This window comes from Vombatus ursinus, unplaced genomic scaffold (genome assembly GCF_900497805.2).
Source record: "Vombatus ursinus unplaced genomic scaffold, bare-nosed wombat genome assembly UNPS02015255.1, whole genome shotgun sequence".
NCBI classification, from domain to species: Eukaryota; Metazoa; Chordata; class Mammalia; order Diprotodontia; family Vombatidae; genus Vombatus; species Vombatus ursinus.
This window is the reverse complement of record NW_020955033.1, coordinates 8053020-8125108: the sequence shown is the minus strand read 5'-3', so window position 1 is coordinate 8125108 and position 72089 is coordinate 8053020. Positions and strand designations below refer to the sequence as shown.

The 72089-nt window shown below is 39.5% G+C and overlaps 1 long non-coding RNA gene across 1 annotated transcript; it reads left to right on the top strand.

Annotated features, from left to right (window-relative positions):
- The first annotated feature begins 30672 nt into the window (after positions 1 to 30672).
- Positions 30673 to 55117, top strand: LOC114031686. The gene is made up of 3 exons (XR_003567768.1): positions 30673 to 30838; positions 51289 to 51405; positions 54179 to 55117. It is a non-coding gene; the product is annotated as an uncharacterized LOC114031686 (long non-coding RNA).
- Positions 55118 to 72089: the final 16972 nt, after the last annotated feature.

The window sequence follows — 72089 nt, the reverse complement described above, 5'->3', positions numbered from 1 at the left end:
TGTTTTTGTAACCCCAGTAGATTTTTAGGAATTCCTGAAAAACGAACAATAACAGAAAGCAACTGAAAGATGAGAATCATCTAGTCTTTTTTCCTCCCCTTCCAGAGCTCCAGTACTATTACTTGAGAATGGAGGTGAATTACAGTTATCCCTTCCCCATTGTGGAGGTTAGAGGTGCAGCACTTTCCCATGATCTGGAAAATCTGTGTAAAATTTTTTGGCCTTCTCTTTATACCAGAGAAGTCTGAATTTTTTCTTTTTCTTTATGGGGTGTTTATGGTATCTTATTGTAAAATTTGGGTTAAGTATCTCTGTGTTATCTGCTGGCCTTCATGTGTCACCTGTGGTTTCTGCAAAACTCCCCCAAAATTCCCATTTAATTATTTATGTTGACCTGTGATATATGGGATAACTATATTGCTTGGCTAAATTAAAAAAATATATGTTTCTATTTATATATGACATACATGATATATATAGTATATATGTGGCATATATAACTAGATAATATATTTATATATATGTAATTGACTTCAGAGGAGAATGGTATATAGCAGAAGGAATTGGAGGAAGAAGGGTGGGAGGAAACAAACATTTATTAAGCACTTACTGTGTGCCAGGGACTTTACAAATATTATCTTATTTGATCCTCGTAATAACCTGGGAGGTGGGTGCCATTACTATCCTCATATTGTGGTTTAACAAACTGAGGCAGGCAGAAGTTAAGTGACTTGCCCAGGGTAACACAGCTAGTAAGTGTCTGAGACTAGACTTGAACTCAGGACTTCTTGACTTCATGTCCTGTACTCTATCCAATATATCACCTAGCTGCCTGAATTGAATTTGAAGGTGATTTAGAGTTTCTTTGGATTTTTGAAGAAAGACAATTATTGAATTTTGGAAGGAGAAATTTGGGAGAGCTTGAAGAAAAATTAAGGGAAAATGATTGCAGTTGAAGAAAGAAGGGATAGAAAGGGAGACTTGGAAAATAAATAGCTGATTAATAGAATGATGTTTGAGAACAGGATTTGGATTTCTGGACCATTGTGAGAGAGGAAGGACAAGCTGTTGGCCAGTGTACCTACCAAAGGCTGCTTGAATTATATTTCCCTGATATCATGCAAGTCTAATCAACAGAAAAGAATGGGGAGGAGGAAAACTAGCCATTTTGGAAGAATCAAGACCCTGGGACCATTTTATTTCATCTATTAGAACAAAATGCCAAGTCTATACGAAATAAAAGGTCATTGGAGGCCCTCTGAGGCCAAACTGCTGACTAAGTACTTACACAGCATGTACTTTTCTATTGTATTATTCCTCTCTTTTATGTGACAACTAATGTTCAGATAAGTTATAAAAATATATCTAAAAACTGCATACTCTGTCCTGATCTTTCCTTTTATGGAATATTGATTACACCCACCTCTTGTAACTCAGCTGCCATTGATTTATTTCTATATTTTATGGTGTATATGCTGGATGCAAAATGCTGCGTTCAGGGCTCCTTGGCTAAGATGGGGACATTCTGTCTCTCAGTCTAGTTAACAGGCTCTCCCTTCAATTGCTTGTTCTGCAATTGCTTATATAATCAATAAAGTGTTTTTGATTGGTTTTTAATCTAAGTGCAGAAGCTCATTTTTTTCTATACCATGTATATTCACCATGCTAGATACAATAGAGCAGTAGTCTCCAAAGTGGGGGCTGGGGTATAATTCTCAGGGGGTTGTAGCCCGACCCAAGGGAATATGTGATTAACCAGGGAGAGGATAGAAAGATGAGTTGTATCTCATTTCCCCCATCATAGCCAATTATGGCGCTTATTTCCAACACAATCACATCTATCCTCATCCCCCAACTCTCTTCCACTGTGCTCCTTCCTTCCACTGTGCGATCTCAATCTCCCCACTTCTACAATTACAACCCAAGCGTCACCCAGGCACCAAGAGTGGCAGCTGCTTCTCAAAGCCTTTGAGATCAGCTCATGGCTGTAGATTTCTACCTGGTTTGAATGTAAGCTCCTTGATAGAAGGGGTTATTTTTTATCTTTCTGTGTATGTTCAGCACCTAGCACAGTGACTGGCACATTGTAGATACTTAATGCCTGTTGATTGACTGAGGTTTGGAGGGATCCTGGAATCACAAGATAATAAGGGAAGGGGTCTCTAAGGCTATTTTGTCCACCCTCTTTATTTTATAGTTGAGGATACTGTGTTCTAGGGAGGTTAAGAAACAGGTAGCAGCTGTAAAAGTCTATTCATATTGGATCGGACTTATTACCTCATAGGCAGAAGAAATCTTTTTGGAACCCAACTAGCGACTTTGGAATTCATAGTCTTTCCAGTCTGGGAAGATACAGAACTATCACATGGTTTGAACTGAAGGGTAGAGTTATTACAGCCTGGGAAGTTTTTAAAGTAGTTTACAAAGGGATGACTAGAATGTAGCTGCAACAATTGGGATTCGGGAAGACAACAAACATTTATTAAGTACTTACTATGTGAGGCAGCTAGATGGCTGGGTGGATAAAATGCAGGGCCTGTAATCAGGAAGACCTGAATTAAAATCTGGTCTCAGACACTCACTAGCTGTGTGACCCTGGACAAGTCAGCTAACCTCTACTTGCTTTAATCCACTGGAGAGGAATGGCAAACTACTCCTGTATCTTTGCCAAGAAAACCCCATGGACAGTATTAGTGTGCTATGGTCAAGAAGGGTAAAACACAATTGAACAACAGCAACAATATGTCAAGCACTTTGCTAAGCAAAGTGGGGATAAAAATATAAGCAAAGAAAAAGACAGTCCCTGCCCTCAAGGAGATTATATTCTAATTGGGGAAGACAAAAATAAAAAGGCATAAAAAGGAGGGAGAAGGTTACTTAGATGGGGGCATGTTGATGAAATCTGGGGAGTCAGAAGCATACCAGCAGAGGAATGAAGACTGGCTGGCCTCAGGGTCCCAAAACGGAGGCCCCAGAAGGAACTCACCAAGGAGAGAAAGGCGCCGGCACGGTTGACGAATGTTCTAGGGTTAGAATGCTGAAGGAGTTGAGGAAAGTTCCAGTGTGAGAAGGCAGCTGAGTAATGGTAGTGAAGGAAGTCTAGCTAGAAGCACAGCTGGGAGGACAGATGCAGCAGCAGCAGCTTCAGCAGCAAAGGAGGATGCTTTGCATGAAGACTGTCGGTGTGGAATGGCTGGAGCCTCATCTTTTTAGGCTTTTTTTTTTTTTTTTTGTGAGGCAGTTGGGGTTAAGTGACTTGCCCAGAGTCACACAGCTAGTGAGTGTTAAGTGTCTGAGGCTGGATTTGAACTCAGGTCCTCCTGACTCCAAGGGTGGTACACTAGGAGTCTCCTCTTTTGTTCATGCTTCTGCTCATTGAAATAATCTGGCTGAAAGGGGACTGAACTGCCTTTTCCAGAAGAACACTGAAATGTGGTTAATTGCCCTACTCCCCCAACCCCTTCTGATTTATTACTTGACTAAAGGCAAGAATTTTTACTGTTTACCTATTTTAAAAAATATTGTGTTGAGGCTTTTAATAGTACTTTAAAACCAGGGATTAACTCTGAACTAGCAACTAGAAAGTATCCTGGTCTGAATTTTTATGATTTCTTACTTTTTAAAACTGTTTTTATTGCTATTTGCTGTTTCTTATATCACCAAAGAACCATCCCATATAATAAACAGTATTTTTTGGATAGGAAAAGGAAGAAAAAAAATCACCACAACTGATTGATACATTGAAAAAATCCAAAACCATGTGCAATGTGTAATACTTATGGACCTCCCACCTACATGAAGGGGTAGGTCAGGGGTATCTTCTCATACATATTCATTGAAGTTCCATTCTATCCATAATGCCCTCTGTCAACCTCTTCATTGTTACCTCTACCAGATTTCCACCTTTACCCCTGTCTCCTTGTATACTTTTAGAATGAAGTCTCTTACCAATCTCTTTGTTGTCATTTTGTTGTTCTTACTGGATTTACCTGCTTCATTTATTTACTCCTCTTGTATTTCTGTTGTTTGAGGTGTTCAAGAGGCAAATAATGTTTTCAGTCTTGGTTTTCTTTCTAAAAATGCTTCAAATTTTTCCCTATTATTGAACATCCATCTGTTGTCCTGTATAGATAAGTGCTGATTTGCAGGATAGTTCACCATGGACTACATCCTAAGCTCCATTGCTCTTTGGAACACATTATTCCATTCTCTCTTCCTTTTCTAGTGGGCAAAGATATAGTTTTGTGTTATTCAATTGTTCTTTCCTTTGTATTTGAAGGTCTTCCTCCTGATGGCTTGCAGAACCTACTCCTTGATTGACGTATTAAATTTAATCATGTGTCTTGGAGTTTGCAGCTGTGGAATTTTTTTCTTGAGGTGATCTGTGAATTCTTTCCATTGGAATTTCATTTTACATGTTTGGAAGTTTTAGGCAGTTCTCTTCTATTGTTTCTTTCATTATGGTATTAATTTTTTTTTCCTGTCATCTTCTGGGAGGTGTATGATACTTAGGTTGTCTCTGTGCATCCTGTCTTGGAATTCAGCATGTTTTGTTTTCATAGTGGGAATATATTCTTTTGATGTTATCATCTTGCTTCTCTTATTCTGAGCTGTTTTTCACTTTCTTAAACTCTCAAATTTGCATTCCAATTTATTATTTTCTCCTGTTACTTTGGTGAGACTTGCCATTGCAGATTCAAGTTTTTCTTTCCTGTTCAATGTTTTTGTTGTGCCGAGCATGAATCCTGCTCTTATACTTTTTATTTCTCTTTTAAACCACTCAGGAATAGCATGTTGTGGTTACATGTTCTCCTCAAATTCCATAGGGTCCTGTCTCATTAAGTGCTGGATTATTTTTCTTATTTTATAGTATTTATTCATGGATACCTAAACTCACTTACTAGATCTGGAGGCCATTATTTCCTTCTGCTGTTACTGTTTTTCTTGTTGATTTATCTGTTTATGTTCAAGGTCTTTGAATTTTCTTTTTCTTGAAATCTTTGGTATTTTTAGTTTCTCCTCCACTTTATTTTCCTTATCACGAACTCCTTGTCTCCCTCCCTTCTGATTGTGATTTCCTTCAGAACTAAATTTCAAAGCATTTTAGCCTCCTCCCACACTGGGCAATTCAAGGTTCAACACCCTAGGCCTCTGTCACAGTTGACTTTTGAATGGTGAGAGTGGCCCAAGCTGGATGTTGTGTTCTTTCCTTCAGGCTCAGGAGAGTGCTGCAGAAGCACCCCACCCTCCACCCCTGCCTACCTGCAACTCATGGTGTCCTGTCCTGGCCACCTGTCCCACTGCCCCTGATTCTCTGTTCTCTGGTCCAGCACCAGCAGTTCAGAGCTTGTCTTCCCCAGACCTTCGCATTCTGGTGCTTTGCAGGTTGTCACCACCATCAGTGTGGCTTTTGCTTCTGAAGGGCTGTGACCAAGCTGGCTACCAATCTGGGGTCTTGCAGCACTGGAAAGAGGGAGGGGTGGGGACCAGGGTACCTAAGTGGGTTTTTATGTAAGCCTGTGTTGTGTCCTTGGGTCTATTAGCCCAGCCTTGCTTCTAGTAGCATGGGAGGTGGGGGAGGGGTGCTGAGTGAGTGTAGGATCAGTGAGCATCAGTTTCTGGTTTTGGGTTTTTTTTTAAACTTTTGGATTCTGGGTGTCCTGGACCATGGAGACAGATAAAATGGCTTTATCTTTGGCACATAATTTCTTATTTGGAGAGATCTGAGAGATCATCAGAATTGGAGAAAATACCAAGTCCACCATTTTGTTGCTCATGTGATCTTATGATTTCTTATTAATAAACTGTTATTTCTTAAGCCCCTAAAAGGATAGAGAGAGGAACCTATGTGAACCTGGGGTTTACTTTGCTCCTAGACTAAATTCTGGAGCTAATCTCTTTGCAGTCTGGGTTCCTTTAATGCTGGTGCTTGAAGAAACACTCCCCAGCCTGGTCCTATTGAGGAGAAAAAGGAGAAGGTGAAAGGGAATAGAGGGAAGTGACCAAAGCAGAGGTCATATGCAAAAGCTAACCCCTTGGAGGAGATAGATGTGGTATGGGAAGATCAGCTCCTCCTCTGAGTTGAGAGGAAGGAAAAGTCTCCTTAGACATATCCTGCCCTTCACAGACACTTCTGCTGGTGTCTTTCCCACCCTCCCTGCGCCTGCAAAGAATTACAAAGCTACGTTTAATGCTTTGGGGTAAGCCCATAGGAATAAAAAAATACTGGAAAAGGGTTGCCTCCTACCCCCAGGAATGTGCTGGAGGACAGAAAGGCTTACTAGGGGGAAGGATGCACAGAGAGAACCCACTGCAGACACAAGGTGAAGGGAAGGTCATCAGTTCTGGGACTTGTGAGTGCTATGATAGGAGATGTGATTCCAGGCACGTGGTTGATCGGCAAGAGAGATGGGCATGAGTCATAGAGTTACTTGGGCTCTTCTTTCTTTTCATTGGCCTTTTGGTTACATAAGCATCAGTCAGTCAGTCAATAAGCACTTATTAGGATTATGCTTACTATACGCCGAGTACTATGGTAAGTGTTTGGGATACAAAGAATGGTCAAAACAATCCCTGCTTTCAAAGAACTTACATTCTATGGGGGAGACAACATGGAAAGAACTGAATACCATACAGCTCCATACAGAATAGACTTTAGCAGCTGGGCTGGGGGTGCTGGGGAAGATCTTCTGTAGATGGTGGCACTTGAGCTAAGTTCTGAAGAAAGTTGGGGATTCTAAGAAGTAGAAGTGAGGAGAGAGAACATTCTAGATACTAGGACAGCCACGTGAAGGCACGCAAACCTGAAGTGTTGTGTTCAAGGAACAGAAAGGAGGCCAATATAAACGGATTACAGGGTGTGTGGAGGGGGCCGGGTTGTAAAGGGCTTTAAAAGCAAAGCAGAGGATTTGATGTTTGTTCCTGGAGGTAATAGGGGGCCGCTGAAGTTTATTGAGTAGGGGGATGACATGGTCAGATCTGTGCTTTAGGAAGATCACTTTGGTAGCTGAGGATCAACTAGAATGAGGAGAGACCTATCTCAAGGTTATTGGAATGTCCAGGCTTGAGATTATGAGGGCCTACATCAGGGTAGTGGGTGCATCAGAAAAGAAAAGGAGATATGTAGGAGACATGAGAAGAAAGAAAAGACATGTTTTGGCAATGGAGTGGATATGTGGGGTGAGCGACAGTGAACCATCAAGGAGGACGTCCTGACTGTGAGTCTGGGTGACTAGGAAGATGGTGGTGCCCATGACAGTGATAAGGAAGTTCAGATAATGGGAAAATGTGAGTTCTTTTTGAACATGTTGACTTTGAGATTCTTGTTGGATGTAATATAATAATAATAATAATAATAATAATAACTAGCCTTGATGTAGTACTTTAGGTTTTGCAAAGCACTTTATTTAAGTTATTTCATCTGATTCTCACAACAACCCTGTGAGGTAGGTGCTATTATTATCCCCATTTTACAAATGAAGAAACTGAGTCTGGAAGACTTTAAGTTACTTTGTAGAGTCACATAGCTAGCAAATGTCTGAAGTAAGATTCAAGCACAGCACCTCCTGACTCCCAAGTTCAGCACTCTGTTTACAGTGTCATCTATTTGCCTAAACATTGAGTTCAAAATTTGCAATAATTGACAGTTGGTGATAATGGGCCTGCAGCTTGAAAGAGAGACTAGGGATCGGAGACGAGATTTGAACTGAGCTCCTCTATCATACCACTTATAAGTATCTTAAGAGGGAGAGTGTTACCCTGTCATTGCCTGTACCAAAATAAGAATTTAGAATATTTTCAGACCATCTGGAAGCTCATCCAATGCCAGCTTTTCAGGGAATTATTTTTTCAGTAGGTTCAACTTCTTGTAACTTATAGAAATTATATTCTAGAAATTCTGTTATATTCTAGAACATGGCACCCTTTGGGCTGAAATGTTCTCATGAAGATCAGAGTTTGGGCAATTTGTTGATTAGCTACTACAAGCCCTACTCCAACTGATCCATTAGTGCCTCCATCTTGGATCTCTGAGTCAATAAAACTTGCAGTTGAGGGATAGTCAGTCTGACTTTTGCCCTTCTGGATATGCCTGTAGATTCCTCCTGGCAAAGATGATGGGAAGCTTTTTTTTTTCTTTGCCTCTGCTTTGACAGGCTAGTAGTAGGTCTTAGGGACCTGTGGCTGCCAAGGCCATGAGCATGACATGATATTTGCTGTTATTTCAAGTCCAGTTATCTTAGATCTTGGACTCTGTGGGGAAGCAGGGAGTTTTGTTGCAATTCTTCCCATCTTTCCTCTTTCTCTGGGAGGCAGTAATTCTGGGCATCATTGTGTCACTTTTATGTGACACATCGAAATGTATGATAACATTTTGACAGTCACAAACATCCTGATCAAATTGCTCACATCCAGAATTCAAATCCCATTTTTGATGCTTACTATCTTGGGCAAGTCACTTAACTTCTCTGGGCCTCAGTTTCCCCAAAAGTAAAATAAGGGGGTTGGATTAGATAGCCTTTGAGGCCCCTTATAACTCTACTTCTCTGCCCACACCACTGCCAAAGCTTTCTACCTATTCCTACAAGAAATTCTTTTGCTCTGTAGTCTTCCCTCTCCTATCACTTTCCAACAAGATTACCAGGTTTGTTTCCCATTTCTGGACAGCACTATTTATAGTCTTCCAAGGAAAGAGTCACTTTTTCAAGGAATATTACGCTTAATCTGATGAGTAGACAGAGCTATACCTCCTCCATCAATATGACTGGATCACGCTATTGTATACTGTGGCATTCTGCTCTAATTCCTCAGGTCACTTGTCCATACATAATGTATCCTTTCTTGTGAACTATGACATCCATCTATAGCTTTTCCGAGTGCTTATTCTACCCTACATACAAAACCCTCCAAGAGTGATAACAGCAAGCAAGTAGGAGGCTGATCTAATCCAAGTCATGAACAGTGTGTCCAGATAGGTTCACTCTCCCTTCTATACATCCACTTGTCCCTGGGACAATGGATTCATTTCAACCCTGAACTACAGACACCGAATCTTTGCCCCCTACCAGTAATTGTGGGAAAAAAAGAGCAACATATAATCTAGGAGATTCTAGACTCACAAAGGTAATACTTTGAAGTATTACTTCCTCTATTTAGTAGGGCATGGCATGGACCCAAGGAGAGAACATGAAAGTTCTGTTCAATGTGCAGTCATAGGTATGTCAGCAAGTGCTGGGGCACCGATTACTTCCCATGAAGAGAAAGGGAAGGACCTGTGGTAATGTACATCACAGAATGCTCTGGGACGCCTTTTTAGGCACAATTATGTGGGCGTGCTCTTTAAAGGCCTTCTTTTTAAAAAATTTTTTATTAATTTATTTTGATTTATCAACAATCACTTCCATAAGCTTTTGAGTTTTAAATTTTTCTCCCCCTCCCTCCCCACTCCCTCCTCAAGATGGTGTGTAATCTGATATAGGCTACACATATACATTCTAAAGGCCTTCTTCCACTAATGTTATCCTGAAAAGCTACAGTCTTGAGTCTCAAGTAAATGATTTAGGGTTTAGGATGGTGTCCCATGCCATGACAGAACCAATTTGACATACTAAGGCCACATCCAAGCAACATGTGAAGAGCAAGTGTTGTCATGACACTGCTAGCTTATAGGAGTTTCTCTCTCTCTCTCTCTCTCTCTCTCTCTCTCTCTCTCTTTCTCGCACGCGCGCGCGCGTGTGTGTTTGTGTGTTCAGAGAAACAGACAGAGACAGAGAGACGGAGAGACAGAGACTTCTCCGTGGGGAGTAGGGTAGTTATAGGATCATAGATTTAAAGCCGCCTAAGGTCAAATACTTAGTAAATCGCTGAGCCAGGATTCAAACTCAAGTCATCCAAACTACCACATGACCCATGTCTCTCATTCCCTTTTGTAGTATGTCCACCTTACCTCTGGGCTCACTTTCCCAGCTTTATGCAATGTTGTTTCGTTTTCCAAGTCCTGTCTCCCATCTCATCCACTGAATTTGACAAATCTGGGGAACTTTAACTTTGGCCTCTGTTGAATTCTTCTTCAGTCTGGACATCTCTCTGACCTTGGACCCCTGGTGATTCCTCTTAATCACCCCACCCACTGGCTCAATTTTCTAGAGTGGGCTGCGATAGGACAGCTTTTGCTTTATTCTTGTCTGGCTGTTGCTTATCTCTTAGAGTCAGCTTGGGGAGATCATCCTCCATAAACTATGGATAAAAGGCCAGCTTGTCGTGCTGCTGACAATGCTATTTGGAGGATCTCTTTCTTTCCCCTGGGGAACCTTGGCTGGCATTGAGAGAAGATGGTTAGCGGTCTTGTGCTTTGTGGCATTCTTAACCATTATAAGTGGGGAGCAAGATAGCCCCTGGCGTCTGAGGCCCAGAAAGAGGGGAAATGTGAGAAGCTAAACATTCTTTTCTCTGCCCTGACAGTATAAGCTAGAGCTGTGCGAAAGAGTCACTTGAAAGCCAGAGAGCAGACCAACTGCCACCCACGACAAAGAATGAGGTAACTGAGAACTATTCTTTGGTGAGAGTTTTCTTTTTCTTTCCTTATTTTCTAAGTAAGGCAGAATCATGGCTATCCTGATGCCCATCCTTTAAATCTCACACACACACGCACACACACACACACACACACACACACACACACACACACACTTGCAGTTTCTTTAATGAATAAAAATGTTAAAAGTCATCCATTACAAATTTTTGGAAATTATTTATTTTAATTCTTAGGTGATGAGAAAGAAGAGGAAGAATATGTTAATTTGTGGGTGATTACGCTTAGCTATACAAAACTGCAAAAATGAGAAATTGAGCTAGATATTTAAACACAGTGTTGGCATATCACTGAATTTAAATTTATTGCTGATTTGTGTCTTCTTATTACTAAAAGGCATTTGTAGTGTTAGAAACTATGAGAGACATTTAGTAACAAGATCTAGGGAAGAAGAACGTGGGTCTGCTTTTGCTTAAACACCTTGCTCCAAATTCAAACTTGGCTTTATTCTGAGGGTCACCAAATCACAGTATCTCAGAGCAGAAAGGGACCTCAGAGGTCAACTAGTCCCATATGTACTTAACAAGAATTCGTTGTATAACATTACGGACAATCAGTCATCTAGCCTCTACCTAAAGGCCTCCAAAGAGGAAGAACACATTATTTCCTGAGGCAGTCTGTGCCCCTCTTCTGTACTGGTTAGCTGTCCTTGGGTCCAGATTCTCTATATATCTTTTAAAACAGTAAGGTGATTATGAGTTTTTAATGCACCTTTAATTGTAATAACAAAACAAAACAGAAAGAGGAAAAAAGTAGTCCAGTAAAACCAATCCCTACACTTGAACAGCATTTGATGGTATGTGCAATATTTCACACTCACAATTCCCCACTTCTGCAATGGAAGGAAGGAGGTGCATTCTCTCAACTCTTCTCCAGAGACAGTCTTCATGGTCATTATAATACAGGGAATTAAAAAAAAACTCATTTTATTTACATTGTTTTCATTGTGTATACATATTTTCTGTTTCTGTTTCCTTTATTCTCTCAGTTCATATAAGTCTTTTTATGCTTCTCTGAATTCTCCATATTCATTGTTCCTTGGGGTGAAGTCACACTCTCCTTGCCATCTAGGGTCCTCAAGAGCAGTGATGGCTCTAGGGAAAATATGAAATGAGGAAAGTTTCAGTCTTCCACATTGTTTTACCTTTCATCCCTTTGGTGGCACCACCATCCTCTTCCACGTACTCCAATGACTTTCTATTTTTTGTAGCTTCTCCTTCCTTATTTCCCATAAAAATGTCTTTTCTGCTAGTTGTCTTGTGGGAAGTGATTTGATTAACTTTATCAAATAATTTACATAGATAAAGATATTTTGTATAATCATACTAATCCTAAGTTCATATACAATTTATTAGGGTGCAAAGATTTACTAAAGAACAAAAGAATAAATCTCTATGATTGATTTTTAGGCATATAACCTTAAAATCATATGAGAAAAAATGCCTGCTTATTGTCCATATAAAATGTACCTCTCCCCTACCAATTAGCATATGCATTTTCTCAGTATTCCTCTGGAGGCAATGTCTTCTGACTTTCTATTCTGAGCTGAAGGAATGACTGTAATGGTGAGGATATCAGACCAGGTACAAGAGGAGAGCACCAGCAGAATGATATCTTTAAGCATATGGAGACCCAAATGTTGGGAGTCTTCATGGGATTGGGTGGTTTTGGCATCCAGTGGAAGGCAAAAATTAAAGCTTTCCATTAATAAATTAGAATGGTAGTGTGTTGTAGTAGAAAAACTGGACTATTCAATTCAATTAAGGATGTTTATTGAATTAAAAAGAATTAAATAGATGGGTAGTGTGTGATAGTGGAAAGAAAAATAGCTGAGTTATCAGAAGATAACTCCATCCTGGACTGGGTCAATGGTACTTCAAACTAGCTGAGAATAAATTATTGGTTAGTCAGTAGTTAGTTAATAAATATTTATTAAGCACCTGTTATGTGCCATATACTATGCTATATTCTGAGGACACATAGGAAGGCAAAAAGTAGCTCCTGTTCTAAAGGAGTTCACAGTCTAATGAGGGAGACAAAATGCAAACAACTCTTTACAAACAAGATCCATATATATTACATTTGTATGTATAGGTACATGCACACACATTAAAAAGGTTCAGAAAAGGCTTCTAGTAGGAGGTGGGATTTTATTGAGAACTTGAAGCCAGGGATATTAGGAGGCAGAGATGATGAGGGAGAGAATTCTAGGCATGGAGGACAGTCAGTAAAGGTCAGACAGGTTGGAGGAAGGGCTGAATGTGGAGTGCCTAATGGAGTTAGTGACAGTTAGGCCAGGGGTTATAAACACCAAGAGAGATGCCTTTTGGGTATGGAGGATGCTGACAAGTACAGTTGATGAGAATTCCAATGTTTAGAATTACTGAGAGATCTACGAGAGGGGGAAGAGGGGGTCTGAGAGGGGTTTCTCTGAACAACAGAGGTTACAGCAGCTGGTTATTGGGGAACGGCTTTTGCTTTGCTCATTGACCCAATGGTCTGAAGCAGGGGTGGGGAACCTGCAGCCTTGAGGCCACATGTGGCCTTCTAGGTCCTTGGGTATAGCCTTTTGATTGAATCCAAGTTTTACAGAACAAATCCTTTTATTAAGGGGATTTGTTCTGAGAAGTTTGGATTCAGTCAAAGGGCCGCACTTGAGGTTCTGGAGGGTCACGTATGGCCTCAAGGCCGTAGGTTCCCCATCCTGATAGTTTCCTTTGTAGGAGTGCTGGCCCCACCCCAGAGGGCAGAACTAGAAATATTGAATGGAAGTTGCCAAGAGGCAGTTTAGACTCGAAGAGCTTCCCAATAATTCAAGCTATGCAGATTAGAATGGGCTATATCTGGAGGCAGTGAATTTCCCAATACTTGAAGTTTTCAAATCAATTCTGGATGAATACTTGTTGGGAATGTTGTAGAGCAGGGATTTTTAACCTGGAAGGCTTGAACTTTCAAAAAAATTTTTTTATAGTTGTATATCTTTGAGGTTTTACTTGTAGATGTTTTCAAGTCATTCTCTTCTGTGTTTGCTTCTTAAATTTCCTTGTCACTACAATAGCTCTATATGGTGGAATTCTTTTTTTGTTTGCTTATTCTTCCAGCCTTCTTCTTAACTTTGGACTTTATGTTAGTGCTACACTCTGTGTACTTCTGGGGGGCTGGGGTATGTGTGATTTCAGCTTCTGTCCTTTTGGTCCACCTGCTGCTTTAACAGCTCAGTCTGGGGACCTTTAAACTTTCAATGCTCCCATAGCGGTGCGATCCAGGGGGAGGTCTATTCACTACCCTCCTAGTCTGAACTCTGCAAGTTCCTGAAACAGATTTGGGTCTGTTGGCTTGTGTGTGGTTGAGAGTTTCAGTAGATTGCTGATGGATTCAGTTTGCCTACATGGAGGCTTTGCAGGTTTGGAGAAACTGAACTACTGGCTTTCTTTGGCTTGGGATTCCTTCCCTGATCATTATATTACAGGTTTAACTACAAGGGACTAAAGGCTAGAACTGAATTACCACTGTGTACCTGGGATAAGAATAACACAGCTACATTTCAGGAACTCATTCCTTGCTTAGTATACAGATAGGGCCCTACTCATGATCACTCTTTGCCTGGGATTTGTGCACTGGATCTGGGTAGTGAATCAAAGAGTTGACAGATGGTACCCATTTCTGCACCCAGCTCTAGTTCTGGGATCCCCTGAAATCTATTTCTGTCCTGCTTTTATGTCCCATCTAGGCCCTTTTTTTCTGTTCCTAGGTGCCAGAATATTCACTTTTGCTATCACCATGTGTAGTCCAGACCAGCCCCTATAACCAGTGTCTGCAGAACACTTTTCCTGTCTTCCTAAGCTGGAAAAAGGACTTATTGTAACTTTTTTTCTTGGTTTTCCCAGTAAGAATTTGGAATGATATATTTTCTAGGTTGTTGTGTAAAAGGGATAGTGGTAAGCTAGGTTCCACCATTTTGATTCTGCCTCCAACTATTTAAATTTAATTGGTTTCTTTTGTAATCCTATGCATTTTAAAAACATTATTTTGAGAAGGGGTTCATAGCCTTCACTGGACTGCCTAAGGGATCTAGGACACACACACAAAAGTTAAGAATCTCTAGTGTAGAAGGATTCTTATTCAGAGTCAATGGAGTTGGAATTAATGGCCTCTGAGTTCCTTCCAACTCTGAAATTCTTTGGTTTTGTGATCCTGGTTGTAGGGATTTCAAAGTGTTGACTAATTTGCAACTTTTGCACTTTTTAGCCTCAATTTCCTTAGAATAATGTTAATGTTATTTTCTGTAAGATGGGGATAATAATTCTTGCCTACCTACTTCACATTTGTTAGTGAGAGGATCAAAAGAGATCATGATTGTGACAGCTATTTTTAGCCATAAAGGGCAACATAAATGTTAGCTATGGTTATTATTAATACAGAAGTGGTTAAAATCATTCTTAAATCATTGAGAATTTCCATTATTTTGAGTTTTTGTGATTGACTTTATTCATGTCTTCCCATTTTTTGTAACCATAAGATTAAAAAAAAAGTATAAAAATGTTAAGACTAAACCTGAAACTCATGGCACTGAAGTACCGTGGCATATCTTACAGTTCTAGTATTGGCCTGCGAGGATATTTCATTTTTTGTCTTTGTATCTTCAGCCTCCACCACAGTGCCTGAAACAAAGTAGGTGCTTAATAAATACTTGTTGATTGATTGATTGGTAGGATCCAAATTCTGGGCACAGGGTTTTAAAATAGGACCTCAGAAGAAGGAAAGGTAAGAGAAGAGAAAGCCAGAGGTGAGGACTAGAAGTGAACTTAAACAAAGTTTATTTGCTAAGTGTATACATTTTCCATTTCTGATTTGACTGGAGCAAAATATAGTACCAGAAAAATTGATGGGTCAGTTACATAGTGAGAGAAAGAAGTAACTGGATAGCCATATGCTCCATTAATAGCACGTGAGGAAGACTGGAGAAAACCCCCAGCATGTTGAGTGATTGATCCTCTATGGTGGGTTTATGAGGGAACATGAATGAGAGTTGCAGGGGATAGGCAGATGTGGATGGGCTACAAGTTGCATTGATGGAGGAAGTACCTACATCATTGGGATCACATAACCATTGAGGTATTGAGGTAGGTATTCCCTACACATTCATGTAGGAAAAAAGCAAATTTTATTCTGGCCATTATATACCACAAAAGCAAGAGTTTTTATTGCATTATAAAGGCAAGAATATGAACCAAGAGGGTGGAGGGTTGTGCTTTGGTTCTTTTAACCTAGATTTTGTTCTGGTTTGTTTTCATTTATATGCCCTCTGGAGAGGATCTTGAGAGGGAAGTTGATTTCCCTCCAAGCTCCAGACTTCTTCCAGTTCTTATATGGCTCTTTGGTGGAAATAGTCTCCAACATGAGTTTGGAGATGTAGAAGTTAAATGGAAACAACAAATAATTTTCTAAACTTAAATCAGATAGTTGTCTGAGACAATGGACTTCAACTCTAACTTCAACACAGGAAGGAAAAAAAGAGATTTAATTTTATCCTGGAAACATGCTTGCTGGCTTTTGTGGTCTGGCCTTTTGCTTGGAGTAATGATTCATAGTGTTGGCTCTGGACTAAAAGATCTGTTAGCTTTGTTAGGGAGAGACTTTACATCTACATTTCTAAAGATGACCCTGAAGAGTTGAAGACCAGAAGATGGTAGCTCAGTGATCACAAAATGAGGAGGAGTGCCAAATAGAGAACAGCAGAGATTAATATGGTGACATTATCAGAGGACATCAGCAGTATTGGAGGTATACATCACATATACTTCCTGCTGAATGTCTTCCTTTTACTCCTTAGTCATTTGTGTATGTGTGTGTGTGTGTGTGTGTGTGTGTGTGTTTATGTGTGTGTACTCTGTCCCCCACTGGTGGTTTGGTTACCTTTGGGAAACTGTATCCCATGTTTGCATGGCGGAGATCTTTTCTTGTCACTTTTTTTTTTGCTATACTGCTTGATTAGATATTTTTCCCTTCTGAATTAAGGTGTAAAAACATTGATTGGGATGCATTAGCTATGGTTTTGATTGTGGACTGACCCAAAGAGTGCCTTGAATCTTGGGCAGACTATCTAGGAATCCACATGTGAGAGAGAGCACTCCAGTTACTATATTCAAAACCAAAATAAAAAAAAAAAACCTGTGTGCAGTGAATGGTGGTGGACGGGGCATGGATTGTATTTTGGTTGTTTTATACATACCCAGACATACACATACACACACACACACACACACACATACACACACACACACACACACACCCCACTGTTAATAATGTTATCTGCAAATGTGAAAGATAGTTGATGTCCTAAAAAAGGATTATTATAATTGCAGGAAGAAACAAATTCAGTTACATAATGAATGTAATGCCATGAATAGGAAGGGGCTACAGAGAAATTTGGAGAGCTTTATTCAGTATCATGCTAGGTTGCTTTGCTAAGCAAAATAAAGTACTGAGGAAATGATGACCTCAGGGTTAAAAAAAAAAGAATAACACAAAAAAAAGCAAAAAGAAAGAAAGAAAGAAAAGCATCCACATTCATTGAGGGATTTAAAATTGGTTTTTACTGTGGACTTCAAGGATAAAAAAAAGTATAGGATTAATTAAGCATCCACATGCATAGAGGGATTTAAAAGTGGTTTTCAGTGTGTACTTATTGTAGTTGAGAAATAAAGCTTAATCTTGGAAAATAATAACCACAATCATAGGAGAAATTTTTAGGCAGCCAGCATTAGAGATGTCTTCTTGGATGCATAGATGATTTACAACTCAGGAAAGTAAAAGCAGAGAGAGTTTAAATAAGGATTGTAACTATTATAATGGTCTTACCTGCAATGGCTTTCTCTTCTTAGTACAATCAGAGCTACAGAATTTCGGGATTAGAAAGGACCTCAGTGTACATGTAGTGCAACTCATTCCTGAGAAGGAATCTCATTTTTGACATAACAGAAAAGTGGTCACACAGATTTTATTTGAAGACCTCTTATTAGAGATAACCTGCCTCCTCTAGAGGCAGCCCATTCCACCTATGGATAGTTCTAATTGTTATGAATTTTTTCCTGACCATAGGTTCAAGGCTCTGACCTCACTCTCTCACTACTCACTCCACCAGCAAGTTGAATTATTGAAACTTGGCTACTACTTCCCCTCTCAAAATTCTGAGGGTAACGGAGGGTTTGAAACTGGTTTTCTCGTATTGTTTATAAGCCCACCCATTTAAATGTGTTTCCTCCAATATTGCTTGTTTGTATCTCCTCAATATCATTAACCAATTAATGTCAATTAGCTTTTCTGAAAGGATATTTCCTGAGAAAGCATAGCAAAAAATCAAGTATGAGAACCTCTTACTCTACCCTCTAAACACCTTGACCCCTGAGGAGAGTGGGTTCCGACTTAGAATCGATTGCTACAAAACGTTTGTCCCTTTTGCTTCCCCAAGTTCACTTCTATGTGTGGTATAACCAATAAACATTGCTTCCTTATTTGCAGGACACAACATCTTGGCTTGCCAGGTCAATTTACTACTGGGTTGGGTCAAGCAGGTTGCTCATCATGACTGACTCCTTACTGGACTTAGCTGCTTCAGTGATGTCAACTGGATGAAACTCATCCCTCAAAATGCAGAGGAGTCCAAGCTGAGTTGAAAGCAGAAAAAGTTTTATTAGGAGGAAAATCAGACACTAGTGCTTCGGCACTCCAGTGCAAAGTACAAAGGAGCCCACACCCCGGGAGAGGCAGGGGCAATTTGTTTGAAAACCATAAAGGGGAGGTTTAGGAAGGGGTTAGGGTAAAGAATGGACAGTCTTTCCCAGGTACAGGTGTGACATAGAAGCAGGATGTTTTGCAGGAACAGCTAACCACAGGGCTGGTTTAGGCTGATTTGGAGTGCACAGCTCAGCAAGGTCAGCCAGTAAACACCAGCAAAGGCATTTGGGAGCGAGCAAGATTTTGGCTCACTGCAGCCTCCTGATTGGCTCCTTTCGGCAAATAGGTTTACTCTGTGTCCAGTGCACCTGCCTGGTAAGTAACTCATAGAAAACAGACATATAAATCTTGGGGGTTAGTTGTTGTCCTTTGTTCTTGAAGAGGACCAAAATGACATCACTATGTTGGAGTCAAGGTACAGTGTGTCTGACTGTGGCAGATCAGGCAAGTATGAGCTTGGAAGGCTCTACCACTGGTCAGGCACAAATATTCCATAGGAACATTTGGGGTAGATTCTCTAAATTTGCCTATCTCATATTTCTTTTGAGCTATTGCAATTCTGCTTTGCTCATAGAGCACAGCACCTTCCTTGATATGGGCATGTCATGATGGACGGTCCTTTGCCAGTATTTCCCATGTCACACAATCAATTCCAAAATTTTACAGAGAGACTTGGAGAGTATCCTTGTATTGCTTCTTTGGACCACCACGTGAGCACCTTACTTGCATGAGTTCTTCATAAAATAGTCTTTTAGGCAAATGTACATTCAGCATTAGAACAACGTGGCCAGCCCAATGGAGTAGAGTTTGAAGCCTTGGCAGTTTAACTTGAGAAAAGGCCTCGGTGTTCAGTACCTTACCTTTTTTTTATTTAAAATTTTTTTTTTGATTTAGGCAATTGGGGTTAAGTGACTTGCCCAGGGTAACATAGCTAGTAAGTGTCAAGTATTTGGTCTGAGGCCGAATTTGAACTCAGGTCCTCCTGACTTCAAGCCCTGTGCTCTAGCCACTGTACCATCTAGCTGCCCCACCAGTACCTTACCTTGTCAAGTGATCTTCAGAATCTTCCTAAGACATTTCAAATGGAAGCGATTCAGTTTCTTGGCATGACACTGGTAGACTGTCCAGGTTTCACAGGCATACAAGTCAGCACAGTGGCTCTGTTTAGTTCTTTAGTTTGGTAGGCAGTCTAATACCTCTTCTCTCCCAAACACTGAGCTAGCGCTGGCAATGTGTGCATCAAACTCATTATCAATGTATACATCCCTGAAAAGTACACTACCAAGGGAAGTGAACTTATCCATAGTATTCAAAACTTTTCCATTTGTTGTAACTGATGGCTCCATGTACGGATGGTGTGGGGCTGGCTAGTGGATCACCTGTGTTTTATTGGGGGAATATTCTCACAGCGGCTAGCAGACCCTTCTGAACTCTTAAAGCCCATGAAGTTGTAATCTGGTCCATCCCATCTCTAGTACTCATTCCTCCAACATGAGGAAGTATAGACACAATAGAGACAAGAAACAAAGGCACCATGTGTTCACAAACACAAGGGGCCTTTTGGTTACTTGGGAGAAAAGTCTTCAACCAGAGGTCGATAACAGTTCTTGCCTCACTGACTAACCAGAAAGAGATATTTCTTCAAACCTTTTGTATGGACATTCAGTTTCAATTCAGCAGCTAATTAAAAAGGCTTTTGTTGTTGTTGTTGTTGTTGTTGTTGTTGTTGTTGTTGTTGTTACTGCACTGTAAGCCACAGGAAATAGTCAGAAGATATTTGTGCATCCTCCGAAGCAGGAAGGAAAAGGACCCCTCTATCACACATTTCCAGAAATAGGTTCGAGCCTCTTGGTGGGATGGTAGCAGGCAGAGCATATTGCTTATATTTTAGGGACTGGGCCCTTTGTTACACTTATTACTCGCCTCTCCATCCAAATTTTGCATCTTTGCTATTTCCACGCATTATGTCTAATTGTGCTCTCTGGGGCCAAGGAGAAACAAGTGAATTTCTCTCCCATGTCAGATGCTGGAAGACACTCATGTTTTTTAAGTCTTTGCTTCATTGGGTTAAATATCCCTAATTCTTTCAATTAGTCCTCATATGGTACAAACTAGAATGCCTTCACCATCCTGTTTGCCCTCCTCTGGACACTTTCTAGCTTATTGACATCCTTTCCAAAATGTTGTTGAATACAGTACTCAATATTATGGTCTGAATAGGGTAAATATAGGAGTATTATCACTTCTCTGGTCCTGGATACTGTACCTTTCTGAATGAAGCCTAAATTCAAGTGATCTTTCTTGGTTGTATCCTACTGTTCTCACGTCCCTGGGACTGTTCAGGGTGCAGAATTTATAGTACCTTAGTACTTGGGAGGGGTTCAACGTAAATACATAAGTGGGAAAGACCTTAGATGCCATAGAAATCATTTCACTGTGGACTCCGTCAATAAACATGAATGGGAACTAACTACCCAGGCATGTTGAGGGAATAGTAGTTCCCCCAGGTACCATTTTCACACTTGGCTTGCTTAGGCCCTAGAAGTGCTTCCCCAAATGCTTTCTTCCAGACTTTGGGATAAGAAGTTTCATTGTTTCTAAATATAGCAAGTGTGAAATGAAGTAAGTAATTTGGGATGTAGGAGTGGAGAGGACACAGATAAATCCAGGCAGGGATGGCTAAATCTGCTAAATTATGTGGCTCAGTGGGATTTTAGAAGAAAGCAAAAGTTTTCTTTTTTTTTTTTTACTCTCTGATTCCTGAAATTTTATTCTTAGAGCTTCATTCTCTTCTCCCCCACTTAATGGTATTTTATTTTTTCCGATTACATGTAAAGATAGTTTTCAACATTCACTTTTATAAGATTTTGAGTTCCAAATTTTTTTCCTCCCTCTTTCCTTCCTTCCCCCTTCCCCAAGATTGCAAACAATCTGATACAGGCTATCCATGTACAATCATATTAAACATAATTCCACATTAGTCATGTTGTGAAAGAAGAATCAGAAGAAAAGGTAAAAACCACAAAAAAGAAAAAGCAAAAACAAAAAAAAAGAGATAATAGTATGCTTCAATCTGCATTCAGATTCCACAGTTCTTTCTCTGGATGCGGTTAGCATTTTCCATCATGAATCTTTTGGAATTGTCTTGGATCATTGTATTGCTGAGAAGCGCTAAGTCTACCAAAGTTGATCATTGCACAATGTTGCTGTTACTGTGTACAATGTTCTCCTGGTTCTGCTCACTTAACTCAGCATCAGTTCATGTAAGTCCTTCCAGGTTTTTCCGAAGTCTGCCTGCTCATCATTTCTTATAGCATAATAGTATTCCATTACATTCATATACCACAACTTGTTTAGCCATTCCCCAATTGATGGGTATCCTTTCAATTTCCAATTCTTTGCCACCACATAAAGAGCTACTATAAATATTTTTGTACATGTGGGTCCTTTTCCATGTTTTATGATATCTTTGGGATACAGACCTAGTAGCGGGTTTTTCTGGATCAAATGGCATGCACATTTTTATAGCCCTTTGGGTATAGAGGAAAAGTTTTTCAAAGTCCTGTTTGCTTGAGGAAAAGGATTTTAACTATCTAGGTCAGGGTCTCTTGTCTCTGTCCTAAGCAAGAATTCCTAGCTTCCTTCAAGGTTCAGCTCAAGGGTCACCTCTTACATAGGATTTCCCTGATCTCAGTTGTTGATACTTCCCACTCTCAAATGGATTGTATTTACTTTGCAGTATTTTTGTATTTGGTTATCTGTGTGCTCCTTGTTTCTCAATCAATAGACTACAAGCTCTTTGAGGGTAGGTGCTAGTTTGTTTTTGTCCTTATAGTTTCCATGTCTAGTACAATTTCTGGCATATAGTAGGTCTTAATAAATGCTAAATGAGTAAGTGAATGAGGTCCATCAATAGATTTTAGCAAAATCACAGAAGCTTTCTAAAGACTAAACTATATAAATTTTTTCTTTTGTGTCAAAATACTGCTGCTTGTATACCACCAATGGAATCACAGTCAGAACAATGTTAAATGATTTGCCCAAGGTCAGGAAGCTAGCAAATGAGATTTGGACTCAGGTACTTTGAGTCCAAATTCTATGTGTTTTCCACTGAACCATGGTACCTTTAAGTTTTTTTTTCTTCCTAGACACAAGAATGGATTTGACAGCCATTAGCATTGTGTACTAATTAAATGAGCTATTTGTAATAGAACATCAAAAGAAATTAAAGCATGCAGTGATAGTAGCTCAGTTGGTTAGATCAAGGTGTTAATGTGATCAAGGTCAATGGGCTCACTTCCCTTGAGGGTAATATAGTCTTGTTTTGTTCCATGAAAAATATAATTAAATCTACGTGCGAAGCACTCATTGACTTCTGTGGCTATGTAGTCACAAAAAAGTAAGACTGTTGGCAAGTTGCTGCTACTCTGTGTTGCTGTTGTTTGGGACTATAACCTGAGGCCCCATCAAGAAAAGAAATCTGTGACAGAGTCCTTCCACTATTGACAAAAACAAGGCTTGTTTCATTTTAAATGTCCACAACACCAAATCCCTTTGGCATTCTATCACCCTAAGAAGTTTTTAAATTTCATTTCATCTTCAGAAATGTTAAAGTGGTCAGTGTATGGTAAAAAAAAAAAAAATGACAAGGATAGCGTCCACTACAGAAAAGTTAGAAAGCAAGAAAAAAGACTTCCAAACATAATTTTCACTTCTGCATGAAGGCAAAAACTTTAATTCAACACTGTGGCTTTTAGATGGGTTTGCACGCCGCCTGGATTTTATTATAGGCTGCTCTTTGAGAGGGGCTCCTTATCCACTTCGGTAAGTTCTAGAATTGACCTGTTACTGCAGCAATTTCTCCTTGGAGGTCTTGACCTCCAGATTCCCCACATAAACAAGACTTCACATGAGCCATCTGTTGTTGGAGGGACCCTACGCACTGTTCATTTTATGTTACAGTACCCCTGAGTCCACCCAGAGGTACTGTAGTTTTAGTTAAATGCTGGTGTATTTTTCAGCACTCAGAATATAATCAAAATACCGTTTATGGTCTGTTTTTGTTTTTGTTGTTGTTTTGAATATATATGTGTATATATATGTATATGTGTGTGTGCATGCATGCAAGTGCACATTTTTCAAAGGAGGGGAACCACAAGATGTTTGTCTTAAGAAAAAAAAAGTTTATATTACATGGTTGAATTTGACAGGGAAACAAAACAGTGAAAGCTAGAAGTTAAGACCTTCCATAAGAAGTGGCATTAAAAGTAAATGCATTTTGAGGTCTGCTTGAGTTGTTATTTATAAAGTGGGGTAAGTGTGTGCAGGCCTTCCGACATGCCATTTGCTAAGCAAAGAACTGAATAAGTCTTTCTCTAGGGAACTTTTATAAGCTGAAAGTAAAAGACAGTATGACTACATACTAAATTATATAGACAGCTTTGATGCAGGCAAGATGGGGAATGGTGGGTGGTCATGATGGTGGGAAATCTGAATGGAATAGCATTTGGAGGCAAACAGAAAGTAGGGCCTTAGTCTGCATAGCATCCCATATGTTTTGGATGTTTGTATATTTAATCAGTCCCACCTTAAGAAATGACTAAATAGCTCTATTCCTTATTATCTCTAGAAAAAAGTTAATAGGACAGTGTAATAATCTAGGATTTTTATTCCTATGAAATTAAAGGAGCATGACAACTTTATGGATCTAGTATGTTTTTCTGCTTCTAAGTCTTCTAGCCTGATTCCATAGTCTTTTCTATGTGGAAGGGTCAACTGTAATGAGAGATCTGTCTTTCCCTACAATGAGGCAGCAAGAGGATGATCTTTTTATATAGACACACATTTCTCTCATATATATGTATGTGTATATATACATACATACATATGTATACATATATATTTTCTCACACATGTATATAGGTGTGCATTTATCTACTTATCCATCTCTACATAACTATATATACATATATTTATTATATATCTATATCATCTCTATATGCATATGAGGGATTCCTAGGGAGGAAACTTCCTCTAATAATACAGAAAGGCAACTCATCTATAACTTACAGTTTTAGGCAACTCTCTAAGACTATAAAATAGAGGCAGTTTTCAATCATATCAAGAGTACCTTATACAAATGAAATTACATGTCTGGAGGGTAAAAAAGTCTGCTAACTTTGGCAGATAGGCACATTACACATATGTAAATATTCACATATATATCTTTTATGCACATGAAATTATAAAAGTGAAATAGCTAACCATTTAATTCTTGACCATTATGTCTAAGAATATTTTCAAATTTAGCCCAAAAATTCAAGGAGAAATTTCAGTGTGTTAAGATCACACAGTAGGAGTTCAGGTAGGACTTTGCTTCCTGGGGTATCAGGTCACGATGGCTGATGATAAACTCAACTGAAAAACAGACTTGGTTTCCTGCAGTTAATTAATTTCCAATATTATCCAAGATCTTTTCTTCACTCACCTGGGAAATGATGTAGAGAGGAAGGTATTTTGAGGAGTACATTTCAAAATAGCATTCATCATATTTTCTTTTATTTCTTCTTCTTCCCTTTTATTCTCTTCCTCTTCACATTCTTCTTCATCTTCACTTTCTCCTTCTTCCTTTTCCTCCTCCTCCTCCTCCTCCTCCTCTTCTTCTGATTTGTTTTGCTTGTCTATACCTGTTTCTAATAGGTTTTATGCTTCTTTCCTTCTCAATGAATGGGGCAAGGGAGAGAATTTGGAGCTGAAAATAAGATAAAATTGAATTATAAAATCATGCAGATGCAAGGTATTTTGCTTTGTGGGCCATTTATTTGTTCAGACTCTAAGTATTTAGTGATTATTGGTCCAATATCATAGTCTCCATATTTGGAATCTTTATCTTTGTTAATGGCATGTTATTTGGCATAAATCTTGGATTGACATTCTTAGCATGAAGAACTGCTTGTGAAAATTTGGTTTCCTTAAATCTGTAATATAAGATTATCTTCTAAACCCTAGCCAGGACGCCTTAACTGAGAACAAATTAAGATTAAAACCAAAAAGCCACTCATTTTTCATGTAGCACTTAGCACTGAAAGCATAAATATGTACAGAAGTGAGAAAATGAAAGTTCCCACCATAAAGGTAACCAGGCAGCCTTTATAGTTTGTGATACCTGATGCTACAGTTAAGAACCTATAATTTCTTTGGGATGAAAACTCATAGTCCTGTCAAAAATTGGCAAATCATCTATATCTCAATAGATAAGGAGTAGAGAGTTTCCTGAGGCACAGACAAGTTGTAATTTGTTCATGGTTATACGACTTGTTAACGTCAGAGACAGAACTTGAACCCACATCATTCTGTCTACAGCCATCATGATCTGTATACTCCTGCACATTGCCTGTCATTGTTGTAGGTTGTTAGATTTGTGTCTTAATAGGCATCTATATTGTGGTGAAAAATTTTTTTTTTCAGGAGTAGAACTCCAACTTGGAAACTAACAGATAGAGCTGTCCAAAAATGGACTGGGCTATTTTGGGAAGTAGTGAGTTCTCTGTCACTGGACTTCTTCAAGTAGTATTGGATGACCACTCTTTGGTTCTGTTTTAGAAGGGAAGTTTAGGTCCTTTCCAATTCTGAAACTTGGTGAACTTTGACTTCTGTAAGTTTTTTTTCTTCCAGGTCTAATGGACATTGCATTAACTTAGGGGTTTGTTTTGGTTTTTGAGCAGCATTGTAGATTCAGAAACTATGCTAAAAACGAAGATTTTATAAATTTTGTGTAAACAAAAAACATAAAAATTACTTCTCAAAATGACTAAGGAAAATTGTTTATTGCCTTCTCTTAATTATCCTTAGCTTTTCAATCACTGAAAGTTCTTTTGAGAGGTAGCATCAGAGACATTTAAGTTTGGCTAAGTGAGCATTCATTTCTTTGGGAGACTTAATTCACTTAACAAGTTCATACATTTAAAAATTTTCCATCTCTAAATCCCTAAAAAGAAGGGGAGAAATGCCACATTTTAATAATATCCTCATATGGAAGTAACTCAGAGGTGTTTTCCTCTAGTGCCCCCATTCCCAGTGTATTAGAGAGAGATGTCCCTTAGGGAATAACATGGTGGGTCCCTTAGTGAAGTCATTTAAATCAAAGCTTGCATTTAAAATGCTTGTATATTTCATCATTGTGATCTCAGGAATCTACTTTATTTGTTAAATTTCATAGGAAATTGCTTTCTCTCACTGTATGTTTAGTGGTTTAAGTGACTTAATTTTATAACCTCCTTAAAGGTAAGGACAGTGTCTTATTTTTCTTTGGATCTCTTAGATCCCAGCACAATTTTTTTTTAAAGTTGTTCATTTGTTTTAGTTGTATCTGACTCCTCATGACTGTGTTTGAGGTTTTCTTGGCAGATACTGGAGTGGTTCACCATTTCCTTCTCCAACTCATTTTACAGGTAAGGAACTGAGGCTAACAGATTTAAGTGACTTGCCCAGAGTCACACAGCTAGTAAGTGTCTGAGGCTGGATTTTTAAAGTAGAGGTAGCTTAATGTAACACAAAGGGTGTGAGCATCAGAAGCTCTGGGTTCAAAATCGTCTGCTAACACTTAGCTGTGTGACACAGGGCAAGTAATCTAACCAATCTTCAGTCTTCTTATGTGTAAAATGGGGATAATAACTACCTCATAAGAAAGAGCTTTGTAAACCTTAAAGCACTTATGATTTTTTTTTGTTACTTGTTAGCAGATGCTCTTTCTAAGGTTACCAATAATCTCCCAATGATCAAATCATAAAATCTTAGATCTTGAACTAGAAAAGACCTCAGAAGCTATCTAATCCAACAACTTTACTTTAAAGGTGAGAAAAATGAGGCCCAGGGAATTTTGGTGGCTTGTCCAAGGTCCTCTGAGGCGTTGCACTTTCTATTGTATCATGGAGCATTTGACATTGTTGAACATGTCTTCCTGGATATTCTCTGTTCCTTAGGATTTTATGATACAGTTCTTTCCTGATTTTTCTCCTACCTGTCTGGTTGATCTTTCTCAGTTTCCTTGGCTGGATCACCAGATATATTCCATATCCTGCAGTGGTCAAACCCCTGTATCCTCTTTTCTTTTCACCATACACACTCATGATCTCATCAGTACCCGTAGGTCCTGACTCATAGTGATGACTCAGGTGACTTCTAGATCTTTACAATCTTCCCTACTCTCTCTCTTTGAACTCCTGTCCTGAATCACCAAATGCCTACCCATAGACCTCAAACTCAACAGGTCCAAAGCAGAGCTCATTGTCTTCCCTTACTCCCCAAAGCCTTTCCGTCTTCTGAACCTCCCTGTTTCATTGAGAGTAAGTAACTTCCAGTCACTACATAAACTTGGAGTCAGCACCCATGCTTTCCTCTTACTTACCTCCCTCACTCAATAAGTTTCTAAGTCTTGCCATTTAATCCCCCCCCCTTCAATATCCCCCTTCTCTTCAATAACATAGTCAGTGGGGTAGCTAGGTGATGCAGTGGATAGAGCTCTGGGCCTGGAGTCAGGAAGATCTGAGTTCAAATTTCATCTCTTACACTTACTAGCTTTGTGACCCTGGGCAAGTCACTTAATATCTGTTTGCCTCAGTTTCCTCATCTGCAAAATGAGGATTATAATGGCATTTACCTCCCAGGGTGGTAGTAAGGATCAAAGGACCTAATAATTGTAAAGCACTTAGCATGCATAGTGCCTAGCACATAGTGGACACTATATAAATGTTAGCTATTATTATTATTATTCAGACCCTCATCACCTGGACTATTAATAGTTCTAAACTGTTCTTCCAGCTTTGATTCTCTCTCCTCTGTAGTTCACCCAACACATTTTGCCAAAGTGATGTTTTTAAAGCACAGTTCTCCTACTCAAGAAGCCGAGAAGATCTCACTCTTGCCTGTAGGACAAAATATAAACTCCTCTAACCAGCATCCCTTCATAACCTACCTCTAGCTTACCTTTCTAGGCTCTATGGCACACTATATTCTCATATATATTCTACTTTCTAGCCAAATTTACCTTCTAGTTGCTCCCTGTACACAGCATTCCCTGTCTTGGTGCCTTTGTGTAGACCTGGTATGGACTCCCTCCTGATTTTTTTGTGACAGGGCAGCCAAAATAACCAGTGTAAATATCAAACTGAATTAATGTCAACAGTATTCAGAATGAATGAAGGTGGTAGTTCTGAAATACTCCACAAAGCCGTGGCAGTGCTTCTCTGGCCTCCACTGTCTGAAGACCAGGTCTACTATTTCAGCCCTCCCCAGGGGAGGAGGTTGGAGGGTCTCCTTCCTCTCTGCAATTGGCTCGAGCTCCCACCCATCATGTTCCTAAGATTTTAGGGGTCCAAGCACCCCAGTTCCATTTAATAATTTATAATAGCTTAGCTTTTCCAGAGGAGTATTTACTTTAAAGGTAGAGCCAGAAGAAACATACAAACACGTCCCCCGAAAACCTGGGGGGGCCTTAATCCCCCCAATAGTACCTCAGTCTCTGATCTGATTATACTTTTTTGGAAGTGTAACCAGGATGATGATGGGCCTCAAGTCCATGTCACAGGAGGATTTGTTAAAGAACTAAAGGCGAGTTAGCCTGATAAAAGAAAACAGGGTTGGGGAGAGGGAAGACAGCTGTCTTCAAGTATTTGAAGAGAAGTCATATAGAAGAGAAATTAGACTTATTTAGCTTTGCTACAGAGGGCAAAACAATGAACACCAGGCAGAAATTGCAGAGAGGCAGTTCAGTAGGCAGTGAGTTCTCTTTAACTGCAGTTACTTAAGTAGGGGTTAGGTAATGACTTGTCATGATGGTTTTCTAGGGAGTTTCATTATTCCAACTCTCTGATTCTGTGCTTTCTTAAATTTTGCGGGGAGAAAGTATCAGAAAAATTCAACAAGACACTTGAGGAAGTTCTTGTTCTTTGTTTTTCATTTTTGAAGAGGACCAATGACATCATGGGGTGATGACATGACCCAGCACGTGAATTGGATTTAAGTGAGGCAAAGTTGCACAAAGTCATCAACTCTCTCTTCTGGATGCATCAAAGTCCAGTGGCAAAACAAAAGTCAGGATGACTGGTGATGGCTCAGGATGCTGTGGATGACCTTGGTATTTTTGATATCTGAACAAGCTCTAAGCTCTCCCAACACCAGTTTCAACTGCCTTTATGGCTATTGGAAAAAATTGTTCTCACCAACCCATTCCAGTGGGGTCAGGGGGAAGAGTCTTCACTTGCTTGGGGTAGACACCCACCTAACTCACCAATGAGTTTGAGGCCCATTGGTTACCCTCCATCTGGTTTAGCCTATCTGCTGAGATGGTTTACTAGGGTGTGGCTGTCACAGGTGAGAGTTGAGTACCAGGTGGGCACCAAAGGTGGATGATCAATTCTGAAAAGGGCTTGGCAAGCCCTCACACCAGAGGTGCTAGACCTGCTTGAACACCACATAGACCCCAGGAGTTCTAAGGGAGATGGGGTGACAGCCTGTTTTTAGTTATAGGCAAATAACTATTTTCCTCTCCTCCTAAAGATCTATTTCTTAAGGTTAGAGCCATAGGGAGGTCCTAATTTGTCATGCCTCAGGGTTGGTTCTGGTAGAAAGAACATTCAGTCAACCACAGATTTAAAAAAAAAATTACCACTAATATAAGTAGAAGGGCAACTAGATGGTGCAGTGAATAGAGTACTAGGCTTGGAGCCAGGAAGACTCATATTCCTGAGTTCAAATCCCACCTGAGATACTTACCTGAGACCCTAGGCAAGTCATTTAACCCTGTTTGCCTGAATTCCTCATCTGTAAAATGAGTTGGAGAAGGAAATGGCAGACCGATCCAGTATCTTTGCCAAGAAAACCCCAAATGGGGTCATGAAGAGTCAGGCATGACTGAAAAACAACTGAACAACAACAGAATAACATTGTTGACACCTTGATCATATGGACAAAATCAGTCAGTCAATAAGCATTTATTAAGGCCCCATTATGTACCAGTCACTGTGTTAAGCCTGGGAAGACAAATTCAAGCCAAAAGAAAGACAGTTCCTGACCTCGAGGAGTTTACTTACCTGTGTAATTACAGTCTCAAAGGCCATTGGTATGAGGCTTTCCTGATTGGTGGAGATCAATATCCCACACCTGTGTGAAGGGCAGGGTGGAATTAGTTGGCCAGGAAAAAGGAGAGCTCTTCAGTTTTTCTTTGGACCTTCTTCCAACTCGACAGTCTTTTTCAAGTTCTCTGTAAGTTTCAAGTTCTTTTTAAACTTTGAGTCACTTCAGGAACTTCTGTCTTCCAGCTTCAAGAGGGAAGTTGGATGAAGCCAACCCCACTTCAGGTAACTGAAGGAAATAAACTCTGGGAAGACATGACAAGAGCTGGCAGGCTCCATCATGTCCCTATCCGCAGTTTGCCACATTAGAGACTTTGATGAACTTCCCTTGGGTTAGATCTAGAATTCTCTCTCGGCTGAACTGAGTTGTCTTGTTCCCAAGGTAAGAGCACCTCACTCTGCATTGTCTGGTATTAATTTTCTTTGTGTATGTCTTCTCTGATTTTCTGTTTTGCTATTGAGTTGGATAAATGGATTTCTTTGCTATTTGTGTTCATTCTGGAACTGGTATTTGGTGGGAAACAGTCAAACCTCAGATATAGAGCTTGAGGTCCTCCTTCTCCTGCAATATTAAAAAAGCAATCAGAAATTAGTGTGAACCTGAAAACCGTATCCCCTGTAGACTAACAATATTTAAGGGAGCAGGTAGATATAATCCTAACCCACTATCCCATTAATTCAAGAAGAGCAGAATGACCTTGGGCCCCAAATCTCCTGCTTCCCCTCTTGGCAGGAAATAAAATCTCCTTCAGAGAGGGGTGGGGGAGATGTCTAGTTTGCCTCTCTTCCAGCCACACAACACCCTCATGCTATACATGAGAGGATAGCCCACCTCATACATTCTAAAGGCAGAAAAAAACACATAAAAGGAAACTTCAAAGAGAATAAGGGAGGTGCCTTGTTTGGGATCAGGGCAAAAAATCTGATAAGGTAATGATAGAGAATAAAGTGAGTTAGTCATCAGCAAATCCAATCAGAATTTTGATCAACCAGTTTGCGTGATGCTTAATTATCATAGGCGATTTTAACTTGACCTGACCCAGATCTGGAAGGGACCTTAGAGATCAGCTACTTGAATATTCTAATTTTACAGATGAGACCTTTTTTTTTTCTTTTTTTTCTCTTTCCAAAGTTGTTTTAGCACGATAGATAGAATGCCAGCTCTGGAGGAGAATCCATGTTCAAATCTGGCCTCAGACACTTACAGCAATGTGACACTGGGTAACTCACTTAACCCTGTTTGCCTCAGTTTTCTCATCTGTAAAATGAGCTGGAGAAGGAAATGGCAAACCACTCCAGTATCTTTGCCAAGAAAACTCCAAATGGGAGAATCAGATACGACTGAAAAAAACCACAACATGACACTTTTATTTCTCATTCCCTTGTGAAACATCATCTAGCTCATTAATATATATTATTCTCTCTCTCCCTTTCTCTCTTTCCTCCCTTTTCCTATTCCTCCTCCCCCTTCATTAGCATCAAATGAATTTCATTGTTTTGTCTATCTCTCAGTTTGTTATTTCCCCCCTTTTCCTATAGCAGATATAAATTACCATACTCTTCCCTTTTGACTACCTTTTTATTTCCCAATGCCTCACCATATTTACCTTCTGACTGTGCTGCCCTGGGTAAGAACTATTTTCCATTTTGAGGAGCTTCGTGAGATAAAATACTTTTAGAATGGCTTGGTCTGAGTCCTGTGTTTCAGATTCTTAGATATCCAGTGCTTTTTTTGCTGCTGGTATCTACTATATGCCAAGCACTGTGCTAAACACTGAGAATATAAAGAAAGGCCAAAGAAAAAAAAAAGCCCTTTTTCTCAAGGAGCTCACACCCTAATAGAGACAACATGAAACAAGATATATGCAGGATAACATGGAGTTCAGGAAAGACTTCCTATAGAAAATAGGATTTTAGTTGAAATCTGAAGTAAACCAGGAAAGCCAGGGGGAGGAGATGAGGAAGAAAATTCTAGGCATGGCACGGGAACAGCTGGTGAAAAAAACCTAGAATCAGAGATAGAATTCCTCTCGGGTGAGGAACAGGAAGGCAGGCAGAGTCATTGGATGGTAGAATAGGTGGGAATGTAAGGTGTAATGTGTCTACCTATGCAGGAAGGTCGTGAAGGGCTTCACAAGCCAAACAACATTTTATATTTGATCTTGGAGATGATGGGGGAATGACTGGAGTTTATTGAATTTATGTATGAAACACGGTCAGACTTATGCTTTAGGAAGATCAATTATATATGTCAATATGAATTGACCAATCACTTGGGAAGCAAATTATTAAACACTATGTTTTGGCACTGTGCATTAGTTCCAAAGCTTCCCTCATTTCTCTCCACTAGAACCATCTTCCTCCACAAAGTTTGAATTGTCTAGGAGCACATTTCAAATTGACCCCAGTCTAAAACTTATCTTTGAAATAATTTAGATCAGTGCTGTAAAACTCAAATAGAAATTGGTCACTAAATCTTGTCTAAGTATTCCTGCCAGCAGCATGTTGACTTAGAAAACCACATGTTAACATTATCTGTGTCCTATTATATTTTTATTTCTTTGGTTAAATATTTCCTAATTATATTTTAATCTAGTTGACTTCGCTCAGGCATGTTGAAGCCACAGTACTGCCCAAAAGCCGCATGTTTGACATCTCTGATGTAGATGAGTTTTGAGGATAGCAAGAGGTTTAGCAGAGTTAGCTGATTCATTCATTACTATCATAGTATACAATACCAACAATGACTTACATTTCCATAATGCCTTAAAGTTTGCAGTTAAAAAAAATTATTAGTTATGCCTCTAGTTCATTGCTTTCCTGGCATTCTTGTTCCATGTCAAATGTTCTTTGGTGCCTTGTGAGAGTAGGAAGAACCAGGAATTGGTAGGAGAACCCACATTGACGAGATGATAGATCCATTAATCATACAGTCATAGATACAGAGTTGGAAGGTCATCTAGTCCAACCCTTTAATTTTACAGATGAAAAAACTGGGACCCAGGCCAAGTGATTTGCCCAAAGACACACAAGTAGTAAGCAACCAAGGTATAAATTAAACTCAAGTCCTATGACTTCAGAGCCAGTCTATTTTCCAATTTGTTCCAATGGCCATGAAGGCATCTGGAGCCTGTGCTGTGGTGTGCTTAGAGTCTGGTCAGAAATCACACACCAGGGTCATCCATTTCATTCCCGGTCATCACCAGTCACCTTGACTTTTGTCTTGCCACCAGACTTTGATGATTCTGGAAGAGAGAGTGAAGCTGATGACTTTATGCAACTCTGTCTCACTTAAATCCAATTCATACACAGGTCAAGATATCACCCCATGATGTCATTGGGTCTCTTGAAAAACAAAGGACTGAACAACAACAATTTTTCACTATATTATGCTGCCTCCCGAGTATTGAAGTATTTCTAGTTAACCTTCACCAGAGTTTTGCTGATCATTCATTATGATATGTAGATGGCCCAGGTTATCAAAGCCTACACTGGAGTAATACAAGATCTGGCAGCTTAGGTAGCCCAAGTTGACTACTGTCCTGGAAATGGACTACATCTGTCTACCAAGCACACGTCTACTCAATTTTGAGGAGAGGCTCATTACTCAAAGTTGGTCACAAGGTAAAGAATTCTTTAGCCTTGGTAGTTGATGAAATTTTGAGAGGTTGACCTCTTCAACAGTGGAAGGAGCATTTATACCATGATGTTATATATTTTTCAAAATATTCTTAGACCAACAAAAGTGGAGTATTGGTCTTATTTGACTTACTGAAACAACCTGGACTCTGCATGACGTTAATTTTCCTTAATTGCCCAGATAATTAGTTTAGGTACTTGGCCAGAAGTATATTACTCTAGGGGCAAGTTATTTAATTGATTTATGTTTCAGATTTCTCCTTCTTAAAAGCAGGATACCAACCTACCACACAGGACACCATGAGAATGAATGAGTTAATATTTCCAGAGTGTTCTGAAATTCTTGGGTGAAAGATGCTATATAACTAAAGAGTGTTATAATTATTATTTTAATGTCTCCAGAGGCCAAACCAGATAGAATTACCATGACCACGCTTTCAGCTGGGGTTCCTCAGAGTCTGGCGATCCAGCTGTTCCAGATAACCAGAAATGTTTTCACTTCAGTAACTGTCAGACTCCAGGGAATGGCATTTCTTTTATGTTTCATGGCATTCACCAACGAAGTTTACATTAAATAAACTCTGAATTGAAAGCTCATGGGTAGTATTTCTCAAGAAAAATATTTGTTTTCTTCACTTTTGTTCTATTCAGTCCAATGTTTCAGGAGGAATGGACTATACTTTGTCTTTCTGTGAACCTCCAGTTCGCTTAAGGAACTCTTAAAACCAATTTAGGCTTTCAGAGGAATGTTGAGTTTTGCTGTTGTTTGCTTGACAGGCAACTTACAGCATTTCAGATTTATCTGTTTTCTCTTTAATAAAGCTTTCAAAGGGTTTAGTTTAGAAAAAAATTACAGAAAACCTTTCATAAAAAAAAGTTGGCTCTGGTAACAAAATGATTAGAGAAATCATGGGGATATGCTGAAATGATGAAATATGAAGTGTATCAGATGGGTTGTATTTTGTGAAACAGACTGTATCATACATTTAGGGCTTGAAGAGACCTTTGAGATTATTGAGCCAGATTTTTTACAGATGAGGAAACTGAGCCAAACAGAAGTTAAATGATTTGCTAGTAAGTATCTGAGGAGGAATTTAAACCAAGACCTTCTTAAGTCCAGGTCCAGTGTCCAGTTCCCTATACCACATCACCTCTCAGCTGTTATTGGTATTATCTGAATTTTCAATACTTTTAATATTTCAATGGATCCATGATCTTACTGAGGTGGCTGTTGTCTCTACTGGGGCAGATCATAACTTGTTTACCTTTCATTCCTTGTGGTCCTTGTCCCCACTCTTCTATAAATCTTTCAGAGTATCTACTCAAATGTTCTGGAGGCCTTTTACTAGTTCATTTGATATTTTGTGGATGCCATGTAGCAGCTGTTCTAGCTCAGCTCACTCAGCTAAGTTGTACATTGGATTTGGAGTCAGGAAGCCCTGAGTTCAAACCCTGCCTCAGATACTTACTATGTTTCCCTGGGTAATTTATAACCTCTCAACTTCAGTTTTCTCATCTGCAAAATGTGGTCTCAGTGCAAATAATAAATACCCTGAAGTAGTTTCATGTATTTGGATTAGTACTATTTGAAGTTATAATTAGGGCAAAATGGTCATTGGTTCCAGCCCAGTGGAAATATAGAGTGTGAATTTGATTCCTTGGGACCTAGCACATACCTTACAGGATTAATAGCACTTTCCTTACAGGATTATTGTGAGGATTAAATGAGATAATCTTAAAGCGCTTTGTAAACCTTGAAGTGAAGTATAAATGCTAGCTATAGTTATGCTAATAGTCATGATGATAATAATTGTTATCTGGCTATACTTTTCTGATCATATACATCCTTTATAATGTCTTTTAATCTATTCATCATGAGCTAGCTATTGTTGCTAATATGTTGTAAATGACTTATGACTCTCATGTGTCTTTCCATTGCCCTTTGGGTCTCTCTTGCATTTCATTTTCTGAGATGGTGGAACTCTGTGATTTATAGTCATATAGAATCACTAATAGAATATATGTCACTACTTCAATGGATCTGGAATCTTACAGATGTGAGCATTTGCTCCAACTGTGCAAAACTGAACTCATCTGTGCTTTCTTGTCATGTCCACCTGTTGTTCTTGTCTTTCCTCCCTGAAATCTGCCTGATGGAGTCTATCCAATGTACTGGAAGCCTTCTTTGTCTTGACTTTTTTACATTAGTTGGGTGCCAGTGCAGGATTGGCTTTCTCTCAATTATTCCTCAGTGTTGCTACATGACTCTCCCACCTCTTTGTCTAATCATCTTTCTTTCCAATGATATTCAAGATTATGCCACTAAGACAAAATTGGAGTTAAAAAAAAAATGTGCTGTTGCAGTAGGGAGTAGCTTGTAATCATTGAAATAGTTTTGTAATTTCCTGAATAAAATCCAGTCTAATTTCCTCTCCCTGTTCAATCTTAGAACCTAGTTTATTGCCTGTCTGCTGTGCTTGTCTGAGATGTAAGTACTGGTGTTCTGATTCAATGTACTGCTTTGCCAATTTCATGTCATAATCAAGGTAATGTGTGATCTTCAGCTACTTTGCTTTTCCTGTGTAGATTTCAAGGCAGATCTCCTTTGTGTGAGCATGGATTTCCTTCGGAATGACCTAGAATGTTCTAGAGCTCTGTGAAATCATCAGATTGACATCCACAAATAGGAGTGCTTGGAGAATCTTACCATTTTTAGAGATCTTTCCTATTTGATGTTGCACAGGACATCCTCCATGGCACTGATGAGCACCTTTGTCAAAGCATCTTTCTCCCTCTTGTATGCCTCCTTTGATGTTGATACTCAGATGATGTTGATACTCAGATGATCTTTGCATAGTTATCTCTGTGGCTTTTCTCATCAAGTAATTTTGTATAATCTGAATACATGCAGAAGTGATATTTTGTTGGAAGAAAGATTTTAAGGCTGAATTTTGCTTGATTAATTGAATCCTGCCCCTGCCTCCACCCAAAACTGGATCTTCCTATCACATTGAGGCCAGAAGTATAGTAGCTTTTCAAATAGTAGCCTGATACCACCACTGATTGTTAACCTCTGTTTCTAACATGGGCTGGTTTGTCCCTCCTCTGGCATCCTTGGTGGCCCATCATATTGGTGCTGGACTTAAGTGCAGACATCCAATTGGCTTAGCTCACTGCAGCTCAGACCCCCAGAGCTCAAATGATCCACCAGTCTCACCCTTCCTGGTAGCAGGCAGGGATCAAAGATGTGTGTTACCGCACCTGGTTCAAATACTTTTTTTTTTTTTTTTTTTTGCTTTTTGGTGAGGCAATTGGGGTTAAGTGACTTGCCCAGGGTCACATAGCTAGTAAGTGTCAAGTATCTAAGGCCGAATTTGAACAAAGGTCCTCCTGACTCCAAGGCCAGAGCTCTATCCATTGTGCCACCTAGCTGCCCCCTCAAATACTTTCTTTAAAAAATCTATTCAGTAATATACAGAATGGGACCTTATATTTGCTAACCCTTCCAGTCTATCACCTGATTATAAGATTGTAGTGTGTTGTGGAAAATCTGTGAGAGACTTACTGTTGTTCTCTTCTTATGTTTCAATCAAGGATGCCCTCAGAGCTTGCACAGACTATTCTCATGATCTACAGAGATAAGAAAGTAGACAGATGAGTTAGTAGTTTGCTGATTTCTTCTCAGTTGCATTTTTGGAGAAAATGTTATTCATATTTTTATCCAAGATTTTGAAATTTTTCCTCCTTTGAGAATTCTTAAAAAGGGATCTCTGGGTATCTTTATAACTGTGTGGTCTGTAGCACAAATTTCTTTGGTGTGTATTTTGGTTAGGTCCATTTCCTCACTTGTTCTCAGGATTTTTAAATCGAAAGAATTTCAAATAGAGAAATGTGGTAGAGAGACAAAAGACTGAACCTGGGAAGATCAATGGATGCCCACTTTTTAGCTACAGCACCTGAAGCTCCCTACCCCCCCCCCCCCCAGCTTCTATATAGCACCTAGATTCTATCCTTCATTCAAGAAACATTTATTAAATGTGTAACAATAGAGGGTACAGTTCTTGTGATTTGCAAATATATTAGGGAGAAATGACACATAGAAATAACTATAATACAAAATAATATAATTTATAGAACCAGCGATATTGTAATATAAAATAATTCATGAAAAATGAATCTAAGAGATCCAGACAAAATGCTATCGAAATTTCTGTGGAGTAATTGTTAAAACAGGAGGATTCATATTAGTGATAATATTTGAATTGAGATTTAAAGGGTATTTAGAATTTTTAGCAGCAAAGTGTTGGAGATGGAATTCAAAACATAGAGAATGCTGTGAGCTCAAGTACAGAGGTAAGTCAGCGCATAGTCTTGCTTATTTCAAGTGTGGAGTTTGTGGCAGGGAATAGTACAAGTCTAACCACAAGGTGGCTCTAATTACCACTCTCTGAGGAGTCCCACACTTGTACTGGTGGTTTTTACATGCCCCACTATGGAAGAAATATTAAGATAATGTCATGCTTTCTAGGGTTACCAGAGAGTCTGAGACCTGATATTCCTCAAATTCACATGTTACGATAGGGGCATCTCTTGCTATCTTGGTGTGTATCTGTGTGTGTGTGTGTGTGTGTGTGTGTGTGTGTATGTATGTGTATTTGTTGGTCTACCAAGTAGAATTTAGTCCTGAACCCCTACCTATTGATTAACCTCACCCTTTAGAACAGGGTATATTTTAATTAGTGCTGGTCATGTGACTTTGGAATAATAAAGTTGGTTTCCTACAGGAGCAGACATACATGTGGGAATGATGCATTTAGCATTTTTCCTTTTTTGCATAGAATTGATCAATAAGTAAACAAACAGTACTTAATAAGTAAATTGGTAGTACTTTCCTTTGTTAGTCTGTCAACTGTATTATGCTCCCTAATTCTGGGTCTATCCAAATGTTCTGTCTTAGGATCTCTTCTATTATCTCTTTATACTCTCTTAACTGGTGAGATCAATCAATTCTTATGATTTAATTATCATCACTATTTAGCTATTAAGGTAGCATGGGGCAGAGGAAAGAGTGCTGGTTTTGGAGTCAGCTATTTGTTTCCTTATTCACATCTCTATTTATGACATTCCTTTCCTCAAAACCCTTGTATGGATCCTTATTATTGACCAAAAAATGTTTAAACATCTAAACCAAGTAGTCAAGACCTTCCACAATCTAGCATCATTGTACCTTTCTGTCTTTCTAGACATCTGGTAATAAAGGCCTTTAGAGTAGTGGTAATAGAAACAGAAAGGGAGAGAGAGAGAGAGAGAGAGAGAGAAGACAAATAAAAAAATCTATGATTTATTTTTAAATATTAATTTAAAAAAATTTTAAATTCCAAATTCTCTCTTTCCCACCCCTCCCCCATCCATTGAGAAGGCAAGCAATAGTATATCAATTAATCATGTGAAGTCACGCAAACATATTCCCATATTAGCCATGTTATTTGAAAAAAAACAAGAAAAAGAAAGTGAAAAAATTATGCTTCAATGTGCACTCAAAGTTCATTAGCTGTCTCTGGAGGTGGATAGCATTTTCCATCATGAGTCCTCTGGAATTGTCTTGGCTTATTGTATTGATTACAGTAACTAAACCTTTCTTGGTTGGTCACCATTACAATATGGCTCTCACTGTGTACAGTGTTCTTCTGGTTCTGCTCACTTTACCTTGCATCAATTCATATAAGTCTTCCCAGGTCCAGAAATCATCCCCCTTATGATTTCATATAGCACAATAGCATTCCATCATAATCACATACCACATCTTGTTCAGCCATTCCTCAATTGATGGGCATCCCCTCCGTTTCCAGTTCTTTGCTACCACAAAAAGAGCTGCTATAAATATTTTTGTACAAATGGGTCCATTTCCCATTTCTTCGATCTCTTTGGGATACAGACCTAGTAGTGGTATTGCTGGGTCAAAGGGTGTACTTAGTTTGATAGCCCTTTGGGAATAGTTCCAAATTGTTTGAGGAGAGAGATTTTTGAGATTGATTTGACAGGACATCTAAAAGTGAAATGGGTTTCCTTGAGAGGTAGTTAAGTCCTTTTCACTGGAGGCTGGCTCCACTGAAAGCTGTCTGAGTGTATGTTGAGCATGCTGTATAGGGCATTTCTGTTCAGGGACAAATTCTACTATATCACCTCTGATCGTCCCACAATTCTGAGATTTTGTGACTCCATGGCAACACAAAGCACTCAAGGGAGGGAAATAGATAAAACACTGTTTCCTTGAATACTGACTCACTAGTAAGCATGCTGGGCAAAACAGAGAGACTCATTTTAGAAAAACTCAGGAAATTAGCCACTGCACCCGTAGGCTTCCAGAGCCAAGAAGCTCACCTGGGTCCCACCATTCCTCTAACTCAAACCTAGCTAAAGGTAGCCTTGTTGCTTACTTAAAATAGTGAGTGTACTACTGCATTTTTAATTTCCAGCACTTCATCTAATACTAAAGCTGCTTGCTGTTGCAGTTATGGTACATTTACTCCCAATGTGTTTCATTCATTTCCTTTGGGGATTTTAAAATTTCGGATTTAACACCTCTGTATTATGAATGAAAAAGAAACTGTTTCTAAAACAAATTAATAGTAAAGCAATAATAATTTACACAGGCATATTCTGCCTTATATAAATAATTTAACCAGATTCAATGAGAGATAAGACAATATTGTTGGAAACTTTTAGTTTTATAATAACTAAGTTATTGACTGAGCTATGTTCTTGGGTGGCCAAAATTCAGACTATAAAAGTTTAATGTGGGTAGTTCTTTATAGAGAATTGAGACTACATAACCTTTATGATGCTAATAATAGTTTCTTCTACCCACAACTTCCTCTTTCCCTACCCCAGAGACCTAGAGCTTCCTGTATGGCAGGCAGGACCAGGGGAACGACTCCCTCAAAAGCCTCTTTATGATTATAGTGGACCTGTGGAGGTGAGGGAGGGGTTAGGGCCCTCTTGAAACCCTGCCAATCTTCTGCACACTTTTGTACCTTCCCTTTGCAGCTTACTTTGTCCTGTAGGAACAGAAGTCAGTGACTGACTACTACTGGCTATCCTGTCCCATTAGAGGTGTCTAGTGAGAAGTTGGCGAGGTGACAGATAGGCTGGTGATACTAGTGACTTGGCAATTCTGTGTTGGGCTTTTTGTTTGATATCAATATTAAGGCCCTGGGTTAGCTACTCTGTATTGTCGTCCAACCACAGGGTGAAGGAGATTTGTTTTTGAGGGGAACCATCACTTGCTGTATAATTTTGCTCTCTTATGCAGAAGTCTATCCCAAAGCCAGAGAAGATTATGACCACCAGGGGGCGAGGAACACCGTATACTTTTGATTATGAAAACCCATAGTTGACAACAGCCTTTTAGTTTTATCCTTTTAAAAAGGTTGATTAAAGAATGAATGGACTTGGTCATGAGAAGTTACATAATTCATCCTCCGTGTTCATGCGGTATTGTGCTTAAACTAGCCCAGACAGGTAAAAGAAAGTATTTTCAGAAACATCTAGAAAAGAATCTCTTGTCTTGTAAACTCATTTCAGTGTTTAGTGGTCCTTGTTATCTGGAAGTTCCTCCTGGCCATCTTTGTCCTTTGGCACTGTGGCTTTATCTTTTATAGAAACACATTTTGTTAGCATTTCTTAGTTGCCCTTAATTAGCTATAGCAGGCGATCATGTGTAGTCTCTTGTTTGCTTATAGTTCAGTTTATGTTTATTTCACATTCTAAGTCCGGCATCAACAACATAGGCCCCTATTCACAGCCAAGGTTCTCTTTTCCAGCATGTCACTCTGTGTTCTCTTCCTTTTATATCTGGAGATAACACTATGTACTCGCCATGGGGAAGGAGCATGTGAGAATAGATGGATCTAGCAATAAGGGCCATCTAGTTCAATCCCTTCGTTTTACAGATAAGAAAGCTAAGATCCAGTGATGTGACTTGACTTGCACAAAGTCACAGTGATAATGAGGGGCAGAGGCTGGATTCAGACTTGGGTCCCGTGCCTTCAGCTCAGCGCTCTTTCCACTGCATGACACTGTCTGAGACAACTTTGGCTTGTCTTTTTGGGTAATGCTGATCAATCTGTCCTTACATACATTTCTCAGACTTTGCCTGGTTTGCAATACGACCAATGACATTTACTCGGAGTGTTAGAGTCAACCAGAGAAGAATAAAATAATCTCAGAAGGTGATAGGTTTCCCCTCATGGCATTTGAGCAGAAGCCGGTCTATAAGCAGAATTTCCTTTGGGGTATATATGTTAATTGAACCTCTAGGTGGCACAAAGACAACCCTTTTTGTCTCAGTTTCCTTCTCTGTAAAATGAGCTGGAGAAGGAAATGGCAAGTCACTTCAGTATCTGCCAAGAAAACCCCAAAAGAGGTCTCAAAGAGTCGGATGTGACTAAAAAACAACTAAACAATAAATGTATTAATTAAAAAGGTTACTGAGGTCCCTTCCAACTCTAAAATTCTGTAATTCTGGGGTTTCAGCAGTGAGGGGTTTTATTCTGTAGCCTAATTCTACATTAGATGATATGAATTTTTAGGGGACTCAGTATGGTTGTACGACTTCCTCAGCCATGTTTAGCAGCGTGAAAGAGAAGGGAGGGAATAAACATTTATGTAGCAACTACTGTGTGCCAGGCACTTTTTTTTTTTTAACATATATCATTTCATTTGATCCCTACAACAACCTTGCAAGGTAGGTACTGTTATTATTCCAATTTTACAGTTGAGGAAACTGAGGTTAAGTGACTTCCCCAGGGTCACACAGCTAGTAAATGTCTGAAGCCAGCTTTGAACTCAGGTCTTCCTAACTTCAGGCATATTGATCTATCCACTGTGCCATCAGATGCTTTGAGAGAAGGAAGAGAGAAGGCTGATGGTGGTGAACCATGGTTGAGGACTGATGTTTGTGAAAAATAGAAGGACAAAGGGGCGAGGGTTGAAAGAGTGGAGGACAAGGCATAGTTAAACTAAACAAGTTAACTGAGCAGATCAGTACTCATAAGGTGAGACCAGAGCAGTGATGATAACTGAGATAACATGGAAGGAACAGAGGTTGGAACAAGAACAAAGAATAAGTCAAGGAGGAGTGGTATAGACAGAGCTATGGAAGGAGAGGAGATTATGATCAGATGAAAATTTCAGAGTTCAGGATCATGGAGATGGCATAGTTTGGGGTGATGGTGAGAGCTATGTTATGGACACTGAGTTGGGTTACTGAGGGAAAGTGACACACAGGTCATAGAACTTCAGGAGGTTGATAAATAGTGAGTTCAGGGTGGTCAGGGTGTTGTTCAGTCATTTTTCAATTATGTCCAATGCTTTGTGACCCCATTTGGCATTTTCTTGGCAAAGATACTGGAGTGGTTTGCCATTTCCTCTCCAGCTCGTTTTACAAATGAGGAAACCAAGGCAAACTGGATTAAGTGACTTGCCCAGGGTCACACAGTAAGTGTCTGAGGTCAGATTTGAACTCAGAAAGATGAATCTTCCTCCTCTAGGATCAGTACTCCATTGTGTCACCTAGCTGCTCCTACCTGCATGCATTTTGAAGTCTGGAAGTATAAAGATAGGGACTTGGGCAGAAAGAAAAATTGAGTCCAGTACCAACCTCCTTGAGAAAGGAGGTAAAGAATATGATCACCCAGCAGATGACAGTAACAGGAACCTGGACCAGGTGATATAAATGGAGGGGGTGAACGTCAAAGAAAAAGAGGTTATAGGATGGTGGCTGTAAAGGGAAGGTCTGGAATTGGTAGTGGGGAGCTCAGGGTGTTGTGGAATATGAGAGAAGGATTAACCAGCACCGAGGGTGGTGGTCAATGACAGTGAGAAGTCTCTCAGAGGAAACTGGAAAGAGTGTGAGAGGAAGAGATCTCAGAGGAAGGGGAGCTTGTTAATCATAGTGCAAAGGTCCCAGCGGCCACAGCAGAAGAGAGAGCAGAGAAGAATAGACACTTGACATGAGAGTAAAGGGTGTGGTGACAAGGGAAAGGGATTTTTGCCTTGGCAGAGAGGTTACTCCAATTCATGATGGTAAAGGGAAAAGGAGGTGGAAATTTAGTAGCCAGATGACTGGTGGATCAGGGCCCTCACTTTCTAGGGTCATGATTCCATCTGTGTGGCATGAAAAACCTTTCCTGCCTGCTTATGATTTTTCCAAGAAAAAGGCTGCTTTCCTCCATTTGAGTTTGTAGCAAAATGCTTCCTTTCTTTTAGTGACAAAACCAAGAAATGAAAGGCAGTTAACTGCGCCCATGATTTGTGTATAAAGGACCGCCTTTTGAATTTCTAAGATTGAGTAATTTTTACTAATTTTGGGTTGACTTGTTAGCTTGCAAATCACTCCAAGTTCTCCCTTCAATCAGTTCTGCAGAAATTAGCCTATGATTTGTTTCCTTAGTGACTATTCCAGGCTCCATTGATAGTAGCATTAGAAATGTGGGTGACTTTTGAGCATTTAGAGAAAGGAATGATCACTAAAAGCCGGAATGGCAAATACAGACAAGTTATAGATCTATAAGCTATGAGCCATGTCCCAATAGACCAGTAGTCAGAAAATATGAACAGATCATTTTCAAAAGAAACAAGAATATGAACAATCATAAGAAAAATGTTCAAAATCACTAATAATAAAAAAGAAATTTGATATTAGTGGAATTGGAATCAGGCGAGAAAGGTTACTAATCTGTTCATACCATTGATATGACTATCCCACTATTGTGTTTATATCCCAAGGAGGTCAATTACAAAAAAATTAAATATGAAAAAATAATTAGAGCAGCCCTTTTTGTAGCACCAAAATGCTGGACACAAATGTGCCCAACAAGTGGAGAATAGCTCAATAAATTATGGTATATGACTGTAATGGAATATTATTATACAAGAAGGAAAACAAATATGAAGAATGCTGAGAAATAGAGAAAGACTTGTAAGAAACCATGCAGAGAGATGAGAGCACAACCATAAAAACAATATATACAATGACTACAATTGTGTAAAAGGCACAAAATCAGACCAAATACATTGTACAAACTTGTTTCTAAATGAAAAAAGTGGAAACACACATCCTTTCTGTTTGCAAAATTAAAAAAATTTTAAGTCCTGATAGTTGTAGTTACTATGTTAAAAAGTTTTATTTAATTATTTTTTAAATAAGAAGGTAAATAGTATAGGATATGGCTTATTGACTATGTCAATGAGATGTCAAAACAAAATGTATCAGAAGCAGTAGGAAGGGATGAATATGAGGAGCTTATAAGTTGGAAAAAGTGGGAACATTTATATGAATGCATTCAGAGTAAAATAATTCAAATTAAGAAAACAATAGAAACAATAATTACAATAATGTAAATGGAAAGATCACTACAAAGATGTTGAATTCTGAGCAATTGAAAAATCACTGAAGGTTCTAGAGATGATATAATGAAATATACTATACTCTCCCTACTTGGTCCCATAGCAGAGGCATAGAAATTCTAGGGTGGAATATTGTATATTATATACATTGTTTAATTGTTTTTTTTTTTATTCTAAGGAAGAGGTGTTGAAATGATGATGATATAAAGAAAAAAGACATAACTTTTTTTTTTTTTAAAGAATAGATCATGCCAGATTAACCTCTTTTCCCATTTTGACAGGGTGACTAGACTGGCAGATTAGTAATAGCTGGAGACATACCTAAATTTTAGCAAAAATATTTGAGAAAATCTTTCACTCTGTCTTGGTAGACAAGATGGAGATATATGAGTGAGATAATAAAATTAGATGGATTCAAATTTGGAGAGAAATCTTTACCAGAGAGCCTTAGGAATCTGTCCTTGGTCCTATTCTATTTAGCATTTTTATCAATGACTTAAAAGCATTGTTAAGTTTGCAGATGGTGTAAAGCCTGTATGCTCATGTAGGCTTATATTTAGATTTCCCCAAATGAGGGGATTAGGGTTCCCAGATCCCATGAAAGTACCCCAGGAACCAAATGCATATAGAGAATAGGACAGCCTTTATATCACTTAAAAATAAGGTATTCAATATAAAAGACTAAAAAGAACCCATAAATAGCTATAGAAGAAGAATTCCAGAGTAGGATCTGGTGCTGAGGAGGAGCAAAGGATAAAGTTAAACTATAAAAGAGCACACCTGGATCTTGTCCTTTATAACCATTGTGATTTATGGGGATTGTGCAAAGAGAAATCTTAAACGTTATCTCTTCCAAGCAGTGGAGAGATTTGTTGTTTGGAAGATTGTAGAGGGCCATTATGGAGATGGAGCTCACAGGAAAGGGTAAAAAAGTTGTCATACGTTTATGGGCTTGGGTCAATCAGTCAGGCAATAAGCAGTTATTAAGAGCTTACTATGTAGCAGGCACTGTGCAAAGCAGTGAGAATGCAGATATGAGCATAAAGCAAGAGTCTCTACCTTTAAGGAACTTAAATTCTAATGGGAGAAGACAACATATAGAAAGAAGTAAAAAAGTTATATGTGGGAAATGAAAGTACCTGGCAACATGGTAAAAAAAGTTCAGAGTATAGCCTGGAGAGGAATGAGACAGTTGACCTGGGCTACTTCCTTCAATGAGATTCTGGGAGAAGCCACCCAATCAGAAAGAGAGGCTACAGGGGTGGAGTGTGCTTCCAAAGTGTGAATTCCAGGCTTAGAAAGAGTTTCCTAGATGAAGAGTTTCTGGGGCATGGTAAAGTCCAGAAGTCAGCCTGGAGAGGAATGGGTATGAATCCTTTGTGTTTTGAATTTTCTGTTGAGCAAAACAAAGCCTGCATTTAATATATTGATAGCTTAAGTGCAAGCCTTTTACCTTTTTTTGGGGGGGGGGGCTAGGCAATTGGGGTTAAGTGACTTAGCCAAGGTCATACACAGCTAGTGAGTATCATGTGTCTGAGATCGGATTTGAATTCAAGTCCTCCTGACTCCAGGGCTGGTGCTTTATCCACTGTACCACCTAGCTACCCCTGCTTTTACCTTTTTCTATAGACATGTAGAAGCAAGCTATATTCTGATGTTACCTGGGGGAGACCCTGGATGCCAAAGAGTGATTTGTGAGATGCTTTCAAGATTGGACTTAGCCTGTATAAAGTTCATTCTGATTTATAAAGTAAATCAATAAAGGATCTATTTAATGAGGAAGGAATAAAATAAAAAGTTACTCAACATGGTAATATACACTATGGAGCAAAGTAATATCTGGAAAATTTCTGGACAGTTACCTAAAGCTCAGTATTGGACTAGCATATGCATAAAAGAAAAATTTTTACCCATGTCTCAGCCAGAGATTGATTTACTCAGAAAATATTTGGAGGAAACCCTCATATTGATTTGTTTCTCAGAGGGTAGTTTTACTTGTATTTGAGAAGCTCTTCCCTCCATTCCCCCCTCCCCCTTGTTTAGTATGTGGAGAAGGGTTTGGGACATGAAGGAACCAGTAAGTGAAGATTCAGAGATAAGCATTTTCTTATTGCCTCAGTCTGATGTAATGTCTTCTTCACTGATATGATCTTTAGTATATGAATTAAAATAAAAGTTTAGGGTAAACATAAGTAGGAACTTGGAAGTCTTACTGGTTGGTTATAGGGAAAGTCTGGAGAATAGGATGATGTGTCCTCTTTAAGATTATGTAACTTAATATGATGTAGCTCCTGGATTTCCAGATGGCCAACGCAGCTAGGGGTGCTGTCTTACAGGTTGGTGGGTGGTGGTCCTGTGCTTTTATATCCTAAGGTTGACTTTTCATGCCTTTGTAATTTTTCGCCCAGGTAACATCAAAGTGCCTGCTTCATTAAAAGACTATTTTGTAAAAGTAATACCCAAATGACTGGGCTTAGTGGCACACATGCCTATAAGCCCCGCTATGGGGGAGGCTGACGCTGGTGGATTGCTTGAGTGTGCAAGTTCTGAGCTATAGCAGGACTAAAGCTACTCTGGTGTCTGCACTAAATCCAGATACTGGCCCAGATCAGACATGGAAAAGGTGAAAGCTGCCATGCATATCAACAGTGGGGTTGGGTCCATGAGTCGCTACTATACTTCTGAGCTGGTTGAGATAGGGTTATCCCGTCTCAAAAACAAAACAAAAAAACAACAAAAATCCCCAAATTTCAGCTGATACAGTGTGCAGCACCTTACCTTTGTAAAAAGTGATTATATACCATTGAAGACTTGCATTTTGTATCATAATAGTTTATGCAGAGCTTTAAATTTATTTGTATTATCTCATTTGATACTTACACCAGCCCTGTGAGGCAGGTGGCTCAGGATGAAGGTCTCTGGGCCTGGACTCAAGAAGGCCTAAGTTAAAAATCAGCCTCAGATGCTTACTAGCTGTGTGACCCTGGGCAAGTCACTTAACCTTTGTCTGTCTTAGTTTCCTTATCTGCAAAATGACAATAATAATAATTATATAATATTATATAATAATTATTATAATAATAATAATAAAAATAATAATAATCTTCTATTTCCCAGGGTTGTTGTGATGATAAAATAAAATATTTGTAGAATGCTTTGAAGAACTTACTTAAAGTGCTACATAAATGCTAGCTATTATTATTATTTTGATTATTGTTATTATCCCCATTTTATGGATAGAGAAACTGAGGTTCAAAGTGGATAAGAACTGGTAAAGCTGAGATTTGAACCTATGGCTTCTAACTCCAAGTTTGATACTCTTTTCATCTGTGCCACACTCTCCTGATTTCCCATTCACTTCTGAGCACAACTGAATTTTATTTAAATGAAGTTTAGTTTCCTATTTGTTCACATCTTTAAAAAAAAACTTGTGGCAACTAAGATTGGGGTTACTTAGCTTAGTTGTTTAGAATGTTGGCCTGTTGAGTCCATAGTCACTGGTTTGGTATCTCCTTCTTTATGAAGTCTGTTCCTATAGCATCATCCATAATAGGAATAACTGGATATAGCACATTATTGTTTGCAAAGTAGTCTGTATACAAATGCATCATGCCACTTGAGCTTAATTAAGAAGCCTGTGAAGTAGGTGCTGCAGGCATTATTACCACCTCCATTTTTACAGATGTGGAAACTGAGCCTCAGAGAACTAAAAGAGAGGTAAAAAGGGTAGAGGGGACTTCCAATGTGTGAATTCCAGGAGTGGAGTGAGGCCAGGATGAAGAAGTTTCTAGGGCATTAAATCCAGATTTCAGCCAAAGGAATAGGGTGTGAATGAATCCTTTGTGTTTCCTGTTGGGTAAAATAAAGCCTGTATTTAATATATTGATGGTCTAAATATGAGCCTTTTACCTTTTCTGTAGACACATGAGGCAAACTATATTCTGATGTTACCTGGGGGAGGCCCTGGGTAGGTGTACATGTCAAAGAGTGATTTGTGAAATGCTTCTAAGATTGAACCTAGCCTTTATAACCCAGAGATTTGGTTCTGAGTTATAGGTTAAATCATGAAGGATCCATTAATGAGGAAGAAATAAAAAAACTGTGTTACCCAACATGGTAACACACACTATAGAGCAATGTAGCACCTGGGAAATTTCAGGGCAATACCTAAAGCTCAGTACTAGAGTAGCATATGCATAATAGAAAAATCCTTACCTGTGCCTCAGCCATGCCCGTGTTCACACAGCTGGTATTAGATGAACCATTTGAACTCAGAGAATTTCAACTCTATGTCCCATGCTCTATCCACTCCTCTGCTTCATAAAATGAGTCCTCCTTCCTCTGAACCCAGATGGCTTCTTGGTTGTATCTCTTAGGTACTTCACATAATCTGTTTTTTGCTATAGGGATTTGTGTACCTGTCTTTCCTCCTCTATTAGATAGTAAGTTACTTGAAGATAGGAACTATATCTTAAGTATTATAGTACCCTCTTCAGTGCCTTGCAGAAAGCAGGCACCTAATAAATGTCTGTCTTATGAATGAATGACTTATGAATGAGTGAATGAATGAATGAATGCCATGGACCACTTCACTTTGCATAGAAAAGAGCTCTGTTCCATATCCCTAGCCAACTGCCTCCTACATGTGAGCTATTAACTACAGTAGGGCATGGGAAAGAGAGCACAGAAGGACATGTTTTGCTGCATGGTAGGCCAGTAGTATTATCTCTTTAATATATACATTGTAATTTCAGGGCAAAGGCTGAATTTAGCAATCCTATCCTTTTCCTCCAGTAGGGGAAATCTAATCCAGTAGAGCTGTAGACCATTTATGTGCCTGGCTGACATAGGCCCTTAATAAATGTTTATTGATTGATTGACCGCTGATACATAGCTTTGTCTTTTTTGGATCTAGTTTACCCTTAGGGAAGAGAACTGTATTTGCTACTTGGAGTGGATCCATGTTGTCTGTGTTATTAGAAGGTTTCTTTTAGATTGCCTTTCTTTTTTTTTTTTTTTAAGCTGCATATAAATATTTGGAGACCTTGGAAGGCATGAACTGTGCATTTCAGGAATTGAAAAATTACATTAAAGAAGTAAACAGAGGTCTAAACAGCCATTATATCAATGAGTTTTGGAACAGAGTTGTTTCCACATTCAGGAAAAGTAGCATTTGATGTCTCCTTTGTTAAGGGAAGCTTTTGCCAGATTGAAGTCATGCATGAAGGACAATTACAGAACAGAAATGAACCATATCATGTGTGTTTGATCTACCGAATCAGTTTGTAGTGATAAAGTTTTATTTTATTTTGAAAACAATGGAGTCCCTGTCACTCCTTGAGAATTACAATTTAACTAATAGCTCCCAACTTTCTGGACTACTATTGGCAAAGGAACTCTTTTCTTGTGAAAGACTCTCATTTTTGCTATAAGGCCTAACCATTTTCAAATGCCATTTGAAGAAAAAAAGGATTTGGTTTCCTTCCCCACCTGACCCCTTCCTATCCCTTCCCTTTTTTCCATTTTCGCTAGCCAAGCACTATATTGGAAAATTAACGGAAATTATGGTCATCTAATAGGGCTCCCCCAAGACATCCCAGGCTTATCTTTGGGCCAGCAGCCATCTAGATGATCCAGTTTTAGGAACCTTCATGTCTGAGTCAGTCTGGTCTGTTTTGAAATTTCAAACTATGCTACCAGAGAAGTGGGAACTAGTGATAGACTTTTAAAAAGATTGAAAAATACACCTCAGAAATGAACTTGGATTTTCTGCCTCCTCCATAGGGGACCTCTCACTCACTCAGCATCGTACAATGAGTCTTGGAGGTTTTAGGGACTCTCTTCATTCCATCTTCCTCTTCATTTTTTGGTCCATCCATCATCTTCATCTGAGATATTTGGGTAAGTCATGCAAATTAGCCTTTGGCTTTCTCAAGAAAACAACAAAGTGGAGAAGGGACAAAAATAATGGTTGTTCCCATTTCAGGCGCTTAGGGAGGGGAAGAACTGGTGATTGCTTCTTGTGACATTTAAGGTGGGCAGGGTGACCTTACCACAATGTGAATATTCATGTCTCTGATCTATAATATAGATTCTGTATGATTAAAAAATGTTTTATTAGGTCAGATTAAATATCCACTCAGTATTTTGTCACTGATAGTGGTACCAGGAGTGGTGTAATAGAGAACTGGCCAATGAGAACCCAGTCTTCGGGGCATGCATAGTATGGGTTGTTTGATACGGTCCCACAGTAGGTATCTGATAGGTCTGTTTTCCAGCGTGCATAAAGGAGGGCCTTGTTATCCATGTCAGAGCATATATGCAGGGAAGCAGACTTATCAAATATCTGCTGGAGGGATTACAGTTCAGCTGTAGGGACTGAGTTCAAATCCTGTTGCTGCCCCTCACTTCCTGCATGGCTTTGGCAAGTCAGTCTACCTCCTTGAACCTCAGTTTCCTCATTTTTTATTAAAAGGTGGGGGTTGAAACAGATGGCCTCTGAGGTCTATTCCAGCTCTCTAGATAATCCTAAATCTCTAAAGCATCCTTATGTACAAAATCCCTTCATCTTTTGAAATATTAGTTTATCTTCCCTTGGCACTTTTTTTTGTGAGGCAATTGGGGTTAAGTGACTTGCCAGGGTCACACAGCTAGTGAGTGTTATGTGTCTGAGGCTGGATTTGAACTCAGGTCCTCCTGAATCCAAGGCTGGAGCTCTATCCATTGCCCCACCTACCTGCCCTGTTACAGGGTCTTTCACAGGGTGTTGTAATCTGAATGGCATAGGGTGTTATAGACACAGACTTAAAATGATTCTGTAAAAAAAAGGCACATCTTCTGTTGGCTTCCTGTCCTCTTCCTGGTGGTCCCTAGCATCTTTGCTAGCCTTTCTGGCTGCTGCTGTGCATCTGTGACTTGTAATAACAGAAACCAAGATCTCTTCAGTTATAGAGGATAGCGCAGAATCTGTCAGCTCTTAAGAGCTTTTTAGACACCAGCTTCACAGTAGCCTCCCCTATTCAAGGAAAGACTATCCTTTTTGAAGTTTTCTACATGGAAAGTTGAAGGCATTAGAAGACAGCTTCACCAGGAATTTAATCACCATTATAGAATGTAGTAAGTGTTTGCTCTTGCATCAAGTTATGTTTTCCAGTATTTTTTTATTTTCATTTTTGAAATAACGGTGATATTTTATTATTTCTTTTCTGATTATTGAGATTCCAATACTCCAATCTCATTGATGTGGTGATTTCACAGGGCAGTGGAAAAACCACTAAATCTGGAGTTGGGAGATCTGGTCTGACTCTGCTGCTTACTAGATGGGCAAGTCAAAGTAACCTTTTCTGGGTCTCAGTTTCCTTCTTTGTAAAATGAAGGAGTTTGGCTAGAGTTCCTCTAAGACTCCTTCTAGACCTAAATCTATGATTCTATGATCTCCCAACTAATGCAGATTGTAACCCTTTCATGTCTACACATCCTGTGTGACTTGTATCTTTCCATAGGTTCACCACAGTGAACATGGGGGCCTTCTTTGCATCTTCTTCACATCAGGAGGGATACCCAAGATAATTTTTTCATTGTCAGATGATCTGTATTGGATGAAAAAGTAACCACAAAGTACCTGGTGTATAATGGAAGGCAAAGCTTTCTTGGCAATATTCACAGGTTGTTTTAACCCAACCGAATGAAATCTACCAAGGATACCCTGTCATCTTGTTTTGATGTGAGGTGTAAATACGTAGGACTAACTGACTATAAAGTTAGACTCATTTTGTACCTATTCTCTAAGGATTTCTTTTGGAAATCTCCTTTATTTTTGGCCCTTTCAAGAAGATTACAAACTGCAGTTGTGTATATGGCCATGTTGTCCATTTGATATGGAAGAAAACATTTCAGTCTATCTTTTAATAACAATACAGAGGCAGGCTCAGATACTTACTAGCTATGGGACCCTGGGCAAGTCATTTAATGTGTTTACCTCAGTTTCCTCATCTGTAAAGTGGGAATAATAATAGCACTTGCCTCCTGGGGTGTTGTGAGGATAAAATGAAATAATATTTATAAAGTACTTTGTAAACATTGAAGCATTATATAAATACTAGCTATTATTATTGTTATTCTTACAAAGGACAACAGGATGTCTATTGTTGTACATGATAAAATAATTTTGTTGTATTTGGCAGTATTGTAAATTCTGTTAACTCCCCAATATGATGTAATTAATTGTACCCATGACAATACGTGTAGAATCTGGCAACCTTGGAATATTGAATCTTGCCCATCACCTTCCTTTGTGGGGAGAAGTAGCGTGCCATGTGGAACTCTCATATTTAAAAAGCTTTGCTCTGCCTCCCTATGCTGTGAGTACTTGACATCCACAGCAACCAAAAACTAAATTTGATTTTATAGAAAAAGAGGCTTTCCTGTGACTTCCATGGCCAGGTTGGCCAGACCCAGACACTGGGATATTTAAGCAAATCTCCAAACTCTTAGCTGTAATATGTACCTCTCCAGATTGCCACATTGTGCAACATCACAGATCTTCCACTGTATTTCAGTTAACTTGGAACTAGTATCAAAATGTCTTATGTTGTAAATTTTCTTTTTTGCCATGGGGAGGGACAAGGGCAGGGATTAGCTGTCTTTGTTTTTTTTTTTTTTTTTTCCTTTCCAGAAAGCTGCCAAAATCATTTTGACTCCCTCAGATGAAGTAAGTCTTCTAACTGTGGTTCTCCTGAGGTTCCTTTGGAAGAAGACAGAGCAATTCTGAGAAACCAGCAGTGGGAGATGCCAAGAAGCTCCGTTTCCTTGGCACTACAGCTCCAGTTTCATTGCATTAGGGTCAGCAATGGAATAAAACCACAGATTGTGAGGAATTGGAGAGGGCTGTTGAAACAGTTGTCCTCATTTACCTAAAAGCCTCCCAGCTCCAGACAGCATTACTGATCCAAATTACTGATTGTAATCCTAATCCACAAGAACTGTTCTGGTGATTGGTGCAGGAATTTGGCTTCTCTTTTTTGTTTCCTCTGTGGAAGCTGCTGTGCCCCTCACTGAGAGGGTTGAGAGGAATCATGCTCTTTAACTTCCCTGGGCCTCAGTTTCCTGTCTGTAACAGAAAACTGTTAATATAATGAGAGAAATTGTTAATTTCAAATGCAATATAGATCGCCACTCCCTTAAATGATCTTCGTAGTGTCAATATTTCAGTAATGCCCTTGCATTCCTACTCTTAAACTATTTACTCTTGATTAGGTTGAGCTGAACCACACCTTAATTCCCCCACCCTGAGATTTTACTTTCTAAAGGAACCTAGTTTGGTTTGGATCTCAGCTCTTGATGTCCTTGCCCCTTTGCATTGGGATTCATGGCATGAAGGGCAAGACAGCCAGTATGGAGTGGTTTTCCTTGCCCAGATTGCCAAGGGCCACTGGAGTCTCATGACCAGGCTTTGCTACCTCACCTACCTCCTCTAACTGCCCCCTCTTACTACCTCACCTACCTCCTTCCCCTCTCCTCCTAAAACTATAAAAAAACCTTTTTTACAGGTCTCTTTGGATTGGAAATTCACTAGATATCCTCCAGGGTGGAAGGTCTGCTAACCTGTTATCTCCATTAAAGACGCTTTATTCCTCAACTCGTGGCTTCGGTTTATTTTAGGACTTGATGTGTGTAAAATGAAAGGGTTGGACCGGAGGGCCGCTGAAGTTCCTTCCGACTCTAGAGCTTGGCCCTGGGATTGTCTGTACTTGTTTAAGCTGAAAAGAGCTTGGATGGTCATCCCTATTTATAATACACTAGGACTCAACTGTCTTGTTGGTCTGTAGGTTCTGTGGTACCCAGTGACCTGGTGATCCCCAGGCTGGAAACTGTCACTCTTCATTCTTAGGTTTCCTAGTGGACCCTGTGTTGCAGGATAAGGGATTTGAAAACTTAATGATGGTTTGAACAGAGCCGGCTGATGTAGTTTTGGAGTGCTGGGCAGAGAGCACTCCTAGAATCATAGACTCAGAGCTGAAAGGAGACTCTAGAAGGCATCTAGTCCAGCCTCTTCATTTTACAGATGGGAAACTACAGTCAGGAGGGTTGAGTGACTTGCCACACAGTTAGTACTGGGAATTAAACCCAGTGTCTTGACTTTTCATCTAGTATTTTTTGCCTTGTACAAAAGACCTCCCCATTTTTTGAGGGGTGAGGAAAGATGGATCTGAGAATCAGAATTTTAGAGGTAGAAAGGATGATCCAGAAGGATCCTCAGCCTGAGTATTAGGGGGACTGAATCTTGCTAGTGATAGGGCAAAAGTTAATGTGACACCCCCCCACCCCCACACCTTCACACCTACCCCCACCCCCTCTAGTCATTAAACAAAACACCATTAGGAAGGATTAAACTACAGGTAAAATAGCCAATAGGAGCTCACTTTGTTTTCAAAGGGGCATTCGCTGATAGTGCTGCTTTATCTCATTGGTGTCTGTAATTCACAGACCGCCTGACATCTCTTTGCCCTGCTTATGGAGCCACATCCTCTGCAGAGAAGGGCTCTGGCTCCTCGAAGGACATATACCTTTTGTATTCACCCATCTCTTCCTTTAACTGCTTAAACAGACTACCATCTGGGGCTCAGAAAACAGATGTTTTTGGGTATGCAGTGATCCCTAGATTAATAAAGTCCATGAGAACAAAGTTCCTTTGTGATGAAATTGACAATTTAAAAAAATCAGCCTGGCAAGAAGCATGAGTGTTTGCATCATAGGACTCAGTGAAAAGATTCTTACTAAACTAGGCCGATTTGTGGCTATTCAAAATGAAAATTGGCCACACACACTTGAACATAAGCTGGTACCATTCATGGCAAAATTGTGAGAATAGCAATATCCATCTCTGTTGTTCCTAGACACCCTTTTCTGTGCCCTTGTCCATCCAGTCTCACTTACCTTGTGTTCTGCTCTCCAGTTAAGCCCTTTTCCACTTACCAAAACAAGAAGAGAGATGTCATTAGCCATTTCCATTTGTTGACTGACTCTACTTGCTTGGGGATGAGTTTTTGTCAATATGTCACCTCAAGATATTTTCATTTTAACACTAATTAAGGAAGGAATGACTTTATTCTCTCTAAAAAGAATTTCAGGTGTTAAGCTGACAGGAAAAATTGATTCTTTTTAATCACTGCTTCCCTTTCTAGGTGCCCACCAATTATGTCTTTAATTATCCATTCTAGCATTTTCCCAATAATTGATGCCAAGGTCATTGGTCTATAGCTTTCAGATTCTTTTCTCAACCTTATTGACTTCTTTAAGGATGACAGATCATGAAGAAAGCCAGAAAGGATAGTGGCTTTCTCTCCTAAGGCAATCTTCTGCGTAGTTGGGGTGGACTAGTAGAGACTGGACCGAGTTTGGCTTCTAGGGATAGAGAAACATGTATCCTTTCATCGCTTGTTTCTTCCACAATGTGTCTTTTCCTAAGGTAGGTTTTTATGGTTGGCTCTACTTCTCTAGATCCAGGGGTTCTTTACTTTTTTATGTCTTGGACTCTTTTGGCAGTCTGATGAAATCTATGGACCCCTTTTCAGGATGTTTATAAATGCCTTAAATAAAATACATACTTATAGAAAGGAAATCAATTATACTGAAATACAGTTATCAAAAATATTTTTAAAAGCACTAATCAGTGGATCCCCTGAAATCTATCCATGGACCCATTGGGAGTTCAGAGCTTCCCTAGAGATCCTCCTGCCATCTCTTTTTTTCTTTCTTATCTGAACACAGATCTGGGCCCCTCCCCTAAACTCAACCACTTCCTTTATCCCTAAACTTCCACTTGTATAGCCCTGAAAGCTCTGGGCTCACATGGATCAGATTCAACTTTGGGAGGTGGCCCAGAAAGATCATATTTTTTTGGTCTTGTATGCCGCCAATCAGAGTTTACTCTGGGAAGTCTCCAATATGTTCATACCTAGGCTTCCATAAGTGTGGGTAACAAGGTCCTCAGCTCCTGTACAAACTACAAGAGAGATGCCACAAGATTGAATAAGGGTTAATATTGTCCTGAGCATAAAAAAGAGGAAGAGAATGGAATCTAAAGGCTATAGAACAATGATCTTGGCTTCAATTATTGGGAAAATTCTAGAATGGATAATTAAAGAAATAATTGGTGGCTACCTAGAAAGGGAAGCAATGATTAAAAAGAATCGGCATAGCTAAATCAAGAATAGGTCATGCCAGATTTATCTCATTTTCTTTTTTTATAAGATTACTAGACTAGCTGATGAGGGACTTGCCATGGACATTGTTTTTATCAGGATTTATCTAATATTTTGCTGAAGTTTCTCATACTGTTCTTGTGGAGAAGATGCAGAAATATGAACTAGACAGTAAGACAATTAGTAGATTTAGAATTTGTTGGGTGACTGGAGAGTAGGCATGATTGGTTTAGTATCAACATGGAAGGAGTACCCCAGGGAGTACTTAACCATAAGAGTCCCCTAGGCATCTGTGGTTGGCCCTATGTTGTTTAAAACGTTATCAATGATTTGGATAAAGGCATAGGTGGGATACCCATATGGTTTACCAATGACACAAAACTAGAAGGGATAGATAACACACTGGATGACAGAGTCAAGATCCAAAAGAATATTGATAAGGTAGAGCATTGGGCTGGATCTAATGTGATAAAATTTAGAAAGGATAAATATAAGGTCTTATATAGGATCATAAATCAACTTTACAAGTACAAAATGAAGGAGATATGGTTAGGTAGCAGTTGTTCCAGCTAGGATCCTCACCCGAGGGTTGGGTACTAACTTGGTAGTGTTTTGTTTTTGATCACAGCTCATGGAACTCATGAAATGATCTACTGCATAAAAAGATGGGAATTTACATCAATGGAGAAAAGACCTACACCAACAAAACCATAGCATGAAATTATAATACCTAATATTTTATAGCACTTACTGTGTACCAGGCATTGTGCTGTGCTTTAGAGTTATTATCTCATTTGATCCTCACAACAACCTTGAGAAGTAGGTGCTATTATTATCCCCATTTTACAGATGAGGAATCTGAGGCAAATAGAGGTTAAGTGACTTGCCCAGGATCACACAGCTAGTGAGGTCATATTTGAACTCGGGTCTTCCTGACTCCAGGCTCAGCACACTGCATTGCCTTTGCAAGCCTGGATTAGAATGTGGCCCAACAAAATGATTGCTTGGGGTAAAGAAGCTACTCCTTTCTCAGATCTAGTATGTAGCTCCTAGCAAGCCCAGAATCTACCTTCTAGCTTCCAGCTAGTAACAAAGGACATTACTGACCTACACTGAATTTTTATTTACTGAGAGATCCTTTACCTCAAACTGATCATGAAGAACCTTGTTCCAGAAGACCATGGTAGTTGGTTTCTTCTCACAAGATGGTAAATTTTATAGCATACAGTATGTCAGTCCACTGTGTGAACTCCCTGTGTGGGAAATGAAACCACAAATGCAGGGCAGACCAGGTGGCCAATACTGCCTTCTGAAAAATCACACCTATAGATGCAGATCATCGTAGCCAAGCTCAGTAGCCTGTCAGACCTGTAGGTGAAAGATTTATGGATGTGTATTATGTAGAGTACAGATTTTAGATAGCTAAATAAAGTATTTACATTGACTATGTGCCAGGTACTGTGTCAAGTGTTAGGGATACAAATACAAGTAAAGAAGGACAGACTCCGTTCTTCAAAGAGTTTATATTTTAAAGGGGGAAGTTAACATCTAGAGGAGAGATAAAGGGATAGAGGTGGAGATAGTCAGGGAGTGGTGTGGACCTTAATTCAAGATGAGTCAAAAGCTCATCTATCAGACCCTGGTTTCCCAAGTACTGAGTTCAAGTTTCCTTTGGAGGGAGATAAGAATGATGGCCAGAGTAAAGGTATGGTGATAGGAAATCCCTAAAGAGGGAGAAAATATATTTATATTTTACTGGAATTTGAACTATAATCACATCCTAGGCATTTCAAAGTCAGTATGTCCAAAACAAAACTCATTACCTTTTCCCCCCAAACCTTTCTCCATTTTGAACTTCTCTATTATTGTCAAGGGTATTGCCATCCAGGTTCATAACCTTGGAGTGATCCTTGACTCTTCATTAGCTCTCACCACTCATATCTAGTCATTTACCAAGGCATGTTGAATCTACATCTTGTGTCTGTCTCCACCCTACATGCAGAATTATAGATTTAGATTCATAGAAGACTGTAGGAGCCACTTAGTATAACACCATCTTTTTAAAGATAAGGAAACTGAGCCCCAAAGAGCTTTAGTGACTTGCCACTAAAAATGGGTGAAGACTTAGAAGCCAGGTCATCTATGTCCAAGGCTAGTACTCTCTTTACTACCATCCTGCCTTTCGTGCAGGATCTATAGCAATAGCCTCCAAATTTGTGTCCTTGCCTCATGTTTCTGTCCTCTCTGATCCATTTTTCACACTGATATTTCTAAGGCACAGGTCTGACCACACAATCCCCATTCAATAAATTCCAGTGTCTTCCTCTTAGCTCCAGGATCAGATACAGATGCTGTTGTTGGAGATTTAAAGCCCTTCACAACCTGGATCTGAGCTGCCTTTCCAGGTTATTTGTGTACCCTATGTTCTAACTACATTGTTCTTTTTGCTGTTCTTCCCACATGACATTCCATCTCCTGCTATCCTTTCTTTACATAGGCTGTTGCCCCCCCCTGCCCCCAGCCATGTGTACTCTCTTTTCATTTTTGCCTCTTAAAATCCCTCCAAGCCTCATCTCAAGTATTAGTTCCTACCCAAGGCCTTTTGTGATCCTTCTAGCTGTTATTATTTATATGTATGGATGTTCAAGGAGGATTAGCAGATCTGGTGTGAAGGCTTGCTGAGCCCTTTTCAGGGCTGCTCACTCACCTTGGGTGTCTACCTGGCACTTAACTGTCACCTGGCTCCAAGAAGCTGTAGCATGCACAGCAGCTGCACCCCAGTAAGTTGTTTTAGCAGGTGGGCTAAACCAGATTGAAACCTCAAATGAGTTGATGAGTCAGGGGGGTGTCTACCCCCATGCATGTGAAGACTACCCTCCCTCAGCAGAATGGGCAGATGAGAACAATTTGTTCCAACATGAAGATGGCTGAAGCAGGTGCTGTGGAGTGCTGATAGCTTGGTCAGCTTTTGAAGATACCGCGGCTATCTACTGCATCCCAGTCATCACCAGTCCTCCTGTCTTTTGTCTTGCCCCTGGACTTCAGTGACTCTGGAAGAGAGAGAGTGAGGCTAACGATTTTGTACAATTCTGCCTCACTTAAATCCAATTCACACATGAGTCAAGACATTACTTCATGATATTATTGGTCCTCTTTGAAAATGAAAGACAACAACAACAACAATTTCTTCACAAAATTGCCTTGTATTATTTTTGTATATATTTATGCGTATATATGTTTTCTCCCTTGATAGAATGTAAACTTCTTGAAGGTAAGGACTTTCTTTTTTGTCTTTGTATTTCCAGGGCCAATAATAGTGTCTGGCATATAGTAGGCACTTACTAAATGCTTATTAATTGATTAATTGATAAAAAAAGTTGACACACTTTCAAGTGAGACTTCAAATCAATGTAATAAGTAGGTCTTACCTCTGTGGGGATAATTTAGATGTCTTATTTTCCTGAAGCAGAGGGATCAGCTAGACGGTCCTATCAAACCAATGATTCTTGGATCAGAATTGTATGCATAGATATTTTAGGGGGGGTGTAAATTTTTGGGGAGTGTAAATTTTGGGACATGCAAATCAGACCTTTCAAGTTACTTTACAGGATATTGTTGTTACAGTCATCATTATTAATCACCAGGTACAAATTAATGTAAAATTAACACTGTTATTGGGCAGCTAGGTGGTGCTGGGCCTGAATTCAGGAAGATTCATCTTCCTGTTTGCCTCAGTTTTCTCATCTGTCAAATGAGCTGGAGAAGGAAATGACAAACCACTCTAGTATTTTTGCCAAAAAACCCCCCAAAAACCCAAATGAGGTCACAAAAAAATGGACATGACTGAAACAACTGAACAACAAAAACACTGTTATTAATACTAAATGAATTAATGAGGCAGTGCTCTGTACTGTTGAAAGAGTCTGAGATTGTAATTAAAACAACCAAGTTTCTACCTGTGGGACTTTAAGTAAGTTGTTTAATTTCTAAGGAGTCTCATTTCCCTCATGTGTTAATTGGGGGGGGGGGATTGAACCTAATAACCTTTAACTTCCCTTCCAGCTCTAAATCTCTATAATCCTATCATTCTAATATTAATTATCTCAATTATGGAATTATATTCTCTATATGGTAATGAAAAGTTACTAGAAATAATTATTAGTAACAACAATGAAAACGGTACTAGCCCTTACTAAAGTAGCAGGTAAAGAGGGCATCCAATAGAGAGACATTTTACTTTATGTTGAGAAGAGACTGTCAAATGTTCTTCCTCTAAAAATCATTACCTTTATAATCTTAGATAAGTCACTTAACCAGATTGGAGCACTTATTTCCAAAGAATAGCAAATTCCATTTCAGCAAAGTTTGGTGGTATAGAAAGTCCACTGGGGAAAAAAGAATAAGCTGGCTTATTTTGCAGCTTGATAGATACAGTTTTGGAGTTTGAACCCTGGCATCATTTGGAAGGTTCATTGTTGCTATAGTTTCTACCTCTTTTTTTTTTTTTTAAAAAGTCCTATGTCAAGGCTAACAATTTCTGTGATCATGATAAATGTTAATTTCTTTGACAACTCATCGAGCTGGAAATCAAGTGTAGCAAATGATATCCTGGATGTGGAATCCAAGTGTGGAAATGTCTGAGAGCATGTCCTCAAGAGAAATGTTACATCTCCAGTTTGACCACATACCACGTGATGACGAACAGTGACATTACATTTCAGGTGAAGACACCTCCCAAATCATGACACCTTTGTCAATGTCTCCCACCACAGGTATTGTGAGTCCCAGTTATGTGGGCTATAGAACTTCTGTGCCTGGGAATCTTTATAGTTGAGACATGTTGAGGCATTAATGGGAGGCATTATGGAGTAGTGAAAAGAGTGATGGATTTGAAGTTCAGAAGACCTGGATTCAAATCCTGAATTTATCACTCAGTATGTAACCAATAACAATTTTTCTAGTGCTCAGTTTCTTCACATGTAAGCTGAAGGGGCTGAATTAGATGATATCTAAGGTTCCTTCCATCTCCTAAATCTGCCAAATGAGGGAGTTGAAGTAAATGACCTTGTGAGGTCCTTTCCATCTCTAAATCTATGATCTTATGGGAGTTTTAATATTCCAAACCCTTTTCAATTGTTTAATACCTTCCCCTTTTTCATATATCTTGAAAATGTCTTTCACAATGGTTTGAAATTGTGTTGCCTTCTTTACACATTTTCCTATGTGCAGTTAGCCTGGTCAAGCTTCTCTTCCCAATTTGATCTCAAGTGCCATTTCTACTTCTTCCCATTGGGTGCTGAGAGGTTAAACTCCAATTGAGATGATTCTACTGTCAGTGATGATAAAAGCAGACAACTTTTAGAAATGCAGGTAGATCAATTTTTTTTCCTGCATTTGTTTTCTCCTTTCAGTTTTATCTTTAAATGTTTTTGTGATGATCTAGTTTAGTTGGTCTCATGCCAAGCTCTCTCTAGACACTTTTTCCCTTTTTATTGTCTTTACTGGTTTCTTAGATGGTGCTGCTAATAACCGTCTACCAGATTCTTCATAATGTTTTGGAAATAAGTTTATATTTTGAAATTGTGTTGTCCTTGGCTACTCTATCTTTCTGTTTGCGAACAAGATCAAATGTTTGATTGAGAAGGCTCTCTGCAATAGGTGTCTCCACTTCCTTTCCTCTTACTCTTAACTCTCTACAGTCTGGATTTTGGTCTCATCATTCAGTTGAAACTGCTCCTTCAAGGTTAACAGTGCTCTTTTAATAGCCAAATCTTTTCTTAGTCCTCATTCTTCTTGACCTCTCTACAACTTTGACACTGCCAATCATCGTTTTCTTCTTGATGTTATTTTTTCCTCTATGTTTTTGTGACACTTCTCTCTCCTGCTTTTCCTCCTACCTGTCTGATCTCTCTTTCTCAGTCTCCTTTCCTGGCTGTTCATGCAAGCCATACCTGCTAACGATGGGTGTTCCCTAGGGCTTTGCCTGGGCCACTTCTTTTCCCTCTCTGTACTATTTTGCTTGGTGATTTCATCAACTCCCATGGATTCCGTTATCATCTCTATACTGAAGAATCTCAGACCTATTTATCCAGTTCTCTTCCAGTTTTGCATCCCCAATCACCTATTGGACATCTCAGAGACATCTTAAACTCAACTTGTCCAAAACTGAATGGATTATTTTTCCTCCCAAACCCTCCACTCTTCATAACTTCATTTTTACTGTCAAATATACCACCATCCTCTCAGTCATCCAGGCTAACAACCCCAGTGTTAGCCTTGAAACAGCAATCTCTCTTGCCACTCCCACTCCCAGTATCTAATCTATTGCCAATTTTATCTTTGTAAGATACCTTGTAATGTAATACATACCCTGTTTTTTCCTCTGACACTGTCACTACTCTGGGGCAGACCCTCATCAACACCATTTTAGAGATGAGGAAATTAAAGCAGATAGACATGAAATGACTTGCCCAGGGTCATATAAATGGTAAGTATGTGAGGCCAGATTAGACTTTACTAGTTTCAGGTCCAGTGCCCCATGAACTATGCCAAGGAGGCATCTTGCATTTAATAAGTGTTTGTTGAATTGAATTGAGAATGCTCTAGGACCACCTTACCTCTATTTCTAGGCATTATAGTCTTTTTGAGCAGTGGTTCCCAAAGTGGGCAGCATTACATTAAAAAATGGGCTAGGGGCTCCCTGCTGGGGCACAATGAGCTTCTTGCCTTTGGGCAGGGGCAGACCTGGTTCCTCTTTCTCTTCTCCCTCCAAGTCCTGGGCTGTGGCAGCTACAGCAGACATGAGGAAGGCTGAAAAAGGATTTGGAGGACGGATCTGAAGGAGGGTATATGAAGACCGAGGGAAGGATCTGGGAGTCAGAGGTAGTGGAGCAGGCCAAGTGAGGGGCTGAGTAAGGGGTGAAAAGGCAAGTGTTGGCTGGGCAGATGTGAACTACTGAGTGGCTTGGGGCAGCCAGGCTGCAGCAGACCCAGAAACACCTGTCACTGGTAGCAGCTGTGAGGAGATGGAGGGGCAACTGCTGCAGTAGCCACAGAGGGGGCAGTGCAGCTCATGGGATCCATCAGGGGAACCTGCTATTTCTTTTCTTCCTTCCCACCTCCCTCTAAGGTCTGAGCAGATGTTGGTGGGGGTGGGGAGGCCCTAGACAGGCTGAACAAGGGGGTTCAGGCAGAGGAAGAGGCTAATGGTGTTGGCTGCAGCAGCATCTGAAGTAGTGGGCTAAGTGGACTGATGGCAGCCTGGGTAGTGAGGCCACAAAGTGGTGTTAGTGGATAGAGTTAGTTAGACCTTAGTTCAAATCCTGCCTTAGAGACATTTTAGCTATGTGACTCTGGGCAAGTCACTTCATCTCTTAGCCTCAGTTTCTTCTTTGTAAAATGAGGCAATGGACTTCCAAGGCTTTTCCAGCTTTAATTATAAATCCATTTAAATCTATGGCAGAAGGTGTTGCTAGAGCTGAATTTTGAAGATTTGATATACACAAAAGAGTTGATATGCACAAAAATTGTTTACTGATGAGGCACACAATCAAGAAAGTTTGGAGACCACTGTTTTAGAGGGTTGAAGATACTGTTAGCTCAACATTCATATCCTGTCACCATGGGGCGTCGTTTCTTGCTGAGAGAGAACTGACTGACGTTTTCCTTTATAGGGACTTGTTTGGTTTTTTGGTTCAAAGGAAGGACTTGAGAGGATGTTCCATGCCAGAACACTCACTGTTCTCCTCTGATGAAACTGGAGTTGTGTGTAATACAATACTAATTTTTTTAAAAAACAGAAACTGTACATCTTGTTCATTTTGTCCTCCAAAGATGCCTGACCTTCTGAGTGCTAGCTTTGAGTGGAAGCAAGTTAGCACAGCTAAAAACAATGAGGTGCCCCTGCCTTTGCCCCCCCAACACCAAAAAGCAACCCCCTAAGGGTTCTGGAGGCTCCAGAGAAATGATTTTGGAGGTACTGCAGTGAGCCCTGAAATCCCCTAGGTGTCATGTTATACCTCTAATGGGCCTGGCTGTTCTGCAGAGGGAGACAGGTTTCAATTCATGTCTATCCAAAGTAAACAGCTGCATTGCTTAAGGAAATATTAATTTTTGAGAAGAAAAAAGAACTTGGACATGACAATGCAAAAACATAGTTAAAAGGTTGTGCCCCTAAACCATAAAATGCACAGATTTTTCCTATATTGTCCGGTAGGTTCAAAAAGATTCAGAATGTTTATCTTGGCTGTTTGGACCGCCTTCCATTTGGAAACACTTATGAATGTGGAACTTGTAGCGAACAGGTTTGTAAAATGCTTTCCTTTCTTTTTGTGGCAGACCCCCCAGGCATCTGTCCACCTCTCCCTCTCAGGCTGCCTTTTTCTGCATCCCCATGTAGCTACTTAACCCATGCTCCCCCTTCTTTGGGGATTGAGCAGCTGTGGTAACAGTTCTGAAAGAGGCACAGCTAGGGCCCTCCTCACAGTTGGCGAGACTGTCCATTTCCTAGAAGTTGGACAAGGGAGAAGATTTTGGTGTGGGGAAAGGGAATGCATTTTCCCCCTCAGTACTCATTTTGCTTTTCCATTAGATGTCCAATTTGAGTGATTAATGGAGAAGTTTAATATAGTGAAAAGAACACTGGTCTTGAGTCAGAAGACCTGGGTTTTAGTCACAGCTCTGACTGAATACTTACTGTCTTACCTTGGGCTAATGATATCAGGTTATTTTCTGTAAAACGAGGACAGTAATACTGAAAACCATAGAATTCTACAGCTGAAAGGTATCTTAGAGACTTTTAGTTAGAGGGGTTAGTCCAAACCCCTCATTTTACACAGGATGGTAATAGTGATAGTAGCTAGCATTTATATAAATGCTTTAAGGTTTGAAAAGCACTTTATATCTATTATTTTACTTGATCCTCACAACAACCCTATAATCTCGGTGCTATTATTATCCCCAGGTTACAGATGAGAAAACTGAGGCTTAGAGTTTAAGTGACCTTTCTGGGGTCACACAGCTAATAAGTATCTGAGGTAGGATTTGAATTCAGATGGAGTCTTCCTGACTCCAGGTCCAGCACTCTAGCCACTATTCCACCCAGCTGCCAAAGAGTTAAAAATGGTGGCCTGACAAATAAAGTGGACTTGCCTTAAGGTCACCCAACTAGTGAGTTGCAGCAGTGGAACTAGAATGCTGGTTTCCTGATTTCTAGTTTTGTGTTCTTTCCACTTTCCATTCTCTCTACTATGCTTGTACTACTTACTTCCCAGGGTTCAATTCAATTCAAAAATACTTTTTAAACACCTAGTAGTTTCTAGTTGCTACTAGGTACTATGGGGCAGCTAGGTGGCTCAGTTGATAGAGTGCAGGGCCTGAATTCAGGAAGACTCACCTTCCTGAATTCAAATCTGGTCTCAGACACATACTAGCTGGGTGAACCTGGGCAAGCCACTTAACTCTGTTTGCCTTAGTTTCCTCATCTGTCAAATGAGCTAGAGAAGGAAATGGCAAACCACTCCAGCATCTTTGCCAAGAAAACCCCAAATGGGGTTCAACATGACTGAAAATGACTGAACATCAACTAAGTACTGCAGATACAAGGAAAAAACCCCACAATCTCTTCTCTTAAGGAGTTTACATTTTATTGGTGGAAGTAATACAGTGGGTACATAAGTAAATACCAAGTATATGTGAAGTAAGTTTAGGAGGAGGGGAACATTAATACTTGGAGATCCTGTTGGAGAAGGCACCTGAGCTGGGCCGTGAATGAAACTAGAGATTCCAAGGAGGGGTGGTGGGGAGGGAGTATATTTCCAGTATGAGGGACCCCCATGAGCAGGTAGGGAGATGAAAGTCAGAATGCCCTATTCGGGGAACAAAAAGTAGGTGTGTTTGGTGGCTGGAACTTATAGTGTATGGAAGAGTAAAGTGAAATAAGTCTGGAAATATGGTAGGTTGGCAGACTATGGCTTTAAATTCCTAATTTGTAATTTATCTTGGAGTTAAGAGGATGATGTTGACGAATTTTCAGGAAAGTGGCATGATCAGATTAGGAAGATTGCTTTGATAGCTGAGTGGAGGATGCAATAGAGAGTGGAGAGATTGCAAAGAGGGAGACCAATTAGGATTACTATACTGCCATAGTCCAAATGAGAAGCAATAAAGGCTTAATTGATGATAGTAGCTGTGTAAGTGTAGAGAAGGAGACAGATGTAACAGATGTGGAGATAAGAATGAATGAATAAAAAAACCCAATTATTAAGTACTTATTTTGTGCCTAGCACTGTGCTCACTATTGGGGATACAACTCCAAAAAGATAGTTCTTGTCCTAAAGGAGTTTGTATTCTGAAATTATATTATATTATGAAATAAACTACAAAGTGGAGTCTGGCCAAGATGGATCACTTTGGGACCTTGGGAGAATAGACTGACATGCCCCATCCTGGAACAAAAGCAGAGTCGGTTTAATCTTGGTTCTTGGTTCTTGTTTCCAGAACTTAGTGGGGAAGGAAAGGGTTCTGTGCCAGAGTTCAGAGTGAAGTGAAACATGGTCCTAGAGAGGCAATCACCAATCGGGAGAGTGGGGCCCTAGATAGAATGGCAAACCTTGACAACTGATTGGATGGGTGAAGGGTGGGAGAACTGGCAAACCTTGACAACTGATTGGATGGGTGAAGCGAGGGAGAACTGTCAAACCTTGACAACTGATTGGATGGGTGAAGTGAGGGAGAACTGGCAAACCTTGACAACTGGATGGGTGAAGTGAGAATGAACAGAGGAGCTGACCCCAAGGTTTCAAACTGGTGTGAATGGAAAAATGTTGGGAAGATCCAATGAGATAATATATGTGAAATGTCTTCTTACCAAAAAGGACTATATAAATGAGGTCTTATGATATGGTTTATGATAATCTATTTAAGCTTAAACTTCTTAGGTGTCATATGGGGCCTATACCTATACCAGAGCTGACATGCAGCATCCAGATTAGGGCTTTGTTCACTACTTCTTGGCAGGGAAGCATGTGGTTTCCAGAACAGTGCATAAAAGAAGGACTTAAGAGTGAGGAAAAAACAAAAAAAAAAGAAAACAAAAACAAAAACAAAACCCAAAGATCTCTGGGGCATAAGTGACCTTTCTTCTCTGCTGAGGATAAAAGCCCCATAAGGAAAGGCATCTAATTTCAAATAATAGCCCATGGAAAAGAATGCACATGAAGTACTGTAGTACAGAATATACTAGGTGAGGAGGCAAGAAAAATTGAATCCTAACCCTGGAGCCACCACTCACCATCTATACAAGGTTTTCCAAGCCTCAGTTTCCTCTTCTGTAGAATAAGGGGATTGACTAGATTTCACTGGCTGTCCTTTTTTGGCTGGAATGCTCTTCCTTTCCTTCTTCATCTTCACCTTCTCACTTCCATGGCTTTTGTTTGTTTGTTTGTTTGTTTTTGCAATGGGGTTAAATGACTTGCCCAGGGTCACATAGCTAGTAAGTGTCAAGTGTGTGAGGTTGGATCTGAACTCAGGTCCTCCTGACTCCAGGGTCAGTGCTCTATCTACTGAGCTATCTAGCTGCCACCCCTGACTTTTTTTAATTCCCAGCTAAAATCCCACCTTCTAAAAGAAGCTTTCCCTATCTTTCTTAATGCTAATGCTTTTCTCTCTGTTGATAATCTCTCCAGTTTATCCTGTATGTAACTTTTTTGTACATAGTTGTTTTCATGTTATCTCCCCCATTAGACTGAATTCTTTGAGAGTAGGTATTATCTTTTGCCTTTCTTTGTATCCCCAGCTCTTAGCACAGTGCCTGACACTGGCATATTTTTGTTGTTGTTGTTGTTGTTGCTATCATTTCAGTTGTGTTCAACTCTTTGTGACTCTATTTGGAGTTTTTTTGGCAAAGATCCTGGAGTGGTTTGCTATTTCCTTCTCCATTTCACTTGACAGATGAGGAAACTGAGGCAAACAGAGGTTAAGTGACTTGCCCAGGGTCACACAGCTAGTGAGTGTCTGAGGCAGTATTTGAACTCAGGAAGATAAGTCTTCCTGACTCCAGGCCTAGCACTCTATCCACTGTAGCATCTATGTGCCTTGGCACTGGTACATAGTAGGCACTTAGTAAATGCTGACTGACTGACTGATTAGATGATCCCTAAGGTCCCTTTTAGGCCCACCATTCTATGATTCATTTATGTCTAGGAGGAGAGAAAGTAAAAAGTAGGAACTGATAACTGGGGCTGTAATTAAAATTAATCCTTTCCTCTTTTGTCAGGATCATTCATTTCCATAAAATTACAATACATTATCTTAGCAGCTATATTTTTTCTTTATTTTAGAAAGTTTAAAGCTCCTTTTTGCAGCCAATGAGAAAGGAATAATTAGTCTGAGTACTTTTACTAAATAGTTCTGTTCCCAACTTAGCACTTTCTTCTCCTCTCTCTTCCCTACACAAACCATTTTAGTTTTTGAGTAAATATTCATAACAGTAGCATCCAGATTGAGGTAAGAGATGGCATTAATATTACATATCACATCATTCATACAGGCTTTCTCTTGTGTGAGGAAAAGTCAGCTTTAAAGCCCATTTTGAAAGCTTTGAAGTTCTTGATGGCTTGGATAAATAGAACATGAAAGTCTTGAGTTGTTACCTGGGCAATTTTCATATATGGAAGAAAAATTCTGTACTCTACATCTTGGATACAAGCCCAACAGAAATAGTTTTAATCAATCAAACAATTAAATAAATAAAATTCAAGTATTTCTAAGCAATTTGGCTAGGGAGTGGTCCAAAATGGAAGTGTTTTCACATACATTTGAAAACTTCTCTCATGGGAGCCATTTGGATCAACAGTTTATAGAATTCCCAAAGACAAAATCCACAAAAATATACCTACAGAGGTTAGGTGATTCACATTTTGCTTCATTTAACAGAACAATAATCATAGCTTTTGGCCCACTCAAGAGAATGGTCTTCAACCATTTAATTGCTTTTAAAACATCAAATAGTCCAACATCAGAAAATGATATGATTTTATTAGTGGAAATGATGTTAAAAAAAAGAAGCATGAGTATCTGTTTTGCCTCTGCACTGTAAGGACCATTGGACATTTCCATCTGATTTGCAGCTGAAACCTACATGTGTTTTCCCTCTCTTTAGAATGTGAGCTCCTAGAGAGCAGGAACTATGTTAACCTCTGTTCAGAGGCTTTTGGAAGAACACAAAAGAAGGCTGGAGGTTTCTCTCCCTCTTACTAATTCTGCTCCACCTCTCATATATAGCAGGACCTTCATTTCCTCCAATGAGGAGAGTGTTGCATACCAATGGCCTTTGGGACATGGGTCACACTTTTCTATTTGTATGCCCAAGTGCTTAGCATAGTTCTTTGCACTTAATAAGAACTTAATACATGCTTTATTCATTGGTTTATTCATTCTTTTACAACTCCTTCTAAGGACTCTCCTTTCTAACTGGTCAAAGGTGAATTCAGGAGATACTTTAACTGAAATAATCAAGGATTTCTTCCTTTTCTAAATCATTAATCATTTAATCTAAATAATAATCTAAATCTAAATCATTAATCATTTCAGGGAAGAATCCTTTGTAGGCTGACTTGGGGGGTGGGTTACAAATTGGTTAGACTTTTTGATAAGAATGATATAAAAACATTTTAGTGCACAACGCTGTTTCAGAATTGATAAAGAAAAGCTGATAAGGGTTTCTTACTCGGGCGGAACCAAGGACATCAAGCTAAAGTATTTTCCTAATATTATCCTAATAATGTAACATGCAGTTTAAAGAGGCAATGGTGTGACACATTATATCCTTTAAATCCATTTCTCTCCCCACCCCAGCCCATTTTTTTACTTTCATTGAAACTTAGTAGGATTATGTAGCACCCTCTTACAATAATCACCTCAGTTTAAACCATGGAGGAATATAATGGCACATGAGGTTCCCTCCCTTGGTTTTATGAAATTTGTTTTAGACAAAAAATTATAAATTCAATCACAATCACCTCAAGCACCCAGTTCAGAAAATTCCCAACATTTAGGTAGAGGTTGTACTCTTTGTCCTGATTTACACTGATCTATCTATCTATCTATCTAGCTAAATGTAGCTAGCTGTGTGACCCTGGGCAAATTACTTAACCCTATTTGCCTCAAGTTCCTCATCTGTAAAATGAGCTGGAGAAGGAAATGGCAAACCACTCCAGGATCTCTACCAAGAAAACACCAAATGGGGTCACAAAAAGTCAGATACTACTGAAATGACTGAATAACAAAAAAAAAAAAATTAACTCCCCTCTCTTTGAAGTAGCTAGGTTGTCCTGCTGCTAGAGTACTCTGCCTGGAGTTAGGAAGACCTGAGTTCAAATATGG